At 41.3% G+C, this 72089-nt stretch overlaps 4 protein-coding genes and 1 long non-coding RNA gene across 6 annotated transcripts in view; 3 read left to right on the top strand and 2 right to left on the bottom strand.

Annotated features, from left to right (window-relative positions):
- Nucleotides 1–4498: 4498 nt before the first annotated feature.
- Nucleotides 4499–4980, top strand: LOC133579221 (uncharacterized). The gene is made up of 3 exons (XR_009811885.2): nt 4499–4540; nt 4630–4704; nt 4810–4980. It is a non-coding gene; the product is annotated as an uncharacterized lncRNA (long non-coding RNA).
- Nucleotides 4981–8365: 3385 nt separating this feature from the next.
- LOC133579114 (uncharacterized) lies at nt 8366–17225 on the bottom strand. Its single transcript, XM_061933646.1, has 2 exons — nt 16750–17225; nt 8366–10667 (listed from the first exon to the last, which is right to left on the bottom strand). The coding sequence occupies exons 1-2, from the start codon at nt 16934–16936 to the stop codon at nt 9313–9315; spliced, it is 1542 nt and encodes a 513-aa protein (XP_061789630.1). The 5' UTR covers nt 16937–17225; the 3' UTR covers nt 8366–9312.
- Nucleotides 17226–17332: 107 nt separating this feature from the next.
- On the top strand, nt 17333–26611 carry LOC133579164 (uncharacterized). 2 transcript variants are annotated; one of them, XM_061933694.1, is made up of 3 exons: nt 17333–17745; nt 20258–20317; nt 24760–26611. In XM_061933694.1, exons 1-3 carry the CDS (start codon nt 17619–17621, stop codon nt 25902–25904), a joined length of 1332 nt encoding a protein of 443 aa, XP_061789678.1. In that variant the 5' UTR covers nt 17333–17618; the 3' UTR covers nt 25905–26611. The 2 variants fall into 2 exon arrangements, with proteins under 2 accessions (XP_061789678.1, XP_061789685.1); XM_061933701.1 differs by lacking the exon at nt 20258–20317.
- Nucleotides 26612–39624: 13013 nt separating this feature from the next.
- LOC133579092 (uncharacterized) lies at nt 39625–50456 on the top strand. Its single transcript, XM_061933628.2, has 2 exons — nt 39625–40070; nt 48017–50456. The coding sequence occupies exons 1-2, from the start codon at nt 39944–39946 to the stop codon at nt 49528–49530; spliced, it is 1641 nt and encodes a 546-aa protein (XP_061789612.1). The 5' UTR covers nt 39625–39943; the 3' UTR covers nt 49531–50456.
- A 14775-nt stretch (nt 50457–65231) lies between these two features.
- Nucleotides 65232–72089, bottom strand: part of LOC133579103 (uncharacterized) — a 20448-nt gene continuing 13590 nt past the window's right edge. Inside the window, exon 2 of the mRNA XM_061933636.1 lies at nt 65232–68244. Coding sequence (XP_061789620.1) covers nt 66731–68244 — 1514 coding nt within the window. The 3' untranslated portion in view covers nt 65232–66730. The remainder of the gene's footprint in view (nt 68245–72089) is intronic.

The following is a 72089-nucleotide window of genomic DNA, read 5'->3' on the forward strand; positions in this document are numbered from 1 at the left end:
ACATTATGTAGTAACGTTTCCCTAACGTTCCGCGAACGTGTTGTGTTTTTCGAACAATCTGACGTCAGCTGAGCTGAGTCAAGGCTGCACGCATGCGCGTAGAAGCTTCCGTGAGACAAAGACGAAGCTCGACAACGCTGCAAATTCCAGAATCCCGATAATCAGGCAATACGGTGCGCCATCCATTGATCACATGTAAGTAGATAGAAAGAGTGAAATATGAAGCACGTTTTTGTGTAACAATTTCTACCCTACATGATTAATTTCAGACCATTTTACGGTTTTAGCGTTGTGTCAAATGCGCGCCATGCTCAACTGCCGGCACCATATAAACTAGCATGCATTTCTCGTGCATATTGGCTGTTATATAGTTTCCAAATACCAACGAATGACTTCTGAAGAAGGGTGGATCTATAGCCTAGTTAAACAATAATTTGCCCCGTCAGTGTCATATTTTGAGGTCCATATGGGCACGAATGTTGCCTGAACGTTCTGTTAAACATTATCACAATTTCAGAAGGGTTAAAACCATTAAAAATCAGTTGCCAGTGGCTTATTTTATTTTTCGAAGTTTTTTTCAAAATTTTACCCATTACGCAATATCCCTAAAAAAATGTTATATACACCCGTACATTTTCCTGTGACGTCACAATACAAACAAACATGGCGGATAGAACAGCAAGATATAGCGACATTAGCTCGGATTCAGACTCGGATTTCAGGGGTTTACGCGATTCAACAGATTACGCATGTATTGAAACTGATGGTTGTAGTGTGGAGGCAGGTAGCGAAAACGAAATTGAAGAAGAAACTGAAGCTATTGAGCATTGCCAACCTTGAGACCTCCGATTTCGGGAGGTGGGGGGTGGTTAAGAGGGGAGGAGTATATTGACAGCTAGAATTCACCAAGTCAAGTATTTCATACATATTATATATATATATATATATATATATATATATATATATATATATATATATATATATATATATATATATATATATATATATATATATCTACATCCTGAAAATATGCAAACAAAACTGTGTTTAGATAATTGACACTTCAAACTTGCATAAATAAATATTAAGGAATATAACATAACTTGGCTTCTGAGAGTTTCAAAATGTAATGAATAAAATGCTAAAGTTGTTGATAAACAAGCTATTATTTTAATAATTAAATATGGTCATTTTAAATGAATTATTATGATAATTTAAAATCAATTATTTCAAATATGTTTATTTTAATGTATAATTCTATGGCTGGATGTAATAAGGAGTCACAAAAAAATACAAATAAAAATACAATTAATTTTGATGTTTTTAGCAAAATATAGTAAAAATGTGGGCGATAATAGGGCAACCCATTTTCCTTGTTTTTTTTTTTTTTTTATAGAATAAACAACACAATGAAGAAGTTTCAACAGAAGGCTTATAAGCGTAGATGGGCTGCCACAACTAGGCATTTGAAGAAGCAATGCCGACAGTCAACTTTAGAATTAGAGAGTGATGATAGCGAGCAAGAGAATGACACGACAATCTTTACAACTCCAGAAACAGTGACAACCCTTCAGTACATGGATGCTGCGGAGACTGCTTCCTGCACTGCCGCGGGTGCTGACAATGCCACCTACAGTGGCCCTGATAGTGATGAGCCTGATGAAAATGATGCTGATTGGAGACTAATCGACCATCATGTCACCTTGTCATCTGATTCAGAAAATGAGAGTGATAGTGACTGCTTTGAAGATATTTTGAGGTCTGGATTATTTTATCTTCAGAATAGCTTCTGCTATTGGCCAAAGCCAAATCCTACCCACTCCAGAATCCGGAGAGCTGAGATTCCTGACAAAGAAGTCTGGGATAGGCTGCCAATTCGGGTTTTCAGGAAAACATTGACTGGTAAGGGAATATTGTCAAAGTCATATCATGTATATCTTAAACAACATAATTCATCTTGAGTCATCAGCATACTTTGAAATTTTGCAGAAGACTTTGACAAGGCCCTTCAATAGGAAAAACAAGCTGAAATGTTTTCGAGCCCAGAGGAAGAAGAAATGTCAACCAAATGGAGCCACATCACCCCTGAACGTTATAGAAACGATGAGGAAGATGTGTTTGATGCTGACGGTTAGTCACTTTTCAAAGACTGTTTACTTACAATACTCAAACACTACTTAGTGGTGCATAAATGTTATTGTCTACGTTGGTTTAGGCCAGGGGTGCTCACACTTTTTCTGCAGGCGAGCTACTTTTCAATTGATCAAGTCGTGGGGATCTACCTCATTCATATATATAATTTATATTTACTTATTTATGAAACATATGTTTTTGTTAACAAGTTAAAGGTGTTTAATGATAATACAAGCATGTTTAACACATATAGTTAATATTGTTAATACATTAAAGGTGTTTAATGAAAATACAAGTATGTTTAATACATATAGTTAATATTGTTAACAAGTTAAAGGTGTTTAATGATAATACAAGCATGTTTAACACATATAGTTAATATTGTTAATACGTTAAAGGTGTTTAAAGATAATACAAGCATGTTTAACACATATAGTTAATATTGTTAACAAGTTAAAGGTGTTTAAAGATAATACAAGCATGTTTAACACATAGATTCCTTTCTTTCATGAAGACAAGAATATAAGTTGGTGTATTACCTGATTCTGATGACTTGCATTGATTGGAATCAGACAGTGGTGCTGATAAGGTCCGCATTTTCGAATGGAGGAGAAAAAAAGTCCTCCTTTCTGTCCAATACCACATGAAAGTGGTTGCTTTTTGGCATCTTATTTATCCAGCTTCCGTACTCCTTTTTATACACTTTACAAGAAATACATTGTTGGCAAACTCCGTAGCTTGCTAGCTTGTGCACGCCAGCTTCCTGAGACTCTTATTTTGGTAGCGCAAGCAGGATGAAGCAGAGCTTTTATTGTGCAACTGTGCGGTCGGTCTTTGGAGTTTTGACGACAGGTACGGCGCCAGAGTCTGTTGAAATAAAGTGTTTCTCGCCTTCCAGTCGGTAATTTTAATGAGCTGGCAGCAGCCAGCGTCATCTCAGAAGACCCTCGGGTGCCGTGAATGTCAATCAAGTGACAAAAGTGACGTCATAGTGAAGATTTATGATCGCTCATTTTCAGGACTATTTTTTTAATGCCTGGCTGGTGATCGACTGACACACCCTCCGAGATCGACCGGTAGCTCGCGATCGACGTAATGAGCACCCCTGGTTTAGGCGAAGAGGAAATTCGGCCAAAAAAGAAGTGCAGAAAAGAGAAATTACAGAACCTCATCCAGGCACCCCCACTGCCAGTGCTCCCACCATTGAACTTTCCAAACTCCAGCGAGTACCAGACCACTTCAGCCAGTACCAGCCAATACTACACCACTCCAAGGCATCCAGGCCGACCTCACAGCCCAGCGAGAAGCAGCACTTACAGGCTCAGTCCAGACAGGAATCATGCATCCAGCTCAAGCCAGTACCAAACCACTCCAGCCAGTACGAGTCAGTACCAGACCACTCCAAGAAGCAGCAGGAATGCCCTTGAAAGTGAACGTTAGTTGGCTATTTAACTGTTGATAGGTGGTGTTAAACAGGCTGTTACAACGGGCAGTAATACAAATTACCTCTTTGACTTTTGTTGTCTTTGCAGTTTTCCAGTTAAACATGAAAGATAAAAAAAATAGTTGAGAACCAGGGAGAAATTATGCGCATGCTGAGAGGGCTGGCAGCACAGTCTGTGGGGCCAGAAGCTGTGGATGTTCAAGATCTCATTGAGAAGCCTTTCGAGACTCTTGAGCAGCTTAAGGCCTTCTGTGAACAGCTCGACACTGATCTTCTGCTCAGAAAGCAGCTGGTAATTAGTTTTAATTCCCCACTGCAAAATTATCTTGCTCAGTTATCAAAAAACATGTTCTAATCAAGTACAATATTGTTGTTTATTTATTTGTATAGGTGAAAGCTCTTACTGCTCTTGGTGGGCAGAATTTGGCAGACACGGTGAGGACAATGCTGAGGAAAATTGCCACAAACAAAGTCCTGGAGCAGCTTGGTCTCCGTGGAAAGACAGGCAAAGTGGCGTTTGAGGACTTGCCCTTTTACAGAATAATAATAAGTAAGTGTTAATAATAGGTTTGCATCTTTGAACATGTTGCATGTATGCTCACAAGGTCGATCTAGCTGTTATTATTACGGTATTTATTCTAAAGGGAATTCTAAATTGTGCTGGTGATTCCAGAGGCATGCAGGGGTGTTTACAAACAGACGACCACAGCTGAAGTAGATTGTGAGCTTGGAGAGGTCCTGAAACTGGCCACTTTTCGAAAGGGAGGTTCAAAGTTTGAGGTACGGAGAATTATGATAAGATATCCCAATTTTGAATTCCATTTTATTGAAGTTCCACTGCATGTTTTTTGAATTTGCAATTTTAACTACTTGCAAGAGAAGAGGAGGAATTAAGAGGAAGTGACGGCGAAGAAGGACAAAGGGAAGTGTAAAAAGGAAATGGACAGTGAGATGAGTGACCAGGTAAATGATAAAGTAATTATGCCAATGTTTTATTTCAATTCATAAAGATCCCAGTTCTGTGTTGAATTTGCAATTATAAATACTTGCAGGAAGTGAAGAAGAAGAAAACAGGGAAAGGGAAAAGAACCAAGCAAACGCTAGTGAGACCAGTGAGCATTGAGCAGGTAAACAAGGAGTAAATTATGCCATGTTTTAATTGAATTCAATTCATCTACATTCCAGTGCTGTCTTTGTTGTATTTGTGAATATCTATAATTATTTACTTCCAGGAAGAGAACCAACAAGAAGGGGCAGGAGTACACTGACGCGCACGACCAAGACCACAGCATTCCATTTCTATTCCATCCATCCATCCATCTTCTTCCGCTTATCCGAGGTCAGGTCGCGGGGGCAGCAGCCTAAGCAGGGAAGCCCAGACTTCCCTCTCCCCAGCCACTTCGTCCAGCTCTTCCTGGGGGATCCCGAGGCGCTCCCAGGCCAGCCAGGAGACATAGTCTTCCCAACGTGTCTTGGGTCTTCCCCGTGGCCTTCTACCGGTCGGACGTGCCCTAAACACCTCCCGAGGGAGGCGATCGGGTGGCATCCTGAACAGATGCCCGAACCACCTCATCTGGCTCCTCTTGATGTGGAGGAGCAGCGGCTTTACTTTGAGCTCCCCCCGGATGACAGAGCTTCTCACCCTATCTCTAAGGGAGAGCCCTGCCACCCGGCGGAGGAAACTCATTTCGGCTGCTTGTACCCGTGATCTTGTCCTTTCGGTCATAACCCAAAGCTCATGACCATAGGTGAGGATGGGAACGTAGATCGACCGGTAAATTGAGAGCTTTGCCTTCCGGCTCAGCTCCTTCTTCACCACAATGGATCTATACAGCGTCCACCATACACGGTGTTGATAGTGCACTGCTTCCCCCTTCCTGAGGCGGCGGATGGTGGTCCAGAATCGCTTCGAAGCCGTCCGGAAGTCGTTTTCCATGGCTTCCCCGAACTCCTCCCATGTCCGAGTTTTTGCCTCCGCAACCGCTGAAGCCGCACACCGCTTGGTCTGTCGGTACCTGTCCGCTGCCTCAGGAGTCCTATGAGCCAAAAGAACCCGATAGGACTCCTTTTCAGCTTGACGGCATCCCTCACCGCCGGTGTCCACCAACGGGTCCTAGGATTACCGCCACGACAAGCACCAACTACCTTGCGGCCACAGCTCCAATCAGCTGCCTCGACAATAGAGGCGCGGAACATGGTCCACTCGGACTCAATGTCCAGCACCTCCCTCGTGACATGTTCAAAGTTCTTCCGGAGGTGGGAATTGAAACTCTCTCTGACAGGAGACTCTGCCAGACGTTCCCAACAAACCCTCACAATGCGTTTGGGCCTGCCAGGTCTGTCCGGCATCCTACCCCACCATCGCAGCCAACTCACCACCAGGTGGTGATCGGTTGAAAGCTCCGCCCCTCTCTTCACCCGAGTGTCCAAAACATGAGGCCGCAAATCCGATGACACAACTACAAAGTCGATCATGGAACTGCGGCCTAGGGTGTCCTGGTGCCAAGTGCACATATGGACACCCTTATGTTTGAACATAGTGTTCATTATGGACAATCTGTGACGGGCACAAAAGTCCAATAACAAAACACCACTCGGGTTCAGATCCGGGCGGCCATTCTTCCCAATCACGCCTCTCCAGGTTTCACTGTCACTGCCAACATGAGCATTGAAGTCCCCCAGTAGAACGAGGGAATCACCCGGGGGAGCACTCTCAAGTACTCCCTCGAGGGAATCACCCGGGGGAGCACTCTCAAGTACTCCCTCGAGCGAATCCAAAAAGGGTGGGTACTGTGAGCTGCCGTTTAGTCAGGACCCGTCCCCCCCACCCAAAGGCGGAGGGAAGCTACCCTCTCGTCCACCGGGTTGAACTCCAACGTGCAGGCTCTGAGCCGGGGGGCAACAAGAATTGCCACCCCAGCCCGTCGCCTCTCATTGCCGGCAACGCCAGAGTGGAAGAGAGTCCAGACCCTCTCGAGAGAACTGGTTCCAGAGCCCTTGCTGTGCGTCGAAGTGAGTCCGACTATATCTAGCCGAAACTTCTCGACCTCGCGCACTAGCTCAGGCTCCTTCCCCCCCAGCGAGGTGACGTTCCACGTCCCAAGAGCTAGCTTCTGTAGCCGAGGATTGGACCGCCAAGTGCCCTGCCTTTGGCTTCCGCCCAGCTCACACTGCACCCGACCTCTATGGCCCCTGCTATGGGTGGTGAGCCCATTGGAGGTGGGACCCACGTTGCCTCTTCGGGCTGTGCCCGGCCGGGCCGCATGGGGACAGGCTCGCCATCGTGCCCCGCCTCCGGGCCTGGCTCCATAGGGGGGCCCTGGTGACCCGCGTCCGGGCGAGGGAAATCTGGGCCCTCTATTTTTATTCTTCATGGAGGTCTTCGAGCTGCTCTTTGTCTGATCCCTCACCTAGGACTAGTTTGTCTTGGGAGACCCCACCAGGGGACATAAAGCCCCCGGACAACATAGCTCCTAGGATCATTCGGACACGCAAACTCCTCTACCACGGTAAGGTGGCAGCTCAGAGAGGAGTGTGTATTTATAAGAGATGAAAAAACCCCAAATGAAAATAATAAGATGTCCTCTCTTCAGAGATGAGGGGAAAAAAAATAGTAGCTACAGATATAATATTCAATAAATGCACACAACTTAAAAAGTAACTACAGGACAACATATAAGACTAGAAGATGAGAAGCACTACGTACAACATCAAATATACATTCATATTAAACATGCTGTGTTTTTAAAGTACATTTAGCACAATCACTGTTTAAGTGTTTTTAAATCCCTGCAGCTTCCATGACTGTTACACACTTGTGTCTACTGACCTGATTCTTAAACCTGAACATCTTATCACACACAGTGCAACTAAACGCTTTCTCTCCAGTGTGTGTTCTCACGTGTGATATCATTTCATACTTTGAATTGTTTAGCACAAGGGCAGCACGGTGGAAGAGGGGTTAGTGCGTCTGCCTCACAATACGAAGGTGCTGAGTAGTCTGGGGTTCAATCCCAGGCTCGGGATCTTTCTGTGTGGAGTTTGCATGTTCTCCCCGTGACTGCGTGGGTTCCTTCCGGGTACTCCGGCTTCCTCCCACCTCCAAAGACATGCACCTGGGTATAGGTTGATTGGCAACACTAAATTGGCCCTAGTGTGTGAATGTGAGTGTGAATGTTGTCTGTCTATCTGTGTTGGCCCTGCGATGAGGTGGCGACTTGTCCAGGGTGTACCCCGCCTTCCGCCCGATTGTAGCTGAGATAGGCTCCAGCGCCCCCGCGACCCCGAAGGGAATAAGCGGTAGAAAATGGATGGATGGATGTTTAGCACAAGCTGAGCAAGCAAAAGGTTTCTCTCCAGTATGTTTTCTCATGTGTCTGGTAATGTCAAGCTTTCTGGAGAAACTCTTCTTACAAACAGAGCAAGTAAAAGGTTTCTCTCCAGTATGTATGCTCATGTGTGTGGTCATGTTACGCTTTCTGGAGAAACTATTTTTACAAACAGAGCAAGTAAAAGATTTCTCTCCAGTGTGTGTACTCACGTGTCTGGTAATGTTAAATAATTTCAGGATGTTGTTTTGCAATTGAAGACAAAACTTGTTCTCTCTGTGATAGCGAAACAAAATAAACAGTTTATTTTATGAATGTATGCAAAGTAAATATTGGCTTTTGCCTGACACTCCAAACGTGTTTTCTTATATTGATATTGTTTTGGGGATGTTAAAAAAGAAACAAAAACGTACAAAATGTTTAAAACACAATAATGGATTTATTTTATTTTATCCACAAATGTAAGTTTGTAAAAACAAAACCATCCTTCCACAAACAATTCAGTCATTTTCTCTCACTTTTATATTGCATAAAGGTCTGGGTACATACATATAAAACAATCACAACACAATCATCATATTACAAAAGAGCGTAATAAAGATAATTAATAAAAATGATTATAGAGACCCAACAAATGACTCATAAAGTCACATTTTAAAACTGTATAAAAGACAACTGTTCAAATGATGTATAAAGTAAATAACAATATGCTTCCTGAAGTGGTCCAGAAGATGTTTCAGATGTGAACCAGTACATATGTATATCATATAAAGGTGCTAATCTATGGGATGATTAATAATTAGAAATAACAATATGCAACACTTCAATATTTCAAACACCTATAAAAAAAACACTATTATGAATAAGTCTAATATTGTATGATGAATATATATATATATACACTTAAAATTGTTTAATGTATGTAAAATATGTATTGTACTGTTTACTCTCACCTTTTCAGTCAAATTGTTCTGTTCAATTTTTAATAAAGTACACAATGTTGCATATTAATGCATGTACAAAATATCTAATCTATAAATGTAGAAGCATATTAAAATTGTGTTACACAAATAATGTAACACATAAAGCCACACATTTTAAAAGGAAATGGTATTGTATAAAAGGTATATACACTAAATGTTAATTGAATAAATCACATGTTTTGTACTGTTTTGGATGCACTGACCTTTTTAGTAAAATTGTTCTTGTAATATTTTATATTAATATAAAAGTACACAACGTTGCATATTAATGCATGTAATGGACTGGGGGGAAAAATGGGTGTATAAATATAGAAGCATGTTACAGCATTGTTACACAAACAACAATGTCACACATGTTATATGTGCTGATGTTGTTGGAAAGTCAAAATTAAAGTCTTGACAGTTTATTTCAAATCCTGCCGTTTCATTTGCTGCTGCTGTTCTCACCAGCACACTTGTGTTTCTTATACTGGTACTTATAAGAGAATCTTTCACCACACACACAACAACTCAACACTTTCTCTCCTGTGTGTGTTCTCATGTGTGCTACAAGGTTTGATCGTTCACAAAAGCTTCTGTTGCAGATTGAACATGTGAAAGGTTTTTCACCAGTGTGTGTTCTCGTGTGTATTTTCAAACATTTACTTTCTCTAAAACTTTTACCACAGGTTGAACAGGAAAACGGTTTTTCATCACTGTGCGTTCTCATGTGTACTTTCAAATTGTTACTTTGTACAAAACCTTTACCACAGATTGAACAAGAAAAAGGTTTTTCTCCAGTGTGTCTTCTTCTGTGTTTTACCAAAGATGAACTTTGTGCAAAACCTTTACCACAGATTGAACAAGAAAAAGGTTTTTCACCAGTGTGTGTTCTCATGTGTACTTTCAAATTGTGACTTTGTACATAACCTTTACCACAGAGTGAACAGATAAAAGGCTTTTCTCCGGTGTGTGTTCTCATCATGTGTACTTTCAAATTGCAACTTGTTACTAAACATTTACCACATTCTGAGCAAGAAAAAGGTTTTTCTCCAGTGTGTCTTCTCATGTGTCTTTTCAGAAGACTATGGTATTTAAAAGTTTTGTCACAGTGAGAACATTTCAAGTGAGTGTTGTCAGTGTGACATGTCTTATCATCTTTAGAGTCTTCATCATCAGTGTCAGGAGAGTGTGACGTTGTGTCCTCACTATCTGATAGTGGAGCTAAGAGCTTGTCTGCTTGTGATCCTCCACAGTGGTCTCCATCAGCTTCTGTTGTCATGTGTTGTGTTGAGCTGCTGCTTGGAGGCTCCGCCTCTCTCTTCTCCTCACTTTCACCTTTGACCTCATCATCTTCACTCTTCACAGGGACACCAGTCACTGGGAACTCCTCCAACCATTTAGGCTGACTGATGTAGTGTTCCTCCTCTTCCTCTTTAATGTGTAGCGGCTCTAGGTCCTCCTCTTCCTCTTTAAAGTAGGGGTTCAGTGGGTCCTCCTTTTCCTCTTTAATGTGAGGGGTCAGCGGGTTCTCTTGCTCCTTAAAATGAGGGGTCATTGGGTCCCCCTCTTTATTTTTGATGTGTAAGATCAGTGGGTCCTCCGCTTGACCTTTAATGTGAAGGGTCAGTTTAACACTATTGGTCTGTGGTGTCTCGTGGTCCTCTTTAATATGGGGGGGCTGTGGATCCTCCCCTCTTTCTTTAATGTGATGGGAATGTGGTACCTCTTCTTCCTCTTTAATGTGGTGGGGCTGTGGCTCTTCTTCCAGCTCATGAAGAAGATATTCTTCTTCGACGTCTGCGGGACAGGAGAACACAAACATTCTTTAGAAAAGTACAGCTTTGCTCAGTCACATGAGACATTCTCCTGCACCAACAAATGATCTCACAATCTCCTCAGTTTCCCCTCACAGCAGTCAGGGTACTTCCACCTGGCACATGAAGAAGGCCTTCAGGGGAATGCCTTCCCAGGCCAACATCCAATCCACCTTATTCATATGAAAACATCCTAAAAGTCATTCCTGCAATCCATACTAGTGTGCTGCTCTCCCTCTGAATAAGTCATACACACACACGAAATAATGTACCACATGCCAGCCTCCACACAGTAGTACTGGTGATGAGCTCCCCCTGCTGGTGGACAATAATTACAGTGATTTTCACATGTATCTTTAGAGACATGTCTGCTCAAAAAATAGCATGAGCACAGTCAACACGTTGGCCAAAAAAGATGACATCTGTTTTGCTTTCATTTAGATACTGTTGTCACAGTTAAACTGGGAAGAAGTAATCAGATTACTGACTACTCCTTCAAAAGATAACTTGTTTACCTTATTAATAATAGTAATAATGGATTTGATTAATTTAGTGCGTTTCTAGACACTCAAATTGCGTTAGAGTGAGAACTGAGAAAGCATCATTCATGCAGTCCACACATTCAATGTGGTAAGCTACATTTAATTATAATGATACTAATATTCGCTGCCGTTGTGTCCTTGGGCAGGACACTTCACCCTTGCCCCCCCGGTGCCGCTCACACCGGTGAATGAATGATGAATGAATGAGTTGTAAAAATGAATGATGGGTTCTCACTTCTCTGTGAAGCGCTTTCAGTGTCTAGAAAAGCGCTATATAAAATCTAATCCATTATTAATATTATTATTATTATTAATAATTAGATGAAGCAATTCCTGAAGAAAATTGTGTGTGAATGCTCCAATGCTGAAGTTGAACTGAAATGCTGACAGAATGTAGTATGAATGTAATAATAGTTTTAATGTTGGAATGGTTTGAATGTTGAAGAGTTTGAATTTCGGGAAAACTGGGAATTTTTGAAGTTCTTAAACCAACTTGGTTTTTTGTCCTGACTTAAAGAAATGTTTTTACAGTGGAACAATTTAAATGGGTTGAACAATGGGAAAGGAGTCATTACCTACTCAGTGGCCTAGTGGTTAGAGTGTCCGCCCTGAGATCGGTAGGTTGTGAGTTCAAACCCCGGCCGAGTCATACCAAAGACTATAAAAATGGGACCCATTACCTCCCTGCTTGGCACTCAGCATCAAGGGTTGCAATTGGGGGTTAAATCACCACAAAATGATTCCCGGGCGCGGCCACCGCTGCTGCCCACTGCTGCTGCCCACTGCTGCTGCCCACTGCTCCCCTCACCTCCCAGGGGGTGATCAAGGGTGATGGGTCAAATGCAGAGAATAATTTCGCCACACCTAGTGTGTGTGTGACAATCATTGGTACTTTAACTTTAACTTTATTGCACTAAAGAAGGTTGGAAATAAGGTTAGAAAAAAACGGGAATTCCTGGAAATTTCTTGAAAGTGGAAAAATGGTTGTTTGAATTTCCAGGATGAATGTGTTAAAGGTGGAATGGTTTGAAAAATGTGGGAATTGTGGAAGTTTGAAAAATGGATAATTCATTTTGAATGGGGAAAATGTCCCTAAAGACTGGGAATTTATTTTAATAAGTGTTGAAAGGGAGAACACAATTCCTGAACACACTGAATATTTTGAAGTTGGAACGGTTTGAATCGATGAAAAATGTGGGAGTTGTGGAACTGTCATTGTATTCCTTTCAATGGGAATTTCATGGAATTTTTTGAGAATTTCGGGGAAAGCGGGAATTTTTTTGAAAAGGCTAAAAAATGTGAATGTTCTGAATGAGTTAAAATGGTTGGTGTTGGAATTTTTCTAATCAGTTGAGAAGTGTTGAAGTCGTAACATTTTGAATTGAGAAATGGTATTATGGAATTCCTGGAATTTCAAGAAACGGGAATTTTTCCAGTTAAAAAAAGAACTTTGTTTTCTGTCCTGATTAAGAGGAATGATTTGACGGTGGAACGGTTGAATTGGCTTGAAAAATGCTGTCAACAGAAAAAAGGGTTGGAAAAAAGGAGAATTCTTGGAAAAAAAATTTTACTCGGAAAACTGATCATTTCAATTTCCAGAATTAGTGGAATATGTTGAAGGTGGAATGGTTTGAATCGTTTGAAAAAAATTTTAAATTGTGGAATTTTGAAAAATGACTAATTCATTTTGAATGGGGAAAAATGTCCCGGAAAACGTGAAATTTTGTGAATTTTTGGAATTTGTCAAGGAAAAGCCTGTGATTACCAAATAGGCTGAACAGTTTGAAGTTGGAACGGTTTGAATCGGATGAAAAATGTTGGAGTTGTGGAACTTTGAAAAATGTCCCATTTATTTCAATGAGAATTTCATGGAAATTTGGGAATTTTGGGAAAAGCGGAATTTTCTTTGAAAATGCTAAACAATGTGACTGTTCTGAATGAGTGAATGGTTGGTGTTGGAATTTTTCAAATCGGTCGAGAAATGTTGAAGTAGCAACATTTTTTTGTTGGGAAATAGTATTATGGAATTCCTGGAATTTCGGTAAAACCGGGAGTTTTTCCAGAGAAAAAAACAACTTAGTTTTTTTGTCCTAATTAAGAGGAATGATTTTCCGGTGGAACGGTTGAAGTGGGTTGAAAAATGTGGTCGACAGAAAAAAAGGTGGAAAAAAAGTGTTTGGAAAAAACGGGAATTCTGGGTATTCCTGGAACTTATTGGAACTTGGACAAATGATAGTGTGAATGTCCAGGATTAGTGGAATATGTTGAAGGTGGAATGATTTGAATCGGCTGAAAAAAAGTGGAAATGGTGGAAGTTTGAAAAACGGCCAAATCATTTTGAATGGGAAAAATTATTAAGCACTTATTTCTTCTAGTTTCAAGCTAGTTTAGCGGCTAGCTTAGCTCATAGCTTGCCCGTCCTTTGTGTGTAGCATGTTTAGCCTCGTTCTACTATCCTTCAGTGATAATAATACTTGTAAGAAATGTATTGTATCTGCTGCAATGGAGGATGGTTGAGATGTAAGAAGATAAAGTTAGCTGTCGTGACAACTAATCCCTCTGGTCGTCCAACTGAACATCAAAAATACAACTACAACTCAGTGGTTAAAAATCTGGACGTTTGGAATCTTTGTGAGTGGAAAAAAATTCATCCCCCCCCCCCCCGCACAATAATAGGTCTGACTGCACTGACAAAATAAAGGTTTCAAAAAAGCACCTCACACAAGCATAATCAACTTATTGATGCATTTACACAATTATTATGCTTTGACCCAAAGTACTGGTCAAAATTGTCCAAAGATGTATTAAGTTAAAGTTAAAGTACCAATGATTGTCACTATTGCACCAATAAATGTGAGAGATTCTGCACTTAATGAAACATTTTATACATTCTTATTTGACAAAAAAAAAGCACACACTTAAATAGTAGTAAAATACGAGTAAAAGGTAAAAAATGGAACTAAAAACAATCAAAACTAAAAACTAAATGTTATTGTTTTTTATATTGCCAGTGTTGTTTACATTTATTTTTACTATTATGTTACTTGTTGTGGTTTATTTGTTACTAACTAATAACCGTTTTTAAAAAACTATATTTTAAGTTGAGTTTTGGTAGTAAAATAAATACTGGTGTTTTCATATTAATGATTAATCGTGTAATTAATCGTGATTACAATATCAATCAAAAATTAAAGCTGCAAGCAGCGTTGGTCTGGCCCGCGTATTTGGCAGGTGCTAGTCCTAAGTGTCCCAATACTTTTGTCCAGTTTTAGTCCCAAGTGTCCCAATACTTTTGGCAAGTTGTAGTCCTAAGTGTCCCAATACTTTTGTCAAGTTGTAGTCCCAAGTGTCCCAATACTTTTGTCCAGTTTTCGGCCTAAGTGTCCCAATACTTTTGTCCAGTTTTCGGCCTAAGTGTCCTAATACTTTTGTCCGGTGGTAGTCATAAGTGTCCCAATACTTTTGTCTAGTGTACCTACCTTGTCTGCATTGTGTAGGCACGCTGGTGCTTCCTGCTTTTAAGCAGCCATCTTAAAAAAACAGCAGCGCAGCAGCATCAGCGCAGCTGGTCTTTGAAGGGTCATAAAATCAAAACCGGAGCAGGTATTAAAACGCTGTTCTGTTATTTTATACACAAGGGTTTAATCTCTCTCCTGTGTTAGTTTGAAGCCGAAACGACAAACGCGCTCAGAGGAGATAGATTTTGAAGAAAGGTGACCGTTTTTTACAAAAATTTTGTTTTGAAGGGGGAATAGCAAACTTCCTGTTGATTTTTGCTGGGGGTTGTCAATTTATGAAATGTAGGCCTAAGTGAGACCTACATAAAGGTTTTTGTTTCATGTCTCTCCGACCTTCCCAGTGGGAGTTACAGGCAGTTTTGTCAGTTTTTTCATCCGAGGAGCAATTTTTTGTGCGTTTTATTAAAAAATTGCGCTAGAGCACAATTTTGAGATTTGGGCTTAGGTTTTTTATTAGATCACAATTTTTGCCAGTCCTGATGTGTGCGTTCAGTTTGGTGAGTTTTGAAGCATGTTAAGGGGGTCAAATTACAGCTCAAAGAGGCAAAAGTGACTGTTTTTAGTACTTTTTTGTCTTGAAGGGGGAATTGCCAACTTCCTGTTGATTTTAGCCCGAGAATGTACTATTATGAAATGTAGGTCTAAATCACACCTACATAGAGGTTTTTGTTTCATGTCTCTCCGACCTTCCTAGTGGGAGTTACAGTCTAGTTTTTTTTTTCCTAGGGGGCGCTAGAGCGCAATTTTGAGTTTTGTGGTTCGGTTTTTAAAAAAAAAGGCAATTTTCACAGGTCCTGATGTGTGGGTCAAATATGGTGAGTTTTGAAGCATGTTAAGTGGGTCAAATTACAGTTTAATGTGGCGGCGGAAGAATAAAGAATAAAGAATAAAACCTTACAAATTCAATAGGTCCTTATGTCCCATTGCATAAGGACTCCCTGTGGGAGTCCTTATGCAATGGGCCATGCGGGCCCTAATAATGGTGATTATTATTGTTGCCATAATGGTCCAGCCCTAGCTGTACCCTTGTTAAACAAAAGAGGGTGTAAAACACAATCTATTCTACATGTTTCATTAACTCAAGTTTATCTTTAATGTATCTAAAGGATATAAATATCATTCTATGATGTGTCTTTTTATATCCATCCATCCATCCATCCATTTTCTACCTCTTGTCCCTTTTGGGGTCACAGGGGGGCGGAAGGCGGGGTACACCCTGGAAAATTCCATAAAACCTTGAAACTATTTTTTAAAGGTTATCCTGATTAAAAATGTATCCTCCAGTTTGTGGCTATTATAATAATAATAATAATAACTGGGATTTATATAGCGCTTTTCTAAGTACCCAAAGTCGCTTTACATGTAGGATCCATCAATCATTCACATTTCCAGGGGATATGCATTTTTACAGCATATTTTAAAGAGATAGCATTAAAATAATAACTTCTAGGTATATTATATTGATCAACTAATCCTTATTTAGGGGGCTTAGTGAGCGGAATAGAGGCGCTCCCATTGACTCCATTGTTAGAATTAAGATAGGTTTTGCTAACGTTTGTTTGCGACTTAGAATGCATAAAAAATAAAAACATATTATTGTCTTACATAAGGACTGTGAATGATAGGCAAAATAAATAAATAAATCAGATCCCCTTTGATAATTTTTCTACATCCTGTGAACGGGTTGATGCTGTGGTGAAAGTGAGAAAATGAATACATGTCGGGAAAATGCAAATTTCATAAAAATGGCTGGCAAACTTTTTAAAACCTGGTTAAAGATTGTTGGCGATAAACCCAGAGAGGCATGTGTGTGTTTGTAAAATGATGTTAGAATTAGCTTTATTATTTGGTTTTAGGGTGCCCCGTCATGGGGCCCACCCCCGGCCCAGATCTGACTTGTTCCACCACTGGTCATTGTGATTATATTATATATTACAAATATCATTTTCTTGTTATTCGTCAAATATAAAGTTAGTAAACATGTGAGAGTAAGAAGTAAACAAACCTGTTCTGTGTAACACAACTCGATGTTTCTTGAAAACAGCGTCCCGCAGTTGATTGTTCTCTTCAATTGTTCTAGAAAGTTCCGCCTCGTATTCTGCTATCGTTCTTTCTAACACTACAAATATTTCTTCAACGGCAGCAGTTAGTCGCTGATCCACCAACGCTCTCAACATTTGTAATGTCGACATTTTCACACAATCACAACACTTTACTCTCACACTTGATCTCTACTTAGCGATGTGTTGATAACTTCTGTGTCTTCTGTTAGCAGCTAACAAGCTAAGCTAACTAGCGAGCTAAGCTAACTAACAAGCAAAGACAGCACGAGAAGCGGCACAGTGCTTCTAGCGCATCGAGACGATTTGATCCTTAAATAAATAATCAAAGATGTATTTTATACGACGTAAATATTTCAAACTGGAGAACAAATAATAAGACTGACTTATTAGCGTCCTGCGCTTTTTTTCCTCTGTCGAATTGCTTCCACGACAGTTAGCACGCTTGACGTTACAAGGCAGTGGGATGTCTATGAGCAGTACTGCCTTGTAACGTCAAGCGTGCTAAATGTCGTGAAAGTACTTCGACGGAGGAAAAAAAAGCGCAGGACGCTAATAAGTCAGTCTTATTATTTGTTCTCCAGTTTGAAATATTGACGTCGTATAAAATACATCTTTGATTCTTTATTTAAGGATCAAATCGTCTCGATGCGCTAGAAGCACTGTGCCGCTTCTCCTGCTATCTTTGCTTGTTAGTTAGCTTAGCTCGCTAGTTAGCTTAGCTTGTTAGCTGCTGACAAAAAGACGCGGAAGTTATCAACACATCGCTAAGTAGAGATCAAATGTGAGTGTCAAGTGTTGTGATTGTGTGAAAATGTGCGAAAGAACGATAGCAAAGTACGAGGAAGAACTTTGTCCAACAAAAGAGGAGAAGGAGCGACAACATCAACTACTGGATGTTTATTATAAGAAACATCATCGAGTTGTGTTACACAGAACAGGTTTGTTTACTTCTTACTCTCACATGTTTACTAACTTTATATTTCAGTATTAACGCGATTCTTCAATATATTGTGTATAAGAGGTTTGGTTGTCTTGTGAGGATGATGCATTCCAGGGCTTCACGGTGGAAGAGGGGTTAGTGCATCTGCCTCACAATACGAAGGTCCTGAGTAGTCTTGGGTTCAATCCCGGGCTCGGGATCTTTCTGTGTGGAGTTTGCATGTTCTCCCCGTGACTGCGTGGGTTCCCTCCGGGTACTCCGGCTTCCTCCCACCTCCAAAGACATGCAACTGGGGATAAGTTGATTGGCAACACTAAATTAACCCTAGTGTGTGGATGTGAGTGTGAATGTTGTCTGTCTATCTGTGTTGGCCCTGCGATGAGGGGACGACTTGTCCAGGGTGTACCCCGCCTTCCGCCCGATTGTAGCTGAGATAGGCTCCAGCGCCCCCCGCCACCCCAACGGGAATAAGCGGTAGAAAATGGATGGATGGATGGATGATGCATTCCGTCTGGTACTTGCAACGTGGTCTTGCAACCACGTGGTTGTCGTGTTCTGTCGAATTGAATTACCCGTAAAGATGAGTTACATACCCCAGTCCATTTGTAGAATAAATTGTTAAACTTCAATTCTAGTCTCATCACTTTTACAGATAGTTAAAGGCCTACTGAAATCCGATTTTCTTATTTAAACAGGGATAGCAGGTCCATTCTATGTGTCATACTTGATCATTTCGCAATATTGCCATATTTTTGCTGAAAAGATTTAGTAGAGAACATCGACGATAAAGTTTGCAACTTTTGGTCGCTGATAAAAAAGCCTTGCCTGTACCGGAAGTAGCAGACAATGTGCGTGTGACGTCACAGGTTGTGGAGCTCCTCACATCCGCACATTGTTTACAATCATGGCCACCAGCAGCAAGAGCGATTCGGACCGAGAAAGCGACGATTTCCCTATTAATTTGAGCGAGGATGAAAGATTTGTGGATGAGGAAAGTGAGAGTGAAGGACTAGAGGGCAGTGGGAGCGATTCAGATAGGGAAGATGCTATGAGAGGCGGGTGGGACCTGATATTCAGCTGGGAATGACTAAAACAGTAAATAAACACAAGACATTAGCCACAACACAACCAGGCTTATATTTAATATGCCACAAATGAATCCCGCATAACAAACACCTCCCCCCTCCCGTCCATATAACCCGCCAATACAACTCAAACACCTGCACAACACACTCAATCCCACAGCCCAAAGTACCGTTCAACTCCCCAAAGTTCATACAGCACATACATTTCCCCAAAGTCCCCAAAGTTACGTATGTGACATGAACATAGCGGCACGCACGTACGGGCAAGCGATCAAATGTTTGGAAGCCGCAGCTGCATGCATACTCACGGTACCGCGTCTGCGCATCCAACTCAAAGTCCTCCTGGTAAGAGTCTCTGTTGTCCCAGTTCTCCACATGCCAATGGTAAAGCTTGACTGTCATCTTCCGGGAATGTAAACAATGAAACACCGGCTGTGTTATCCGGCACAACAGTCAGGGGGTGCATTCTACGGCGGGGGTGCGTTATCCGGCACAACACCTGCCGCAATACACCGCTTCCCACCTACAGCTTTCTTCTTTGCTGTCTCCATTGTTCATTGAACAAATTGCAAAAGATTCACCAACACAGATGTCCAGAATACTGTGGAATTTTGGGATGAAAACAGACGACTTAATAGCTGGCCACCATGCTGTCCCAAAATGTCCTCTACAATCCGTGACGTCACGTGCAGGCGTCATCATACCGAGACGTTTTCAGCAGGATATTTTGCGCGAAATTTAAAATTGCACTTTAGTAAGCCATATTGGCATGTGTTGCAATGTTAAGATTTCCTCATTGATATATAAACTATCAGACTGCGTGGTCGGTAGTAGTGGGTTTCAGTAGGCCTTTAATAGGACAAAATAACCTGGGAGGACTTTGCCCTTTAAAAGGGAAATCCTGAACATAATCATGGCGTCAGGGCAGTATTAAGATTATTTAATCACATTCATGTTTCTTGTTACATGATACATGTTTGTTCTATGTTCTAATGTTAAGGGGAACTGCACTTTTTAAAGTGTTCTAATCATTCACTATCTCTATGTAAGACAAGCACACATGTTTTACTTACGAGAAACTAGGTGAGTAATATTAAAATACAATATTCCGTCTAAGCCTGGGGCCCTCGGGAGGGGGTTCAGAGTGAGGCCCAGGGGGGGGGGAAACCCTCATAGACATAGCACACATAAACATGTGTGTAAGAGGGAAACATCAAAGAACACAAAGGACATTAAAGACATTAAAAGAGCAGAGCCGATGCAACCAGCTGCCACTCCAGCAGTGCCGTTTCTACATACAGCTACAAAAGTAAAACAAAAACAAAAATAATTAACCAATAATATATATTGTGCACACGATTGCAATTGATTTAATTAAAGTCTGAATGTCATTTAAAAGGCTCCATCTTTTGACACTTCTTCCAGTCCCGTCCTTGCACGCTACACCGCTACAACAAAGATGGCGGGGAGAAGACGCTGTCGAAGGTGAGCCACGTAAATAAGACCGCCCACAAAACGGCACGTCCTGAAGCGATTTAGAACATCCATAATAGTATGACCCCTTTAATACGTATGAGTGAAAACCTTTAAATTCCTCGAAACCCACATCAGCGAGGACCTCACCTGGGATCACAACACCCAACAAACAATAAAGAAAACCCAGCGGCGACTGTACTTCCTAAGAAGGCTGAGAAAATTTGGCATGCCACCCAAAATTCTCAGCAACTTCTATAGAAGTACGGTTGAGAGTGTCCTTACCAGCTCAATCACGGTCTAGTATGGAAACTGCACTGCTAAGGACAGGAAGGCACTCCAGCGAGTGATTAAAACTGCTCAGTACATATCAGGAGCAGCCTTCCCCCCCACTACAGGACATGTACACTACCAGGGCCAACAGGAGAGCACACAACATCATAAAGGACAGTACACACCCCCAGCACAGTCTCTTCAGCCTCCTACCATCAGGCAGACGATACAGGAGCCTGAAATCCAGGACTACGAGACTGACAAACAGTTTCTACCCACAGGCCATCAGGCTTGTGAATGCTAACTTGTGAATGTTAGCTACCCCCGAACTGTGAACCATCACTGTAGACACTTTTCACATTTGATCACTAAAGACACTTTAACTGCTGCTGTGACCCAATGTCACCTCCATATTTATACTATTGACTGTCAATCAGAATGTGCAATAATCCAATCCAATCCACTTTATTTATATAGCACATTTAAACAACAAAATGTTTCCAAAGTGCTGCACAACAATATTAAAAACAATTAAAAACATTATAAAATAAATATGATTAAAAACGATTTTAAAGGGTAAAACCAATTAAAACAGTAAATAGAAATCAAAATTTTAAAAACACAGAAGACCACAGAGGACCACACAACTCACGTAGTGTTAAAAGCCAGAGAATAAAAGTGGGTCTTAAGACAAGACTTAAAACACTCCACTGTGGGAGCAGTTTGAACATGGAGGGGCAGAGTGTTCCAGAGCTTAGGCTCGGCCACAGAGAAGGCCCTGTCTCCCCTGGTTTTAAGTCTCGTCTTGGGCACCACGAGCTGGAGCTGGCTCTCGGACCTCAGAGCGCGCGCAGGATTGTAAGTTTGGATAAGGTCCGAGATATAATGAGGTGCCAGTCCATGTAAAGCTTTAAAAACAAACAGCAAGGTTTTAAAATCAATTCTAAGATGAACAGAGAGCCAGTGCAGACTCTTAAGGATTGGGGTTATATGCTGGCGTCTCCTGGCCCCTGTTAAAAGTCGTGCTGCCGCGTTCTGGACTAACTGCAACCGGGAGAGAGCTTTTTGGCTAATGCCAGCATAAAGTGCATTGCAGTAGTCCAGGCGACTTGAAATAAAAGCATGCACGACTTGTTCAAAAAGGTTAAAAGATAAAAACGGTTTTACCTTTGCTAAAAGACGAAGATGATAAAAACACGATTTTAAAACGCCATTGACTTGTTTGTCAAGTTTAAAATCGCTGTCTATAGTGACGCCAAGGCTGGTGACTTTGGGACGCACATAATTTTGCAATGGTCCCAAGTCAGTGAGGGCCAAACCAAAAACTAAAATTTCCGTTTTTCCCTCATTCATTATTTTAAAATTCTGGGCTAACCAAGCCTTGACGTCGCATAGACAGTTGAGAAGGGGTGTCAGGGGGCCGTGGCCTTTTGAAATAGGCATATAAATTTGGCAGTCGTCTGCATAAAAGTGATAAGACACTCCATGCCTCTTAAAAATCTCTCCAATCGGGAGGAGATATAGAGCGAACAGGATGGGGCCTAAAAAAGATCCCTGGGGGACACCACAGTAAAGCGGAGCAGAAGAAGAGGTGGCGTCCCCCAGCCTGATAGAGAAGGACCTTTCTGACAGGTAGGATCTGAACCACTCTAATGCAGTCCCCTTGACACCCACACAGTCTCTCAGGCGATCTAAAATAATTGTGTGGTGGACTGTGTCAAAGGCAGCTGTAAGATCTAAAAGCACTAAAATGGCAGAGCTGCCAGAATCAGACATTAAAAGCAAATCATTAAAAACCTTTAAAAGTGCAGATTCAGTACTGTGCAAAGCTTTGTATCCAGACTGAAATGGATCTATAGTGCTATTTTCATCTAAAAAAGGCTACAGTTGCGCCAAAACACATTTCTCCAAAATTTTTGACACAAAAGGTAATTTAGAAATAGGCCGATAATTTGACAAACTTGTAAGATCAATGTATAATAATGTAATGTTACTTACTGTGCCTTGTATATACATTTTTATTTTTGTTTTTATTTGAGTTAAGTACCGTGTGACTTGTTGAAGGGTGGACTAGGAAAGTAAGATTTTCATTGTACGGCAAACTGTTTGTTTAACTGTGCACATGACAATAAACAATCTTGAATCTTGAATCTTGAAAAACCTGACTAGACCCGCTCACACGCACGCACGTACGCACGCACGCACGCACGCACGCACGCACACACACACACACACACACACACACACACACACACACACACACACACACACACACACACACACACACACACACACACACACACACACACACACACACACACACACACACACACACACACAGCCTTATTGACAATAACAAAATAAAAACAAAGCACTGAGGATTTGAGGAAAAATGCCACATTTGAGTCGTCCACACCGGAGAATAACTACAGATTGTTGAACAAAAAAATATGGAACTGAAAAACTTCTGCAACAAAGATCACAAAAAACAAGATTTGGAAAAATGACATAGATCCAGATACAAATGTTTTCTCCAACATCAGTAATAATTGTTTTTATTATGCAGATGAACAATATAATAAAATATAATACTATAGTAAAAACAGAATACAATGATTTTCAAATCTTTTTCAATTTATATTCAATTGAATAGACTGCGAAGACAAGATATTTAATGTTCCAACTGAGAAACTTGGTTTTTTTTGCAAATAATCATTAACTTAGAATTTTGAATTTTGATAACACTACAAGTGGTCTACTTATAACCGACATTAGTGATCATCTGCCAGTTTTCGCAATATATGATGGAAACTACAAGAAGAAGAACATGGAAGACAAAAATACATTTTTAAGACCATGCACAGAGAAGATGATGATTGCTTTCAAAAATGAGCCAGAAAAGCAAAATTGGGACAATGTGTACAATGAAAATGATGTTGAGGCATATGAACATTTCTTAAACACGTTCATAAAACTTTATGACAAGCATTGTCCATGAAAACAACTCAGTAGAAAGCAGAGAAATAACAATCAACCATGGATGACACAAATATTTAAAATGCTTCTAGTAAGAATACATGATATAGAAAATGTTTAACACAAAGAACTACAGAAGCAGAAATAAGTACAAAAGGTATAAAAACAAGCTAACTAGCATAATACGTACATGTATAAAATAATATTACAGTCAATTATTAGACAGAAACAAAAACAATATGAGAGCAACATGGAACATCCTCAAAAGCATTATTAAAAATGGCACTAAGAGGGATTACTCGCAATACTTCTCACACACACTGATAGAAAAAAAAATACAATGAATAATAAAAAAACAGGAGTTGAACATGATCAGTAAAAAGTCTAATTAAAAAGGTGTGTCCTTAGCCCTTTTTTTAAAAATATCATCGGTCTCTGCAGCCCTGAGGCTCTCTGGCAGGCTGTTCCACAGGTGGGGGCCATAAGAGAATATAGGACCCACTCTCTGTCAAATAGCCAAAAACCCATCAATCAAAATGATTTATGACCTCTAAGCCACGCCCCCGGCTTTCGATGTGATCAGTAGGTCAGTGACAGTATGATTTGACCGATCAATCCATTAAAGATGATCATGTATTTTACAGTCTGATACTAACAGTCGGATTTGTCAGTTGTTTTGAAAATCTATGAAATATGTGTCTATGTCCATCCATCCATCCATTTACTACCGCTTGTCCCTTTTGGGGTTGCGGGGGGTGTTGGAGCCTATCTCAGCTGCATTCGGGCGGAAGGTGGGGTACACCCTGGACAAGTCGCCATCTCTTCCCAGGGCCACCACAAATAGACAGACGACATTAACACTCACATTCACACACTAGGGCTAATTTGGTGTTGCCAATCAACCTATTGTGTCTATGTCATCTCTATATATTTAATATATTTCATTTGACAGGAGCGTGTATGTGAACTATACAACTTCATTGTTGGAACTCTGACAAAATGGAGAGGGTGCTATGTGTGGCATGTTAATGTGTGTGTGTGTGTTTGTGTGGGCCCACCCAGGAAGGATAGAAGAATGTCTTGTGCTACCATGAGGGTTTGTGTGGGCTCAGCCTTTTCCCTGCGTGCCACTTCAGAGTTGAAACTAACACATTAGGAAAAGTCCTGTTTATTTATAACAAAAGTCATTGTAATGTGTCCTGCAGACATCTGTGAAGAACATCTTCTCTCTGAGCAACAGGAGTGGAGCTTCAGGATGGTGAAGGAGGAGCCACAGCCCTCTTATTATAAAGAGGAAGACAAGGACCCACTCAACACCCACTTTAAAGGCAAAGAGGAGGTGCCAGAAACCTCACACTTTAAAAAGAAAGTGAAAGATGCACTGACCCCCAACATTAAACAGAACAAGGATGAACCACTGACCCTCCACTTTAAAGATGAAGAGGAGGAACACAACATCAGTCAGGAAGGAGAGCATATTGAAGGACTGGTGGAGTTCCCAATGATTGTTGTGCCTGTGAAGAGTGAAGATGATGAGGTCAAAAGTGAAAGTGAGGAGAAGAGAGAGGCGGAGCCTCCAAGCAGTAACTCAACACAACACATGACAACAGAAGCTGATGGAGACCACTGTGGAGGATCACAAGCCGACAAGCTCTTAGCTCCACTATCAGATAGTGAGGACACAACGTCACACTCTCCTGACACTGATGATGAAGACTCTAAAGATGATAAGACATGTCACACTGACAACACTCACTTGAAATGTTCTCACTGTGACAAAACATTTAAATATCATAGTCGTCTGAAAGTGCACATAAGAAGACACACTGGAGAAAAACCCTTTACCTGCTCAGAATGTCATAAAGAATTTGCACTAAGTCAAAATTTAAAATTACATATGAGAATACACACCGGAGAAAAACCTTTTATCTGTTCAATCTGTGGTAAAGGTTTTAGAAAAAAACAGTATTTGAAAGAACACATGAGAACACACGCCGGAGAAAAATATTTTATCTGTTCAGTCTGTACTAAAGGTTTTGTACAAAGTAACACTTTGGAAGTACACATGAGAACACATACTGGCGAAAAACCTTTTTCCTGTTCAACCTGTGGTAAAGGTTTTACACAAAGTCAACATTTGAAAAGACACACGAGAACACACACTGGTGAAAAATCACATTCCTGTTCAATTTGCAACAGAAGCTTTTGTGAACAATCAAACCTTGTAAGACACATGAGAACACACCCAGGAGAGAAAGTGTTGAGTTGCAGTGTGTGTGGTGAAAGATTCTCTTATAAGTACCAGTGTAAGAAACACCAGTGTGCTGGTGAGAACAGCAGCAGCAAATGAAACTGCAGGATTTGAAATAAACTGTCAAGACTTTAATTTTGACTTTCTAACAACATCAGCACATATAACATGTGACATTGTTGTTTGTGTAACAATCTTTGTAACATGCTTCTACATGTATAGATTATATATTTTGTATTAGTGCTTTTGTCAGTCAAGTACATGCATTAATATGCAACATTGTGTACTTTTATTAAAAATTGAACAACACGTCACAACCTGCCCGATCAGACTTCCAGCAAAGCATTGGTGTCCTCTGTAAAGGACAAGTATGTATTTGTCATGGAAAAACACTCACATGTGATTTGTTGATTACAATTAACAATCTGTCTTCCAAAATGGCAGCTCACCTGTTTTATAGGCACAAGAGAACCAAGTTATTGTGTTTTTCAAAGTTAAAAGTCTGTTTTTCAAGCACAAGTCTTTAATCAGTTGTTCGACGGGGTTTTGGTAACATGAAGTCTTTTTAAGACACATTTCCTTATGTCCTCTGTAATGTTCCATGTTCTCAATAAAACATCAACAGTTTGTCTTCTCGTGCTAGTACATGCTATATGTCACTTTGGGGAGTTTATAGGGGTAATATATTTTTGGTGTAAACTTTGGGAGGTGAACCGCACTTCAGACTGTGTGGTTGAGTGTGTTGTGTTGGTGGGGTGATATATAATATGAGGGATTCATTTGTGTGGTATTAAAAATAACCTTGATTGTGTTGTGACTAATGGTCATATGTCTTTTGTTTATTTATTGTTTAAAGGCCTACTGAAATGTGAGTTTCTTATTTCAACGGGGATAGCAGGTCCATTCTATGTGTCATACTTGATCATTTCGCGATATTGTCATATTTTTGCTGAAAGGATTTAGTAGAGAACATCGACGATTAAGTTCGCAACTTTTGGTCGCTGATAAAAAAGCCTTGCCTGTACCGGAAGTAGCAGACGAATAGCGTGACGTCACAGGTTGTGGAGCTCCTCACATCTGCACATTGTTTACAATCATGGCCACCAGCAGCGAGAGCGATTCGGACCGAGAAAGCGATGATTTCCCCATTAATTTGAGCGAGGATGAAAGATTGGTGGATGAGGAAAGTGAGAGTGAAGGACTAGAGGGCAGTGGGAGCGATTCAGATAGGGAAGATGCTGTGAGAGGCGGGTGGGACCTGATATTCAGCTGGGAATGACTAAAACAGTAAATAAACACAAGACATATATATACTCTATTAGCCACAACACAACCAGGCTTATATTTAATATGCCACAAACTAATCCCGCATAACAAACACCTCCCCCCTCCCGTCCATATAACCCGCCAATACAACTCAAACACCTGCACAACACACTCAATCCCACAGCCCAAAGTACCGTTCACCTCCCCAAAGTTCATACAGCACATACATTTCCCCACAGTTACGTACGTGACATGCACATAGCGGCACACACGTATGGGCAAGCGATCAAATGTTTGGAAGCCGCAGCTGCATGCGTACTCACGGTACCGTGTCTGTGTATCCAACTCAAGGTCCTCCTGGTAAGAGTCTCTGTTGTCCCAGTTCTCCACAGGCCAATGGTAAAGCTTGACTGTCATCTTCCGGGAATGTAAACAATGAAACACCGGCTGTGTTATCCGGCACACCAGTCAAGGGGTGCATTCTACGGCGGGGGTGCGCTATCCAGCACAACACCTGCCGCAATGCACTGCTTCCCACCTACAGCTTTCTTCTTTGCTGTCTCCATTGTTCATTGAACAAATTGCAAAAGATTCACCAACACAGATGTCCAGAATACTGTGGAATTTTGCGATGAATACAGACGACTTAATAGCTGGCCACCATGCTGTCCCAAAATGTCCTCCACAATCCGTGACGTCACGCGCTCACGTCATCATACCGAGACGTTTTCAGCAGGATATTTCGAGCGAAATTTAAAATTGCACTTTAGTAAGCTAACCCGGCCGTATTGGCATGTGTTGCAATGTTAAGATTTCATCATTGATATATAAACTATCAGACTGTGTGGTCGGTAGTAGTGGGTTTCAGTAGGCCTTTAACACGTTCCCTTCTGAATATCAGGTCCTACTACAAACTACGTGACACCAGACTATATTCCATACTGCCACTTTGCAGCCATGGTAGACAAAGAATATTTTTAAAAAAAGTTAGGCGATTGAAGACAACACTTTCTGTGATTGGGGCATAGAATCAACAGTACATCTATTTTATGAATGTATGTACAGTAAATATCTGGTGGATGATGTACATTATTGGCTTTCCCTAAGATTCCAAACATGTGCATATTTTCTGAAATCGATAGTTTTGAGATTCTAAGAAACAAAAACATGTTTAAATACAATAATTGGCTTGGGTGATTTATTTTATTGACAACCGTAGATTCTTAAAAACTTCCTTTACAGCCTTCCAGAAATAATTCTGCCATTTGCTCTTGTCAAAACGTGGATCTTTGGGGTTTGTTTTCCGGAATGCAAAGAAAAGTTGGCGCGGGCAAGGCGTGAATGTAAGTACATGATTTATTAAAACACTAACAAACTACAAAAAAAGGAAGCAAACAAAAGGCGCGCACAATGACGGAGAACAAACTTGACTAATGAAACCAAAAGACTAGCACAAAGGCAATTAACTATGAACACGAAACAAAAACACTTACTGTGGCATTGCATGAAGCATGAACTATGGTAAACAGGAATATCATGGGTAGCAGTAGCATGGATGGATAGATAATGTCACCAGGACGATCAACAGAAACAGACAGCAGTGACATGATCAGTGAAAACAGGTGCGTGACTCAAAACGTGAAACAGGTGCGTGACATGACAGGTGAAAACTAATGGGTTGCTATGGTGACAAAACAAACAAGAGTGCACAAAGAGTCCAAAAACAAAACCAAACATGACTAAAACAAAAACATAATCAACAGACATGACAGCTCTTGTGTATATGTTGCATAAAGGTCTGGAGAAATATGAATGTTGTTTTGTGATTGTTTTATATATATTACAAAAGACAATAATAAAGATAATTAATAATATGGATTGAGACTCAAGGAATGATTCGTAAAGTAACACATTTTTAAAAGTATATGGCACAGGGGTTAGTGCATGTGCCTCACAATACGAAGGTCCTGAGTAGTCTTGAGTTCAATCCCGGGCTCGAGATCTTTCTGTATGGAGTGTGCATGTTCTTCCTGTGACTGTGTGGGTTCCCTCCAGGTACTCCGGCTTCCTCCCACCTAATAGGTTGATTGGCAACACTAAATTGGCCCTAGTGTGTGGATGTGAGTGTGAATGTTCTCGGTCTATCTGTGTTGGCCCCTGTGATGAGGTGGGGACTTGTCCAGGGTGTACCCCGCCTTCCGCCCGAATGCAGCTGAGATAGGCTCCAGCACCCCCGCGACCCCAAAAGGGACAAGCGGTAGAAAATGGATGGATATATATATATATATATATATATATATATATATATATATATATATATATATACATATATACAGTATATATGAATATGACCTCCAGCGGGCCTTTTGAATATCTCCTTAATTCTGAGATCTCAAGGTTGGCAAGTATGGCGACTGGCCGCCAATCTTCACCTTCAGACCGCAACAAAACTGGAGCAGTTTTTTTGCGGTCCTCCTTTGAGGAGTCTGTAGATATGTTTCCTCTTTTTTGGTGGATCAAAGTATTCAAGCTCTGGTTCTGTTGTTAATGCTGTTTTTTTAGCTGAGTCCATTCCTTTTCATGATGTTCTGTCCACTTGAAATCACATCTTTCCAGCAATAGTTGTCTCCGGTACATAGTTTTTGAAGAAAGATTTGGGATGTATTTCCCAATGAAGTTTATCATTCCTAAAACCCTCAAGACTCCTTTTTTACATTCTGGTCTGGGCATTTCTAGTATTGCTCTTTAGTTGTCTGGATCCACTCCAGCAGCTGTGAGCTTGTCTCCAAAGAACGTGATTGCCGAGACACCAAACTGACACTTTGCTTTATTGAGCTTTAATCCATACGTATATATACTTTGCAATACTTTCAACAGTCTTTCATTATGTTGATCAAGTGTAGAGCCCCAGACCACAATGTCATCCACATAAACTCTGACGCCTTGGATTCCCTCTATGATATGCTCCGTGGCTCTATGAAAACCTCTGGTGCAGAGTAGATTTCAAAAGGCATCCTCAAAACGCAATAACGGCCTGTGTATTAAATGTGCAGTATTGTGTACTGCACATTTAATGTGAAGTACAGTATGCCGGACAGACCTGGCAGTCCCAAACGCATTCTGAGGGTCTGCTGGGAACGTCTAGCAGAGTCTCCTGTCAGAGAGAGTTTCAATTCCCACCTCCGGAAGAACTTTGAACATGTCAAGAGAGAGGTGCTGGACATCGAGTCTGAGTGGTGGTTGTGGTGGAGCCATTGTCCCTAGGTCAGTGGTTCTTAACCTTGTTGGAGGAACGGAACCCCGCCAGTTTCATATGCGCATTCACCGAACTTTTCTTTAGTAAAAAATAAAAAAAATGTTTTTTCAAAATTCAAGACAAGGTTATATGTTTTTTACTGGTGCACAAAATGAACAGTGCATGAACCACAACAAATTACACACCTGCAAATCAGATGGAAAATTAGAGGGAACATTGTTTGGGGGTATCCATAATACGCTGATAGGGAGAAGTTTTTATTTACACCATGAGTTGGGTGTGTCTTGACCTCGGCGGCGGAGGCTCCGCCGAACCCCTGAGGCCGACTGAACTGAGAGAGCGAAGGTGTCGAAAGCTTCTGCATCCCCCACTTTGATGGTGGGTGAGTTCAGGATAGCTCCTAGTTCACTCTGTACTAGTTGTCTAGGCTGGCCATATTTGTCTTTTAGAGCCCCTAGCGCAGCCGTGTACGGTTTTGGGTCATACATGAATGACTTGGCTAACTGCAGAGCGTTAGGGAGTTTGAGCTGATTTAGTAGAACTTGATATTTATATTGCTCGCTGAGGTGAGGATGACTATTCATCAAGTTCTCTAGCGCCATCTTGAGTAGGGCGAAATCACTATACCGGCCACTCTCAAACCTTGGAAGTACTGGTTTGGGAATGCCATAGGATGTAGCGATCAGCGTCTCGATGCCCGGGTAGGACCAGGGTGGTGCTGCCGGGGCTGGAGTAGCAGATGGTAATGTGTATTGAACATACTGCCCAGCAGGAGGAGGTGCACCAGCTGGAACTGGTGGTTGTGGTACAGAAGTTTGCATGGTTTGTGGCACTGCGGCTGCATGTGTCATTGTTGATGCAGAACTAAATGTGGCAAAGACTGGCATTTGTTGACTTGTGAAAGACACAGATGCAGGCAAGGTGACAGAGACAGGAGCTGTAGTGGGGGCTACTAAAGTCGGGACACAAGTTTGTGCACCTTGGACAGGAATGGGAATCGTTGTCAATGGCTGTGTAATCGGGATAGCGGCAGCGGATTTCATTGGAGTTATTGATGGGAGCTGAAGCATGTCAGCAGCGGGTGACGTTGTTGACATTGCATCATCTTCAGACTCCGACAGGAAAGACTTGACAATACGGGCAATGTGTAAGTCTTTTTCCAGTTTCTTTAAACGTCTGCGCCGTTCCATTTCCCTTGCCATATTCTCTTTGGCAAGGTGAGCATCCTCTTGTAATCTTTGTCCTTCTTTAGCTTGTGCATCCAATCTCTTCGCCTCCAAGTCAGCTTTCCTTTCCTCCTTTATTTCTTGCTGCAGGTCAGCAAGCTCCAAACCTTTAATTCGCTCCTGTAGGGCAGCTGTTTGAACATCCGGAATATTTTGGAGCAGTTGAAGCCCATGCGATCGCCGAGAGGATCGACGTGATGAAGCAGATGACTGGTACCCGGACGCACTCCTATAGTTGACCTTGCTTCACCGTGTTGTCCTACTGGTAGTGAGGAGATTTGGGCAGCAGGCAGTTGAGAGGGAAGGAGGGTGACTTCGTAAGGGGCCAAATGCTGTGGTAGTCGAATGTCTCTCTTTGGCCTGACAGAGGGCTGGTGATCAGCAGGTGATGACTATAGTGTCTGATGGTGGAACTCTATCCGGCTCGAAGGACCAATGTGGTACAGAAGTTGGGGGATAGTAGTTATTTTAGAGTTGGGACACGATGGACAGATTCTGGCCAGAGAATCATTTAATCATCTTTATTGCTGAAAGGTAGATGTGAATGGGTGTGGTTTTGTGTGTGTGTGGTCTAAACAAATAGAGAAAAGAGGAAACATTACAATATATTTATATACTCATTAATATGCAGCAATATACATGTATATGCATACATAATATAACGTAATATAATATAATATAAAGGTGTGCATAACAACAACATATATACTGCATTTAACTATGCATGAACTTCAAACCAGTTTCTAAGCTTCAGAGCCATACATGGCGATTATGTGGTCTCTGTCGCCATCTAAAGGCCAAACTCCGCCATCGCAGTTACAATGACATTAAATAAACTACACGTGAATGTAAACGCCGTCAATGAGACTAATTATCTATCTTTCAATTGATCCAAAAACAACTGAACTTAGCATACGATGCACCAAACATTTGCAGAAGTAGCAAGGCACAACATTCAGTTCAAATGCTGTAACAGTATGTGACAAACTTACATCTAGTCGTCAAAGCACACAAAGGCTGGTTGCCACCATTGATTGAAACCGGCTATTCTGACGTGCTTTAAAGGGGAAATGACGTCAGAGATTGACCTATCAACTTAAAGACACAGGAACATTACAAAACTTGTTAAAGGCACACAATAGGCTTTCGTACACCATGTTCTACCTTTTAACTATTTAAATGTATAATCTTTAATAATTGCATGTTTACCTTTGGGTTGTCATACATCCACGGTGGTATTGCAGGGATTGGTACTGTAGGGCTAACTTTAATATTGTCAATTTGAGCTTTTTCACATATGTCTCCTATTGTCCACTCCAAACTATTCATTTTTTTCTTCTCTTTTTCTTAGCAGTTTAGTAACACTTGGTGAGTTGGATGTCCTTGCTTGGACCCAGGCCCGGCCCTAACCAATCTGGCGCCCTAGGCAAGATTTTAGGTGGCGCCCCCCCCACATCGGCAGTGAAGTGTATATACTCACAAGAAACCGAATAGCTTTGTCTTTGACCTTTTTTTTTTTTACTTACAACTATACCTAATATATAAAGGGGTGGAAAAGTGACTATTACCTGCAGGGCAAATATAGCTAACCAGAAGGCAATAACAATGTAAACAAAAAACAGCTGCTTAAAAGATCTAATACAAATGTCCCTGAAAAATGTAAGGTGGGAGTACTGTAATTACCTAGCGTTACATTATTATTTTCCATAACAATTTAGCCCCCTCCACAATATTAACCCGACGTTAAAACAGAACTAGCTATTTATTGATTAGCAATTGCCGAATCATGTAACATTAGCTTAATGCTAAAAAGCCAGGTTACTATCACATTCTGTAACAGACAAATAATTTCATGTTCGGCTCACCTACCTGCTACCTCTGTCTTTTCTCGTTTCTCCTCCTCTTCTTTTCTCTTTTTCCTTCCCTGGGCACCTGACAGTTTTGGCCGTTTTGACATCTTGTGTTGATTTTTTGATGTGGTGACGTCCAAAAAGAGTCATGATACGGGAAGGGAGGGGGAGCACCGTGCGGGGGGAAGGGGGGGGGGGGGGGGGGGGGGGTAATGTTGTAACAAATAATATTTCTATTAAATAGGCTTTACTTTGCATTTTAATTAACGTGGGATTATTTTTTGTATTTAGAAATAATAGTACCAACTTTTTTTTCTTTTCTTTTTTTCTCCAACATTTGTGGCACTGGCGTGGCGCCCCCTGATGGACGGCGCCCTTAGCATTTGCCTATACGGCCTATGCCACGGGCCGGCCCTGCTTGGACCCTTTTAAGTTTGCCCAATAAACTGCTGACAGTTGATCTCTCCTCATGTCTAAAGGTTTTTCATTCATTTCTACTTGCAATGCTGCCACTGGGGTTGATTTAGTAGTTCCACAACATAACCTTAGTGCCTGTGATTGGATCCTGTCTATTTTCCCAAGTAATGTTTTTGAAGCAGATTGATAAATGATGCATCCATAATCAATAACAGATGGAATTAAAGTGATATATATTGCTTTCAATGTCTGCCTATCAGCCCCATGCAATCTTTAACTCTCAAAGCCCTCATTATATTTAACACCTTTTTACTTTTCTCCACTATTTTGCTGATGTGGGTTGGCCAGTTCATATATTTATCAAACCATATTCCCAAATATTTGAATACTTGTACCTCTTCTATATTTTCTCCATAGAGTTTAACTTGGAACTTTCCTTTTTGTAAAATTCATGACTTTAGTCTTTCCAACAGAGAATCTTAAACCCCAAGCTGTTCCCCATTCTTGAACATTATTTACCACTTTTTGAATCTTCTTTTCTCTATGACGTGTATTTCTACTTATCTTCCACATCACTCCAACATCACAAACAGTGCCACCTCCACTAACCCTTCCACTTCACTAAACACTTCATTTATCATTATTGAAAATAATACTGGACTTATTATACTCCCTTGCAGGGTCCCATTTTCCACTTCATATTCTCTATTATATTCATTCTTTATTTTTACAAACATGTTTCCACTTGTTAGGAAGTCTTTTATTCATCTATACATTTTCCCTCTAATCCCAATTTTATTTAATTTTATCAGCAACCCCTGTTTCTACAACATATCATAAGCTTTCTCTATGTCAAAAAATACTGCAATTATACTTTCTTTATTTATTTGTCCTTTTCAAATTTCCTCTTCCAGCTTCTAGCGTAGAAGCTTAAAAACCCTACAATGAGTCTTTCCAGGAGGACTTCCTCGACAAACTGCACAAGCACAGATTTGCTCTCCGGCTTTTTTCCGTTTCTAAATGCCATCAATCTCTTCATCATTGTGACAGTTCCTCCTGACGATTGATTAAAGCTGCTTGCTGCAGCCGAACTGATGCGCACCTGGCGCGCTCTTGGAGGTGCGCCCAGCGCAGCGCACACATGAATGTGCATGCACTGAGAGCCATGAAAGCCAAATATTTTAAAATGTATTTCCGTGAGAGCCATATAATATTTTTTAACACTGAATACAACTAAATATGTGCATTTTTAAATAAGTTTAAATAACATTTTTAGAGTATAATGAGTCTCTTGTTATTTTTAATAACATTGTTATTCTGAAGCTAACCAATAATAAATAAAATACTTCTAACCATTAATGTGACTTCTTGAACAGGTGCGGTAGAAAACGGATGGATGGATTAAAATGCATGAGAATGTTTTATATTTTGAACGTTATTTTTAACACTGTGATTACCAGCGGAATTATTCATTACTTATGGTGTTAAGCAATGTCAGCTAAGATTGATCTGACAGCCAGATGCAGTTATCAAAAGAGCCACATCTGGCTCGAGAGCCATAGGTTCCCTACCCCTGTACCAGATCCTGCTGCTTCAGTCTGCCGGTGACAAACTGATAAACTGACTTGAATGTCTGCCTGGGAATTGAGAATGTGAATATCTATCTGTGTGTAGCTGCTTTTGAGCTTCTAATTCTGGGCATGGTTCGCCAAACAGTCAGTTTGTGAATAATGCTTAGAAGCTGGTCTGTGCCAAGAAAGCAACCTATTCAAATCAAATCTACTGGAAACAGGGGTCAAATATGCAACCAGAATTGCGCATTTTGCTTAATTTCATGTGTCTTCCCGTGTTGTGAAAAGACCCTGAATTGCTCAGTTGTAGAAAATCAGACTTTAATTCTGAGTTTCCAGGATTTAAGTACTTCATCTGCTGGCCAAAAATAGGCTCTGAAAGTCTCTCCTGCAGAGGCATCCTGCTTGTCCATGATGTTCTGTGATCAGAATCAGAATCAGAAGTACTTTACTAATCCCCGAGGGCAAATTAAGATTTTCAGCACAATCCCATTCAAGAGCAGACACACATTACAGGGAGACAGAACAGGATCGCTGATTGGTCTGCCAACTTCCAGCGCCTCTTACAAAAAAGGTGAGAAACAGGTAAACGCTGGGGAGAGGCGGTGAATAAAATGAAAAAAATATTCAGTCTAAGCCTTGGCCCCTGGAGAGGTGGTCCTGACTGAGGCCTATGGAAGAAAGAAAAAACCTCATAGCCATAGCACACATAAACATGTGTGTAAGAGGGAAACATCAAAGAACACAAAGGACATTAAAAGAGCAGAGCTGATGCAACCAGCTATCACTCCAGCAGTGCCTTTCTACATACTGCTACAAAAGTAAAAGTAAACAACAAAAACAACAAAAAATAATTCACCAATAATATATATTGCGCGCACACGATTGCACTCTGCATAGACAAGCAACCAAACAAAAACATAATTTCAACACCCATATACACTGTGGTGGCCTCTGCGGTGTTCCAGGCCATCATCTGCTGGGGTGGGAGGAGCATGGCCAGAGATAGGAGCAGACCCAACAAAGCAACCAAGAGAGCCGCCCACCAACTCTCGGCCAGTGTCCAGTCCGCATGGATGAGCAAGGATGCATCCAAGGAGACCGAGGTGTCCGATACCTGCTCATTCAGCCAAGACTCTGTGAAGGTTGTCCGTCCCAGTGTTAAGCGCCAACTCTGAATCTCCTCCAGTCTCTCCAAATAGACTCTGGTGTGGCAGAGACCCAGCAGCTGGTCTCCATGGCCAAAAGGCTCCTGGGAGGCAGATCCAGAAGTTCACAAAAAAGCACCACAGAAGTCACGAAAGTGCCACCCCTTGTCACACAGTCCCTAAGGGTCCCCAACCAAAAGGCAAAAAAGCCCACATGAAAACAAGAGGGAAACACCAGGAACACAAAAGGATGACACACGAGCACAGAGCTCCTGCCACCAGCAGCCACTATAGTGGCGCCATCTTAATGAAATACTTGTATGTTTTAGTAATGTATGTATAATAAATTAACGCATTGTGAGGGTTTGCTGGGAACGTCTGGCAGAGTCTCCTGTCAGAGAGAGTTTCAATTCCCACCTCTGGAAAGAACTTTGAACATGTCACAAGGGAGGTGCTGGACATTGAGTCCGAGTGGACCATGTTCCGCACCTTTATTGTCGAGGCGGCTGATTGGAGCTGTGGCCGCAAGGTAGTTGGTGCCTGTCGTGGCGGTAATCCTAGAACCCGTTGGTGGACACTGGCGGTGAGGGATGCCGTCAAGCTGAAGAAGGAGTCCTATCGGGTTCTTTTGGCTCATAGGACTCCTGAGGCAGTGGACAGGTACCAACAGGCCAAGCGGTGTGCGGCTTCAGCGGTCGCGGAGGCAAAAACTCGGACATGGGAGGAGTTCGGGGAAGCCATGGAAAACGACTTCCGGACGGCTTCGTAGCAATTCTGGACCACCATCCGCCGCCTCAGGAAGGGGCAGCAGTGCACTATCAACACTGTGTATGGTAAGGATGGTGTTCTGTTGACCTCGACTGCGGATGTTGTGGATTGGTGGAGGGAATACTTCGAATACCTCCTCAATCCCACCAACACGTCTTCCTATGAGGAAGCGTGCCTGCGGAATCTGTGGTGGGATCTCCTATTTTTCGGGCTGAGGTTGCTGAGGTAGTTAAAAAGCTCCTCGGTGGCAAGGCCCCGGGCGTAGATGAGATCCGCCCGGAGTTCCTTAAAGCTCTGGATGCTGTGGGGCTGTCTTGGTTGACAAGACTCTGCAGCATTGCGTGGACATCGGGGGCGGTACCTCTGGATTGGCAGACCGGGGTGGTGGTTCCTCTCTTTAAGAAGGGGAACCGGAGGGTGTGTTCTAACTATCGTGGGATCACACTCCTCAGCCTTCCCGGTAAGGTCTATTCAGGTGTACTAGAGAGGAGGCTACGCCGAATAGTCGAACCTCGGATTCAGGAGGAACAGTGTGGTTTTTGTCCTGGTCGTGGAACTGTGGACCAGCTCTATACTCTCGGCAGGGTCCTTGAGGGTGCATAGGAGTTTGCCCAACCAGTCTACATGTGCTTTGTGGACTTGGAGAAGGCATTTGACCGTGTCCCTCGGGAAGTCCTGTGGGGAGTGCTCAGAGAGTACGGGGTATCGGACTGTCTGATTGTGGCAGTCCGCTCCCTGTATGATCAGTGCCAGAGCTTGGTCCGCATTGCCGGCAGTAAGTCGGACACGTTTACAGTGAGGGTTGGACTCCGCCAAGGCTGCCCTTTGTCACCGATTCTGTTCATAACTTTTATGGACAGAATTTCTAGGCGCAGTCAAGGCGTTGAGGGGATCCGGTTTGGTGGCTGCAGGATTAGGTCTCTGCTTTTTGCAGATGATGTGGTCCTGATGGCTTCATCTGGTCAGGATCTTCAACTCTCATTGGATCGGTTCGCAGCTGAGTGTGAAGCGACTGGGATGAGAATCAGCACCTCCAAGTCAGAGTCCATGGTTCTCGCCCGGAAAATGGTGGAGTGCCATCTCCAAGTTGCGGAGGAGACCCTGCCCCAAGTGGAGGAGTTCAAGTACCTCGGAGTCTTGTTCACGAGTCAGGGAAGAGTGGATCGTGAGATTGACAAGCGGATCGGTGCGGCGTCTTCAGTAATGCGGACGCTGTATCGAACAGTTGTGGTGAAGAAGGAGCTGAGCCGGAAGGCAAAGCTCTCAATTTACTGGTCGATCTACGTTCCCATCCTCACCTATGGTCATGAGCTTTGGGTTATGACCGAAAGGACAAGATCACGGGTACAAGCGGCCGAAATGAGTTTCCTCCGCCGTGTGGCGGGGCTCTCCCTTAGAGATAGGGTGAGAAGCTCTGTCATCCGGTAGGAACGCAAAGTAAAGCCGCTGCTCCTCCCCATCGAGAGGAGCCAGATGGGGTGGTTCGGGCATCTGGTCAGGATGCCACCCGAACGCCTCCCTAGGGAGGTGTTTAGGGCACGTCCAACCGGTAGGAGGCCATGGGGAAGACCCAGGACACGTTGGGAAGACTATGTCTCCCGGCTGGCCTGGGAACGACTCGGGATCCCCCGGGAAGAACTGGACGAAGTGGCTGGGGAGAGGGAAATCTGGGCTTCCCTGGAAGGTGATCAAGGGTGATGGGTCAAATGCAGAGAATAATTTCGCCACACCTAGTGTGTGTGTGACAATCATTGGTACTTTAACTTTTAACTTTAGGCTGCTGCCCCCGCGACCCGACCTCGGATAAGCGGAAGAAGATGGATGGATGAATGGATGGATGGATGTATAAAAAATAATATCTTACCTCAGAGTAAAAGGGAACAAGAATATGAAAATGAACAAGGTGTATCGCCACAATTTCAACCACTTTTACGCTTCTGTCATTGTAATGAATGACGCACGGGGGCGCCACTAACTCCCATCGCATAATTTATTTTTTAAATGTTGATATTTTTTAAACGAAGCACTTACTGTAACCTAACAAAAAAAATCATTGTACATTTTCAGAATTCTGAAATAAATAAAGTATTATAAAATAGTAAAAAAATCAATGTATTTTCCTTTTAAGGCTGCTGAACACATCTTTCAGGTTTGTGTACAGATCTGTGCAGTTTCATAAAGCATACCGTATTTTTAATAACTTTGGTTTTGTAAGTAATCGTTTATTATGACATTGTTATTGAAATACAGATGACACAAAAGAACCAAGGTAAGTAACTGTGGCAAAACTAGTTGACGGAAGTGACGTCGAGTACGCGCATGCGTGGACCGATCGGGTGATACAGCAAGATGGTGTCTGACGGAGAAGGCCTAAACGCAGGCATTATATTTCTGTATTCTTACATATCTGTTGTTTAATAGAGTACACACGGTTAATAATTGTTTGTAGCCGGATACATTAGTCTGAGTGCACTATGACACTTCTCCTGTTTGCAAGCTTTATTTAAGATAGCTTGCAGCTAGTTTAGCTGGCTAGTTAGCTTAGCTTGTTAGCTGCTAACAAAGAGTCGCGGAAGTTATTTAAACATCGCTAAGTAGGAAACTAATGTGAGTGTAAAGTGTTGTGATTGTGTGAAATGTGTGAAAGAACGATGGCAGAGTATGAGGAGGAACTTTGTCCAACAAAAGAGGCGAACGAGCGACAACATCAACTGCTGGATGTTTATTATAAGAAACATCATCAAGTTGTGTTACACAGACCAGGTTTGTTTACTTTTTATTCTCACATGTTTACTAACTTTATGTGTAACTATTACCACTATTCTGAAATATATTGTGTATAAGAAGTTTGTTTGTCTTGTGAGGATGATGTACATATATACGTCTGGTACTTGCAACCGCGTGGTTCTCGTTGTTCTGTCGAATTTAACAACCCGTAAAAATTAGTTACCTATCCCAGTCCATTTGTAGAATAAACTTAAATCGATGCATTAGCATATTCAGTAAAAAAAAACAACGTATAATAAATAAATATAAGCAGCAGCAACAAAAAAATACTTTAAAATGCTTCTACACATTCAGTAAAAGGCACAGATAACATCCATCCATTTTTCTACCGCTTTCCCTTTCGGGGTCGCGGGGGGGTGCTGGAGCCTATCTCAGCTGCATTCGGGCGGAATGCGGTGTACACCCTGGACAAGTCGCCACCTCATCACAGGGCCAACACAGATAGACAGACAACATTCACACCCTAGGGCCCATTTAGTGTTGCCAATCAACCTATCCCCAGGTGCATGTCTTTGGAGGTGGGAGAAAGCCGGAGTACCCGAAGGGAACCCACGCAGTCACGGGGAGAACATGCAAACTCCACACAGAAAGATCCCGAGCCCAGGACCGAACCCAGGACTTTCGCATTGTGAGGCACAGATACCAGTGTTTCCATATATAGGATTGGTACCTAACAGAACTACACCTACGATTGGTTATCTGTACAATAAAACCATTCTCGGGCCCCTGCAGTCTACTTATTAACTTAAACATCAGTTTTCTCAGGGTGGCGTGGAAGGTGTTTATCCCTAAATCACTAAAAAGCTTGCTGGCACTACTACCCCTGGGCTTTCTGAGCAGGATCCTGAGACAGTCATTATATTCAACCTGGAGTTTGTGCAAGTTCTCTTTCTTGAACCTCACCCAGAGGGGTGCTGTGTACATAGGGGTGCAGTAAGCTCTAAACAAGTACACCTTCGCTTCATCAGAGCAGTAATGACATTTTCTCACCAGCATATTGGCTTGGACATACAGCAGTCTAAACATGTCCGCATCATCCTCCATCTTGTCATTGATGATGATAAGATGTTGATCCTCCTTGGTCCTACATATCATTACCATACTCTTTGTGGCATTATACTTGATGTCAAACTTGACTCCATAGCCTGAGCATATGTTAAGAAGCTGGTGGAACCCTGCACTACTGGGAGATATAATGGCCAAATCATCAGCGTACGTAAAGTGGTTGATTAAAGTGTTTCCCATGATGCACCCTGTTCTGCATTATCCCACTGCCTTGACAGGTCATCCATAGACAGGCTAAATAGGCCTGGTGATAGAGGCCCACCCTGCCGTACCCCATTGCCAACTCTAAAGGGAGCAGATAAACTACTCCCCCATTGTACGTGCTTCTTCTGCCTGTCGTACCAATATGCCAGAATATACCCAGAACACCCCTATGCTTCAGATTGATGAAGAGTTTGAGATGGTTGACTCTGTCAAATGCCTTAGATGCATCAATAAACTCCACCAACATTGTAGACCCCTGCGCTCTGTATTTTTCTAATGCTTCTTTTAAAGCATAAATACACAAGCCAGTGCTGTACTTGCTCTTAAAGCCAAATTGGTTGTCTGCGGTGCAAATAAGATCCCCAACTTTGTATATTATCACACTTTCCAGTACTTTAGATAGCATGCTGGCTCTGGCGATAGGTCGATAATAGTCCATAATTGTCCATAGTCCCTACTTCACCAGCCTTGTCTTTAATGACAGGTACTAAAATAACTGTCAGCATAGCAGCTGGCAGGATGCCATGCATTACCAACCTACCAATATATACCTACTGCATGTACATAAAAACTTAATGGAGGTGTTCGGATATGTTTTAAGTTCTTTGTAGGCAGAATAATGCGACACTAGTAGCCTCTATTGTAAGCAGACTTTTGATCGCATTTATTTACTATTTAAAATGCATAAAAAAGAAAAAATGTGTGTTCTTGATAGGCAAAATTTAAAAAAAGCGTGGTTCCCTTTTAAGTGAAGTGAAGTATATATATTTAGAGCTTTTCTCTAGTGACTCAGAGCGCTTTACATAGTGAAACCCATTATCTAAGTTACATTTAAACCAGTGTGAGTGGCACTGGGAGCAGGTGGGTAAAGTACCTTGCTCAAGGACACAACGGCAGTGACTAGGATCAAACCTGGAACCGTCGAGTTGCTGGCACGGCCGCTCTACTAACCGAGCCACGCCGGCCTTAGAATGCATTCAATTTAAGGCTGAAACGACGCGTTGACGTAGTCGACGTCATCGGTTACGCAAATACGTCGACGCCGTTTTTGTGCGTCAACGCGTCGCATATTTACGTCACACTACTGTCATGGCGGAGCGCAAAGCAGACGATGCGAGCGAGGGGAAAAAGCACGCCAAAAGTCGTCAAAAGTGTGGGAGTATTTCAATAAACGGCCTAATAATGTTGTTGTATGCACACTGTGGCGAGCGGAAATGGCCTATCATAGCAGCACAACGGCTATGAACAAACATTTGAAAAGAAAACACCCAAAAGCGTTCTTGCCATCACCATCAACTAGTCAATCGTCCGCGTGAGTATACGTTGTCATCATTACACAAAAACATGAATGTGTCATTTGTATCTGCGTTGTAAATTCATAAACTAAAGCACCGTTTCGCTCTGAGAGGCGCGTTTGGCCTGCCTGTTCAGTGTTTACAAAGACGCGCTCCTCTTTAACGCTGTGGAGAGGCGGCGGCGGCGAGCGAGCGGCGAGGCGGGGCGCGCCGGGAGCGACGCCGCAATCGTGCCCAGGTGCGCGATCCGCGCACCTGGGCACGATCATCCAATCTCCTCTCGCTGAAGAAAAGGGGAGCAGTAGAGAGAGAGGGAAGAGAGACTGGAAGGAGCCAAAGTGAAGCTGACGTGGAGCGAGAGAGGAGGAGAGCCAGAGACAGAGGACGGTGAGCGAGGAAGAGGAGCTGAAAAGCGAGGAAAGAAAGAGAAAAGAGTTGGAAGAGAAAAGACTTTGTGTAAAATTAAAAGATTGTAAACCTGGCAAAGCCGTCTGGCGTTCAGTCTGTCGGTCCTGAAAGAACCCCAGGGCACAAGACGTGTCACAAACGCTAACGTTAATTAGTTGTGCAAATACCTTTTACAACATTAACAGTTACATATATTATGTACAAACGAACAATTAACTTTCACTTTAATCATACTATCATTGTTGTGTTATTAAGCAAAGTAAGCAATACTTTTACTTTTGTTGAAATGTTTACACTGTACACTTTTTTGTATTGGATGTTTATCTTTATTTTTGCACATTTCAGCAAATAAGCAATACTTTTACTTTTGTTGAAATGTTTACACTGTTGTTACAGAATATTTCTGTTTTGCACTTTTTTGTATTGGATGTTTATCTTTATTTTTGCACATTTTAAAGCAAAATAAGCAATACTTTTACTTTTGAAATGCTTATACTATTGCAGAATATTAAGATTTGCACTGGATGTTTACTTTTATATTTGCACATTAAAAAGCAAATAAGCTACTTTTAATTTTGTTAAATGTTAAAAGTTTTAAATGTTTACATTGTTACAGAATATTTTGTCATGTTGTTGTCAATGTTGACTGAGTGGCCATACTTTTTTTTTTTTTGTAAATAAAAGCCATGCCTTTTGAAAAAACTGGCCTACATTTATTTTTTCCTCTTCATTTTAAATTTAAAAAAAAATCGGTAAAAGGAAAAATAATCTAAAGATTAATCGAAAAAATAATCTATAGATTAACCAATTAATCGAAAAAATAATCTATAGATTAATCGATAGAAAAATAATCGTTAGCTGCAGCCCTAATTCAATTCTATCAAAATTTCATAAAAATCGTAAATACATTCGAGAAATGTCTCAATATTTCCATTAACAATATTTTTATTTAGGAACTTTCTAATGTAACGTGTTTCTATCTGCACTTCTGTTAAAATGAAATAATCACTTATTCTTCTTTTTTGTGAAAATGTAATAAGAGCTTTAGCAGGGTTTCTGTGTATCATTAAAAAGCATTAAAAGTCATTGAATGGACTTTGCCTAAATGAAGGCCTTAAATTGTATTAAAAAGTATTAAATACGATGTCCAGAGGCATTAAAATATTCATGCAATCGTAGGCCAGGACCGATATAAATGAAAATAAACCTAATAACTTAATTCTTTCTGTCATCAATACATTGCTATGTCCGTCTGTTTCCTTTTTGGTCTGTGGATTTTAAACTGGACTAAGAGGTCTCACTCTGTGCATCGCTCTCAGCACCTGAGCATGTTAATTCCACAGTACACTTACATGAACAAAGTGAGCCTCTTGTCAGTCATTCACAATCTTTGTTTCGGCTACTTGCAATTCTCCTCCACACATTTTTCTGTGTGCATTAGTGTTAGCGACACTCACTTTAATGTTGGAGATGGAACTATCCATCCATCCATCCATCTTCTTCCGCTTATCCGAGGTCGGGTCGCGGGAGCAGCAGCCTAAGCAGGGAAGCCCAGACTTCCCTCTCCTCAGCCACTTCGTCCAGCTCTTCCCGGGGGATCCCGAGGCGTTCCCAGGCCAGCCGGGAGACATAGTCTTCCCAACGTGTCCTGGGTCTTCCCCGTGGCCTCCTACCGGTTGGACGTGCCCTAAACACCTCCCGAGGGAGGCGATCGGGTGGCATCCTGACCAGATGCCCGAACCACCTCATCTGGCTCCTCTCGATGTGGAGGAGCAGCGACTTTACTTTGAGCTCCCCCCGGATGACAGAGCTTCTCACCCTATCTCTAAGGGAGAGCCCTGCCACCCGGCGGAGGACACTCATTTCGGCCGCTTGTACCCGTGATCTTGTCCTTTCGGTCATAACCCAAAGCTCATGACCATAGGTGAGGATGGGAACGTAGATCGACCGGTAAATTGAGAGCTTTGCCTTCCGGCTCAGCTCCTTCTTCACCACAACGGATCGATACAGCGTCCGCATTACTGAAGATGCCGCACCGGTCCGCCTGTCGATCTCACGATCCACTCTTCCCTCACTCGTGAACAAGACTCCGAGGTACTTGAACTCCTCCACTTGGGGCAGGGTCTCCTCCCCAACCCGGAGATGGCACTCCACCCTTTTCCGGGCGAGAACCATGGACTCGGACTTGGAGGTGCTGATTCTCATCCCAGTCGCTTCACACTCGGCTGCGAACCGATCCAGCAAGAGCTGAAGATCCTGGCCAGATGAAGCCATCAAGACCACATCATCTGCAAAAAGCAGAGACCTAATCCTGCAGCCACCAAACCGGATCCCCTCAACGCCTTGACTGCGCCTAGAAATTCTGTCCATAAAAGTTATGAACAGAATCGGTGACAAAGGGCAGCCTTGGCGGAGTCCAACCCTCACTGGAAACGTGTCCGACTTACTGCCGGCAATGCGGACCAAGCTCTGACACTGATCATACAGGGAGCGGATCGCCAAAATCAGACTTAGTGTTAGCGACACTCACTTTAATGTTGGAGATGGAACTAGTCATTTTTTAATACCACGCTGTAATACAGGCCCCCATATAACAGCCCGGGATATGCCTGCTATATGATTCTTTAATTTTGGGCCTTTTAGAATTAGCATGTTTTCGTCCATTTGTGTCAAGGAGGTGAAATTAGGTCTGAAAACCTTTGACAAGTTGACATCATGTCCATTAGGACTTTTCAAAGTGTAGAATACCATCCGCCTTAAACAGAATATTTTACTTTGAAAGTAAACTAGATCATTTATTCATTGACTTCCTGTCCCACAAGAGCAGATTTTAGCTCAATTGAACCGCCTTGTTGTGGCGACCACTAAATATGGAAGCCAGGTGGTGGAAACTGACATTGACTTGAAAACAAAAAACGGAACGAGTCTGTCGCCGTGGCGCCGCCGTTCCACATCCAGTGGAAATCCCCGGTTACAATTGCAAACGTTGCTTGGCAAGATCAATGACGAAACCTTACTTCGGGTTCAAGGCAGGAAGCAAAAGGAAATACACTTTCAAACCAAAGCACTCGCAGTGAGCGAAATCGACCGCAAGATGGCGTCATAGCAGAGACAACAATACAGAATACAGATTTACACTGTAAACAACCTAATCTTTTCTCTAAATTTATACATCAGCATACCTGCCAACTACTCCGGTTTTCCCGTAATTCGTACAGTTTTCATCAACCTATTCCGGGTTACGGTTGCAGTGATAAAAAATACGGTTTTTCATTAATTAAAAAAAAAAGGGTGAAAACTACGCGAATTGCACCTTGTGCAGACAAGATTTTTCGATCGGACACGGAGGAATTAGCGATGTAAAAGACCACGTTGGGACAAAAAAACACAAGTCTAATGCCGTTGCTAGCGATACAAGTGGAAAACTTTCAACGTTTTTCGTCGCCCAAACAGATTCTTTGGATGTGATAAATGCCGAAGTTTTATTTACGGAGGCAATAATTGAGCATGGACTTCCAATTGCACTGGCTGATCACATGGAACAGTTAAATGTTTGTAATGCAACCTTTAAAAATCATTACGCGGTGATCGCGGTCCCAAAAATAAACTTTTCTTGCATGATAATGTCCAGAAAAATTTGCTTTACATTACTATAGAGTCCTTTTAACGAATGAGTTTGATGGTTTATCACAAACCTTAAATGAAAGAAGTCCTTTGTTCTCCTGCAGCATGCATGCGCTTTGGCCTTGCTTCGTGTTTGGTGCGCAATCCTGTCGGCTGTATTTCACAGCACGACATACTGTTAAAAGTGTTTATACTATTTATGCTTTCAAGTCCAAGTTGAAGAAATCTTGTTAAATGTTGACAGCATAACTACCAAAATACAGAAGTATGTCCTTAATATTTTTGCAGTGCTATTTCTGTTGAAAAGTTCAAATGATTACATTAGAGATGTGATGTGCCACTTTTCAAGTGTCTGATGGCTTAAATTAATTTTCATTAATTTTTCATATTTTGAATTCTTTTGAAAGGCTTACAAAAAAACTACATTTGAATTGTAATTCCATGCTATTGACAGGACTATTAATTTTAATGAAGTTAGCTTACCATGTTTACAGTATGATAATTGTGATAGAAATGTGAATTTTAGGCACAGAATATTTTTTACAATTGAACAAGGCAGTAGATTATACAAGCTTGGACAGAAAGTTAATGACACCAATTTTTTTTTTAATGGAATTGTTTAGTACTGTTTTACCATTTGTTTACTGTAAAAAGTGTTTATACTGTTTATACTTTCAATTAACAAATTGAAGTCTTGTGAAAGGTTGACAGGATAACTGGCATTAACTGTCAAAATAATTTCAAACTATTGAAGTTAGCTTACAGAATAAACATGCCAATCAACCCATATGATTTTTGCTGTAATATTTTTGTTTTGAAAAGTCACTGTGACTGATAGAAAAGTGATGGTTTTAGCAACATTTTAACCTGTCTGAATGCTAATAATCATTTTGCGTCTGGGGGCAAAGCCCTGAACCCTCCACCAGGACTTTGTCCTGGACTTACCGGGGCCTGCGGCCCTTGGACCCTGGCTACTAGGTTTTTCTGATTTCAAAAGTTGGCAGGTATGCATCAGTAACTGACATTAAAATTACAGGGGGCACTGGAGCCTATCCCAGCTGCACTCAGGCAGCAGGGAATTTATCGCAATTTAGATTTTAGGCCATATTGCCCACCCCTTGTAAAAAGTGGTCTTATTTTCCTGTAAATAATGTTGTAAAGAGCAGTGTGTTTGTTTTCAGGCCAATTCATATAATAACTTGTTATTTTTAAGTACATGTGTTTTCAGGCCAATTCATTTAATAACTTGTTTGTTTTAAGTTGATGTGAACTTACTGACTGAATCTTGACATTTCTCAAGCATGTTTGTCATTTTGTGTCCTGCAGATGTCTGTGAAGAACAACTTCTGCCTGAAAAACAGGAGTGTAGCTTCAGGATGGTGAAGGAGGATCAATCAAAGAGGAAGACCAGGTACCATGGACCCCCTGGGGTCTCCTTTACCTCTTTGACAAAGACCCTTCCCTGTAAAAAGGAAGAGGAAGACTCACTGGCGCCCCACATTAAAGAGGAAGAGGAGGAACATAGCATCAGTCAGAAGGGAGATCATATTGAAGGACTGGTGGAGTTCCCAGTGACTGGTGTCCCCGTGAAGAGTGAAGATGATGAGGTCAAATGTGAAAGTGAGGAGAAGAGAGAGGCGGAGCCTCCAAGCAGCAGCTCAACACAACACATGACAACAGAAGCTGATGGAGACCACTGTGGAGGATCACAAGCAGACAAGCTCTTAGCTCCACTATCAGATAGTGAGGACACAACGTCACACTCTCCTGACACTGATGATGAAGACTCTAAAGATGATAAGACATGTCACACTGACAACACTCACTTGAAATGTTCTCACTGTGACCAAACATTTAAAAACCATAGTCATCTGAAAAGACACATGAGAACACACACTGGAGAAAAACCTTTTTCTTGTACAATCTGTGGCTTATCTTTTACAAGGAAGGATAATTTGAAAGATCACACAAGAACACACAAAGGAGAAAAACCTTTTTCGTGTTCTTTGTGTGATTCAAGGTATGCACGAAGTCGAGATTTGAAAAAACACCTGAAAAGACACACTGGGGGAAACCTTTTTAAGTGTTCTGTGTGTAATTCAAGTTTTGTCCAAGGTGAACATTTGAAAAGACACATGAGAACACACACAGGAGAAAAGCCTTTTTCCTGTTCACTTTGTAGTAAAGGTTTTGCACAAAGTCACAATTTGAAAGTACACATGAGAACACACACTGGTGAAAAACCTTTTTCCTGTTCAACCTGTGGTAAAGGTTTTACACACAGTCAGAGTTTGAAAGAACACATGACAATACACAGTGGAGAGAAACCTTTTTCCTGTTCAATTTGTGGTGAAGATTTTGTACGGCGACAGTCTGTAAAAGTACACATGAGAACGCACACTGGTGAAAAACCTTTTTCTTGTTCAATCTGTGGTAAAAGTTTTACAGAAAGTCGTTGTATGGAAAGACATACAAGATCGCACACTGGTGAAAAAGCTTTTTCCTGTTCAATCTGTGGTAAAGGTTTTACAGAAAGTCAATATTTGAAAGTACACAAGAAAACACACACTGGTGAAAAACCTTTTTCCTGTTCTATCTGTGGTAAAGGTTTTACAGAAAGTCAGAATGTGAAAAGACACATGAGAACACACACTGGTGAAAAATCACATTCCTGTTCAATCTGCAACAAAAGCTTTTGTGAACGATCATACCTTGTAGCACACATGAGAAGACACACAGGAGAGAATGTGTTGAGTTGCAGTGTGTGTGGTGAAAGATTCTCTTCTAAGTACCAGTGTAAGAAACACAAGTGTGCTGGTGAGAACAGCAGCAGCAAATGAAACTGCAAGATTTGAAAAAACTGTCAAGACTTTAATTTTGACTTTCTAGCAACATCAGCACATATGACATGTGTGACATTGTTGTTTGTGTAACAATCTTTTTAATATGCTTCTACGTTTATAGATTAGATATTTTGTATTAGTGCTTTTTTCAGTCAAGTACATGCATTAATATGCAACCTTGTGTACTTTTATTAAACATTGAACAGAACAATTTGACTGAAAAGGTGAGAGTAAAAGAATGGCCGTGCGCGACCCGAGGGTCCCTGGTTCAATCCCCACCTAGTACCAACCTCGTCATGTCCGTTGTGTCCTGAGCAAGACACTTCACCCTTGCTCCTGATGGGTGCTGGTTAGCGCCTTGCATGGCAGCTCCCTCCATCAGTGTGTGAATGTGTGTGTGAATGGGTAAATGTGGAAGTAGTGTCAAAGCGCTTTGAGTACCTTGAAGGTAGAAAAGCGCTATACAAGTACAACCCATTTATCATTTATCATTTATAAACAGTACAAGACATATTTTACATACAATAAAAAAATGTGTGTGTATATATATTCACCATACAATTTTAGACATTCATAATAGTGTTTTTTTATAGGTGCTTGAAATATTGAAGTGTGACATATTTTTATTTCTAATTGTTAATGATCCCGTAGACTAGCACCTTTATATGATATACATATGTACTGGTTCACATCTGAAACATCTTCTGGACCACTTCAGGAAGCATATTATTATTTACTTTATACATCATTTGAACAGTTGTCTTTTATACAATTTTAAAATGTGTGACTTTATGAATCATTTGTTGGGTCTCTATGCCATTTTATCAATTATCTTTATTACTGTCTTTTGTAATATGATGATTGTGTTGTGATTGTTTTATATATATGTCCCCAGACCTTTATGCAATATAAAAGTGAGAGAAAATGACTGAATTGTTTGTGGAAGGATGGTTTTGTTTTTACAAACTTACATTTGTGGATAAAACAAAAATTCCCACTATTGTGTTTTAAACATTTTTTATGTTTTCTATTTTAATTTTCTAACATCTCCAAAACAATATCAATGGCAATCAAAGTTTGGAGTGTCAGGCAAAAGCCAATATTGTAAAACATCCCACAAAGATTTACTTTCCATACATTCATAAAATATACTGTTTATTTTGTTTCGCTATCACAGAACCAACAAGTGTTGTCTTCAATTGCAAAACAACATCCTGAAAATTATTTTAAGTGGTAAATATATTTTAACTCACACAGTACTATATAGAAAGTAGCATTTAAAATACAAATATACTGCAAGAAAATAAATGAAAATATAATTTCAAATAGGTAAAAGGCTTTGTATATTCCCAGTTACGAGTAGCCGCAACCTGTAATATGTTTTCTTTTTGATAGGGACTTACACATGTTGGTGTTATAGCAGGCACACGAATAAGAACCTTTTTTGGAGTGAGATCTTGGTTGAATGTGATTTGTACAAATACCTCTGGTGTTATAATGGTGAATATATTTTGAAGTATCTAGACAGGTACATGGGTATTTTTGTGGTATGGTGTATCTTGTACACCAGACCAACTGCAAAAAGATGTACTCTGTCACCTACCAAGAGCCTCGGTCCACATTTGTTTAAATTTAAGAGCTTTAGCAGGGTTTCTGTGGGTCATTAAAGAGCATTAAAAGTCATTGAATGGACTTTGCCTAAATTATTGCCTTAAATTGTATTGAAAATAATTAAATACGATGTCCAGAGGCATTAAAATATTTATGCAATCGTAGGCCGGGACCGATATAAATGAAAATAAACCTAATATATGGCGTCACATTAGTGCCAAAAATCCGAGCGCATAAAAACTGTTATCGCGCGCTGATTCTCCACTTCGTGCGTGCGCGCGACACCCTTTTGCGCGCGCGGTGCCTTTCTGCGCGCTCTCTGTGTACTCCTGGCATCTCTCCTCGCGCTGTCATGTTTCTTTTTGGCACTTTGGGGGCGGGTATGCTTAGACGGCCCCTTCTTTCTGATTGGTTAGGCGAAAAATGCTGAAAAATGCTCAGAGCCAATCAGAAGTATAGCAGGGCGGGTCATCGTCAATATGTATCAAGATTTACGGAGTAAGAAGTGGATAAAAAAATGTCGCGCGCTGATGAAGGTTATTTCATACCACATAAACACAATACAGGGTAATACAAAATGTGACCCAAATAAATAAGAAGACAACAAACACCATAATCACATCTTTCAGCCAGAACTGGTCCACCAGCAATAACATCCAACCATAACATTATATATTTTCACTTCTTCTTGAACATTTGTTTTCTAATTTATGGAATTTATTTTGATTCAGCCATAAAATTAATGAAATAATCTTTGAATTTTTTTTTAAAATGTTAAAAATAGCTTTTAATAATGTATTCTGAAACAGTTAATAATAATCAGAGAACTGACTAACACTGACCCTACACAACTATGTTGCACAATTAAGTCATTAAAAAAAAAAAGCGAAATAGGTAATTTCAACAGGTACAGTATCCTATGTCATTTGTAACAAGGCAAACCGTTTGTAAATTGGTCGAAAATCGAGCAAGTTATGGTAATTTAATTAGTACATGTACCATTGACATCAATGTAATGATTGAGGCTAGCTGTCCGAGGTAAGATGGCTACAACGTTGCTACGCTGGAGAATGATTGGTCATATGAAAAATGCTCACAGCCAATCAGAAAGGAGGGGCCGTCTAAGCATACCCGCCCCCAAAGTGCCAAAAAGAAACATGACAGCGCGAGGAGAGATGCCAGGAGTACACAGAGAGCACGCAGAAAGGCGTCGCGCGCGCAGAAAGGCACCGCGTGCGCGCAAAAAGACACTGCGCGCGCGCAAAAGGGTGTCGCGCGCGTACACGAAGTGGAGAATCAGCGCGCGATAACAGTTTTTATGCGCTCGGATTTTTGGCACTAATGTGACGCCATACAAATAACTTAAATCTTGCCGTCATCAATAAATCGCTATGTCCATGTGTTTCCTTCTTGGTCTCTGGATTTTAAACTGGACTAAGAGGTTTCACTCTGTGCATCGCTCTCATTATCTGAGCATGTTTATTCCACAGTACACTTTCCGGATTTTCGGGACCATAGGGCGCACCAGATTATAAGGCGCAGTGCCGATGAGCAGGTCTAGTCAGGATTGTTTTCATACAAAAGGCCCATCGGATTATAAGGCGCATTAATGGAATCATATGATACTTTTTTTAAAAAATCTAAAATACACTATTTTGCCAAAAGTATTTGGCCACCTGCCTTTCCTCACATATGAACTTGACGTGCCATCCCATGGAATTGTCCAAAATGTTTTTGTATCCTGGAGCAAATAAAGTTGCTTTCACTGGTACTAAGAGGCCAAGCCCAACTCCTGAAAAACCGACCCCACAACATAATTCCACTTCCACCAAATTTCACACTCGGCACAATGCAGTCCGAAATGTACCATTCTCCTTGCAACCTCTAAACCCAGACTGGTCCACAGATGGAAAAGTGTGATTCATCACTCCAGAGAAGGCGTCTCCACTGCTCTAGAGTCCAGTGGCAACGTGCTTTACACCACTGCATCCCACGCTTTGCATTGGACTTGGTGATGTATGGCTTAGATGCATCTGATCGGCCATGGAAACCCATTCCATGAAGCTCTCTGCGTGCTGTACGTGGGCTAATTGGAAGGTCACATGAAGTTTGGAGCTCTGTAGCAACTGACTGTGCAGAAAGTATTTGCACTATGCGCTTCAGCATCCGCTGACCCCTCTCTGTCAGTTTACGTGGCCTACCACTTGGTGGCTGAGTTGCTGTTGTTCCCAACTCTTCACTTTTCTTATATTATAGTTGACTTTGCAATATTTAGGAGCAAGAAAATTTCACGACTGGATTTGTTGCACAGGTGGCATCCTATGACAGCTCCACGCTGGAAATCACTGAGAGCGGCCCATTCTTTCACAAATGTTTGTAGAAACAGTCTCCATGCCTGAGTGCTTGATTTTATACACCGGGCCAAGTCATTCGGACACCTGATTCTCATCATTTGGATGGGTGGCCAAATACTTTTGGCAATATAGTGTACTTCCTTGTGGTCTAGTGATGGTGGTTATTTGGTGAAAATGTTGCATGGATTATGTTTTACAGATCATCTTCAAGCTGCTTTCTGACAGTCGCCTCAGGATGCGCCATTTTGTGGGCGGTCTTATTTACGTGGCTCACCTTCGAAAGCGACAGGTATGTGGGCTTGTATAAAGCCTCAGGAAGTTGAACGCCCCTGCCTTACATAGTTCCGGGTCACCCCTGGGCAAGGTGTAGCAACCGAACGCCCCCCACCCCATCAGGGTTTCGATACCCCCCATGGAAAACAGAAGAAGAAGATGCGTTACCCGGCCCGGAGGAAGCCCGGGGCCCTCCTCCAGAGCTAGGCCCGGAGGCAGGGCTCGTCAGCGAGCGCCTGGTGGCCCGGCTAGCCACGGAGCCTGGCCGTGCACAGCCCGAAGAAGTTACGTGGACACACCATCTTCTCCACCACGTAGGCCCACCACCTGCAGTCGGAACCATTGGGGTCGGGTGCTCTGCCAGCTTAGGTGGTTCGGGCATCTTTGCGGATGCCTCACGAGTGTCTCCCTAGGGAGGTCCTCGTTGCATGTCCCACTGGGAGGAGACCCCGGGTCAGGCCAAGGACCAGATGGGGCGATTACATCTCTTATCTGGCCTGGGAACGTTTCAGGATTCCCCCAGGAGGAAGTTGCTAATGTTGCTCTGGAGAGGGAAGTCTGGGGGTCTCTGCTGGAGCTGTTGTCCCTGCAACCCGATTCCGGATAAGCGGTTGTAGATGGATAGATGGATGGATGGATGGACCTTCGACAGTGTCTTCTCCCCGTCATCTTTGTTGTAGCGGTGTAGCGTGCAAGGACGGGAGTGGAAGGAGTGTCAAAAGATGGAGCTAACTGTTTTAATGACATTCAGACTTTACTACAACCAACAATGAGCAGCATCTCCTCATCCGTGGCTCACTAGTGCAACAACAAAGCCGGAAATGTGTCCTGTGAAAAACTGTCCGACCGGAATTCTAATAACCAAAGTTCTTTGGGTGAATAATGTAAACTCCCTACACGGGTAGTTTTTAGCACTTTAATGGCGACTTTACTAACAGATATAAGTAAGAACTTTACACTACTTTATATTAGAAATGGCAACAGCAGAGGGTGAATGTCCCATAACAAGAAGATAGAGAAAAAGAAGAAGCTCATCGACTATGGAATCAGCACGGACTACAGTGCAAATTTTCAGGACTTATGCAGATCTCAAATACACATCAGCAGTTACCAGAAGGTAAGAAAAGTTGGTTTTGCATAATATTGTTAAACAAAAGTCCAGATAAAATGTCTGCTAATGGGTGCCATTTTGCGGTACTTATACACACACCATAGTAATACTTGTATCTCTGACTACGGGAGCCGTAATGGGCCGACAATCCATCAAGCGGTGCGGCTTCAAAGTCTAACTACAACGTTTTGACAGATTTTTGAGTAATGTTTTTTATTTTCAATGGAACATTTAAAGTTTTGGTGTTGTTTACTGGCGTTATATTGCAGTCTACGCGTATCTCTTCCGTGTGACTACCATCTACTGGACACACTTATCAATACACCATGTACCAAATAAAATAGCTTCGAGGTAGGTAAGCAAAACCAGAATTATTCCGAACGTTAGGCGTACTGTCGATTTTTGAGAAAATGTAATTATTTTAAGTGTGCTTTATAGTCCGAATAATACGGTAAATAAAAATAAACCTTATAACTTAATTCTTGCCGTCATCAGTAAATTGTCCGTGTGTTTCCTCTTTGGTCTGTGGATTTTAAACTGGACTAAGAGGTCTCACTCTGTGCATTGCTCTCAGCACCTGAGCATGTTTATTCGACAGTAGACTTACATGAACAAAGTGAGCCTCTTTTTTGTCACTCATTCACAATCTTTGTTTCGGCTACTTGCAATTCTCCTCCACACGTTTTCCTGTGTGCAGTAGTGTTGGCAACACTCACTTTAATGTTGGAGATATGATGCCCCATATAGCTGCCCGGGATATGCCTGTTATATGATTCTTTCATTTTGGGCCTTTTAGAATCAGCATGTGTTTGTCCATTTGTGTCAAGGAGGTGAAATTAGGTCTGAAAACCTTTTTGACAAGTTGACTTCATGTCCATTAGGGCTTTTCAAAGTGTAGAATACCATCTGCCTTAAACAGAATTTTCTACTGTGAAAGTAAACTGGATCATTTATTTTGTGTTTATGCATGACTTCCTGTCCCACACAAGCAGATTTTAGCTCAATTGAACCGCCTTGTTGTGTCGACCACTAAATATAGAAGACAGGCGGTGGAAACTGACACATTGACTTGAAAACAAAAAAACAGAACGAGTTTGTCACCGTGGCGCCGCCGTTCCACATCCAGTGGAAATCCCCGGTTACATACACAAACGTTGCTTGGCGAGATTAACAAAGAAACCATACTTCGTGTTCAGGGCCGGCCCGTGGCATAGGCCGTATAGGCAAATGCTAAGGGCGCCGTCCATAAGGGGGCGCCACGCCAGTGCCACAAATGTTGGAGAAAAAAAAAAAAAAAGTTGGTACTATTATTTCTAAATACAAAAAATAATCCCACGTTAATTAAAATGCAAAGTAAAGCCTATATAATAGAAATATTATTTGTTACAATATTACGCCCCCTCCGCACGGTGCGCCCCCTCCCTTCCCGTATCATGACTCTTTTTGGACGTCACCACATCAAAAAATCAACACAAGATGTCAAAACGGCCAAAACTGTCAGGTGCCCAGGGAAGAAAAAAGAGAAAAGAAGAGGAGGAGAAACGAGAAAAAGACAGAGGTAGCAGGTAGGTAACGTTAGCCTACATGAAATTATTTGTCTGTTACAGAATGTGATAGTAACCTGGCTTTTTAGCATTAAGCTAATGTTACATGATTCGGCAATTGCTAATCAATAAGTAGCTAGTTCTGTTTTAACGTCGGGTTAATATTGTGGAGGGGGCTAAATTGTTATGGAAAATAATAATGTAACGTTAGGTAATTACAGTACTTCCACCTTACATTCCTCAGGGACATTTGTATTAGATCTTTTAAGCAGGTGTTATTGCCTTCTGGTTAGCTAATGTTTGCCCTGCAGGTAATAGTCACTTTTCCACCCCTTTATATATTAGGTATAGTTGTAAGCCTAGTTGTTAAAGTGCACATCATTAATGTTAATTAAGCAATATGTATGTAAAAAATATTGTATTTCATATATTCATTTTTTATTTTTTGCATTCATTTATTTATTCATTTTTTTTTTTATCTTGTTAACTATTCTGATTGTTAATTTGCTTTCTTTAAGTAAAAAAAAAGGTCAAAGACAAAGCTATTCGGTTTCTTGTGAGTATATACACTTCACTGCCGATGTGGGGGGGCGCCACCTAAAATCTTGCCTAGGGCGCCAGATTGGTTAGGGCCGGGCCTGTTCGTGTTAAAGGCACGAAGCAAAAGAAAATCCACTTTCAACCCACAGCACTCGCAGTGAGCAAACTCGACCACAAGATGTCGTCATAGCAGAGACAACAATACGGAATACAGATTTACATTGTAGACAACCTAATCTTTTCTCCAAATTTATTAAAATTAAGATTAAGATGAGTTTATTTCAAAGGGGACAATTTAATGTCATAAAACACATAACTACACATGATTAAAAAAGCCAGAATTAGCCAGAAGGCTAGTTTTCATCAAGTTAGTAAAATTACAATTTCAAAGAATAGGAAAATTAAAAAAAATACGATATAATAGAAAATAAAATACAACATCACAACATAACATTTATCATCAAAACAGGCTCCACTTTTAGTGCTGGCAGCTGTCGGCGTTGATATGCCACATTTTCAAATTTTTTGTGGAGGCCTCGTAAGTTGTGACCATCAGTAACTGACATTAAAATCCCACGCAGCGCTGGAGCCTATCCCAGCTGCACTCAGGTGGAAGGGAATTTATAGCAATATAGATTTTAGGCCATATTGCCCATCCCTCATAAAAAGTGGTCTTCTTTTCATGTGAATAATGTTGTAAAGAGCAGTGTGTTTGTTTTCAGGACAATTCCTATAATAACTTGTTATTTAAAGTACATGTAAACTTACTGAATACCTCATGTGACTGAGCAAATCTGGACATTTCTCAGGCATGTGTTTGTCATTTTCTGTCCTGCAGATGTCAGTGAAGAACAACTTCTGCCTGAAAAACTGGAGTGTAGCTTCAGGATGGTGAAGGGGGATCCATCAAAGAGGAAGATGAGGCGCCACAGACCCTCTGGTGTCTCCTTTTCCTCTTTGACACAGACCCTTCCCTGTAAAAAGAAAGAGGAAGACTCACTGACCCCTCACATTAAAGAGGAAGAGGAGGAACACAGCATCAGTCAGGAGGGAGAGCAAATTGAAGGACTGGTGGAGTTTCCAGTGATTGGTGTCCCTGTGAAGAGTGAAGATGATGAGGTCAAAGGTGAAAGTGAGGAGAAGAGAGAGGCGGAGCCTCCAAGCTGCAGCTCAACACAACACAAACTCATAAACTTTATTTTATTTTTGCAAATAATAACTAACTTAGAATTTCATGGCTGCAACACGTGCCAAAGTAGTTGGAAAAGGGCATGTTCACCACTGTGTTACATGGCCTTTCCTTTTAATAACTCTCAGTAAACGTTTGGGAACTGAGGAGACACATTTTTTAAGCTTCTCAGGTGGAATTTATTCCCATTCTTGCTTGATGTACAGCTTAAGTTGTTCAACAGTCTGGGGGTCTCCGTTGTGGTATTTTAGGCTTCATAATGCGCCACACATTTTCAATGGGAGACAGGTTTGGACTACAAACAGGCCACTCTTTTACTATGAAGCTACGTTGATGTAACACGTGGCTTGGCATTGTCTTGCTGAAATAAGCAGGGGCGTCCATGGTAACGTTGCTTGGATGGCAACATATGTTGCTCCAAAACCTGTATGTACCTTTCAGCATTAATGGCGCCTTCACAGATGTGTACCGTATTTTCCGCACTATAAGGCGCACCTAAAAACCACAATTTTTCTCAAAAGCTGACAGTGCGCCTAATAACCCGGTGCGCTTTATTACGATTCATTTTCATAAAGTTTCGGTCTCGCAACTTCGGTAAACAGCCGCCATCTTTTTTCCCGGTAGAACAGGAAGCGCTTCTTCTTCTACGCAAGCAACCGCCAAGGAAAGCACCCGCCCCCATAGAACAGGAAGCGCTTCACCCGCCCCCATAGAAAAGGAAGCGCTTCACCCGCCCCCGGAAGAAGAAGAAAAAACGCGCGGATATCACCGTACGTTTCATTTCCTGTTTACATCTGTAAAGACCACAAAATGGCTCCTAATAAGCGATCCGGTTCATAAAAAGACGCAATCTCTCCATCCGCACACGGATTACTACCGTATTTCACAGCAACTGATATTCCTGTGAACCGCACTGTGGAACGGGAGCACGTACGGTGAATATTCGCACCACAGGGAATGAAGTCATCCTTCACTGTGGTTCTAGCTTGCCATGCTAACTTCCACTCATGGTGATATTCAAAAGGAAGACCTTGCCAAAAGAGACCTTTCCAGCCGGCGTCATCATAAAAGCTAACTCGAAGGGATGGATGGATGAAGAAAAGATGAGCGAGTGGTTAAGGGAAGTTTACACGAAGAGGCCGGGTGGCTTTTTTCACACAGCTCCGAAGGCGAACACACCTTCACTAAGACGGGCAGACAGCCTCGGACGACATACGCCAACATTTGCCAGTGGATCGTAAATGCTTGGGCAGATATTTCGGTCACAACTGTGGTCCGAGCTTTCCGGAAGGCAGGATTCACAGAACAACAGCGACACTGACTCCCGATGACTTCTACGAGACGGAACCGGCCATTTTGGATACCACGCTTGCGCAACTTTTCAATTCGGACACCGAAGACGAAGAATTCGAAGGATTTACGAATGAAGAATAACTTCAGAAGGTGAGCGCTATGTTTATTTTGTGTGTTGTGACATTAACGTTCGAGCAACATTATGTTACTATTGCTCTACACCATTTTGAATTTTACTATGTTTGTGATTGCACATTTGCGTACATTTTGGGACAGAGTTGTTAGAACGCTGGTTTTCAATATATTATTAAAGTTTGACTGAACTATCTGACTGTTTTTTTGACATTCACTTTAGCGCAGCGTTTTTTTGACATTCACTTTAGCGCAGCGTAGGCGCGGCTTTTAGTCCGGGGCGGCTTATTGGTGGACAAAATTATGAAATATGTAATTCATAGAAGGTGCGGCTAATAATCCGGTGCGCCTTATAGTGCGGAAAATACGGTAAGTTACCCATGTCTTGGGCACTAATACACCCCCATACCATCACAGATGCTGGCTTTTTAACTTTGCGCCTGGAACAATCCGGATGGTTCTTTTCCTCTTTGGTCCGGAGGACACCACGTCCACAGTTTCCAAAAACAATTTGAAATGTGGACTCGTCAGACCACAGAACACTTTTCCACTTTGTATCAGTCCATCTTAGATGAGCTCAGGCCCAGCGAAGCCGACAAAGTTTCTGGGTGTTGTTGATAAACGGTTTTCGCCTTGCATAGGAGAGTTTTAACTTGCACATACAGATGTAGCGACCAACTGTAGTTACTGACAGCGGGTTTCCGAAGTGTTCCTGAGCCCATGTGGTGATATCCTGTACACACTGATGTCGCTTGTTGATGCAGTACAGCCTGAGGGATCGAAGGTCACAGGCTTAGCTGCTTACGTGCAGTGATTTCTCCAGATTCTCTGAACCCTTTGATGATATTACGGACCGTATATGGTGAAATCCCTAAATTCCCTGCAATAGCTGGTTGAGAAAGGTTTTTCTTAAACTGTTCAACAATTTGCTCACGCATTTGTTGACAAAGTGGTGACCCTCGCCCCATCCTTGTTTGTGAATGACTGAGCATTTCATGGAATCTACTTTTATACCCAATCATGGCACCCACCTGTTCCCAATTTGCCTGTTCACCTGTGGGATGTTCCAAATAAGTGTTTGATGAGCATTCCTAAACTTTATCAGTATTTATTGTCACCTTTCCCAACTTCTTTGTCACGTGTTGTTGGCGTCAAATTCTAAAGTTAATGATTATTTGCAAAAAAAAAAAAAGGTTTATGAGTTTGAACATCAAATATGTTGTGTCTGTAGCATATTCAACTGAATATGGGTTGAAAATGATTTGCAAATCATTGTATTTCGTTTATATTTACATCTAACACCATTTCCCAACTCATATGGAAACGGGGTTCGTACAAATCCTTCAGTAATTACTGTAAGCTACATAGCCTGAATCAGCTGATCACTCAATTCACACGGGTGTGCCCTGCTTTTCAAACTGTCATTGGTTTGATTTTGACATCAGACCGGACCAAGATCTCCAGAAGCGGTGTAATCGGGTGCGGAATAAGTGATCACTTCATCATTTTTCTGCACACGTAAAATTCAGAAAGCTGTATCAGATTGTCACAACACAATAAGATTCAGATGGATGAAAAAGTACACCAGCGAAGCTCTAACAGCAGCCCTGGAGAGACTGGACTGGTCAAATGTACTAAATTGCTCATCGGTTGAAAAAGCATAGGCATGCTTCAAATCCAACTTCCTGCATGTATCTGACCAGCTAGCACCCATGAAAGCTTCCAGGGTAAAATCCAGAACAGACCCCTGGATCAATGCGGACATAATAGAAGCCATGAAACTTAGAAATGATAAACACGCTAAGTTCACTAAAAACAGGACTGAACCGCTCCTTATAGAATACAAAAAGCTAAGAAACGAAGTAAATAATATGATCAGGAAGGCCAAATCCAGTTAATTAAACGAAAAAAAATAGCGGAAAATAAAAATAACCCGCAAAAACTCTGGAAGACGTCTGAAACAATTGGGCCACAGCAGTCTCAAAACAATAACCACCAACCTAATTAAATCCAATCCTCCTACAAACAAAACCCATTAAAGAAAGTACAAGTAAATATGGGAGACCATCCGAATAAGATTAAAATAAAATATATATAAATAAATGATAAACTTGTGCTTAAATGTGCTTATTTAAAGGCCTACTGACATGCAATTTTCTTATTTAAATGGGGATAGCAGGTCCATTCTATGTGTCATACTTGATCATTTCGCGATATTGCCATATTTTTGCTGAAAGGATTTAGTAGAGAACATCGACGATAAAGTTTGCAACTTTTGGTCGCTGATAAAAAAGCCTTGCCTGTACCGGAAGTCGCAGACGAGTAGCGTGACGTCACTGGTTGTGGAGCTCCTCACATCTGCACATTGTTTACAATCATGGCCACCAGCAGCGAGAGCGATTCGGACCGAGAAAGCGACGATTTCCCCATTGATTTGAGCGAGGATGAAAGATTCGTGGATGAGGAAAGTGAGGCGGGTGGGACCTGATATTCAGCTGGGAATGACTAAAACAGTAAATAAACACAAGACATATATATATACTCTATTAGCTACAACACAACCAGGCTTATATTTAACATGCCACAAATTAATCCCGCATAACAAACACCTCCCCCCTCCCGTCCATATAACCCGCCAGTACAACTCAAACACCTGCACAACACACTCAATCCCACAGCCCAAAGTACCGTTCACCTCCCCAAAATTCATACAGCACATATATTTCCCCAAAGTCCTCAAAGTTACGTACGTGACATGCACATAGCGGCACGCACGTACGGGCAAGCGATCAAATGTTTGGAAGCCGCAGCTGCATGCGTACTCACGGTACCGCGTCTGCGCATCCATCTCAAAGTCCTCCTGGTAAGAATCTCTGTTGTCCCAGTTCTCCACAGGCCAATGGTAAAGCTTGACTGTCATCTTCCGGGAATGTAAACAATGAAACACCGGCTGTGTTATCCGGCACAACAGTCAAGGGGTGCATTCTACGGCGGGGGTGCGTTATACGGCACAACACCTGCCGCAATACACCGCTTCCACCTACAGCTTTCTTCTTTGCTGTCTCCATTGTTCATTGAACAAATTGCAAAAGATTCACCAACACAGATGTCCAGAATACTGTGGAATTTTGCGATGAAAACAGACGACTTAATAGCTGACTACCATGCTGTCCCAAAATGTCCTCTACAATCCGTGACGTCACGCGCAGGCATCATCATACCGAGACGTTTTCAGCAGGATATTTCGCGCAAAATTTAAAATTGCACTTTAGTAAGCTAACCCGTGTGTTGCAATGTTAAGATTTCATCATTGATATATAAACTATCAGACTGCGTGGTCGGTAGTAGTGGCTTTCAGTAGGCCTTTAAAACCACTTAATATGTTCCAATAAATATAATAATGTAAGTGTTTTTTCTATTTTGTACAATCTTCCAAGATTGAATTAATAAATTAAAATCATTAACACAATGTGAAAATTGAGATTTCACTTAAGAAAGAGACTTTTGTGTATGAGAGCAAATGTTTCACACTTTAAAAATTGGATATAAATTCACACGATCAATCCACGCAAGCGCGAAGACTACGTCACTTCCTGGACTTGCAATTTGTTTTATGACCGAGCTCCTGCGATATCACGTTCTGTGATATTTGAATGTTTTATTAATGTTTTGTATAAAAATAGATGATCTAGGAGTAAAAGGGAACAACAATAAAAACACGTGGAAGGGTAGATTAAAAAAATCAGGCAGTAGTATCGCTACAATTTCTACCACTTTCACTCTTGTCATTGCAATGAATGTCGCACGGGGGCGCCACTGAACCCCATCATTAAAGGTTTGTTTCATATACTTTGAATGATTTTTTTTTAAACTAGACAGTCTTTTATATCACATTGTTATTCAAATAAATATTACAGAAAAGAAAAGCATAGTAAAATAAATATTACAGAAAAGAAAAGCATAGTAACAGTGACAGCAGGCAATATCTTATACAGGTAAAAGCCAGTAAATTAGAATATTTTGAAAAACTTGATTTATTTCAGTAATTGCATTCAAAAGGTGTAAGTTGTACATTATATTTATTCATTGCACACAGACTGATGCATTCAAATGTTTATTTCATTTAATTTTGATGATTTGAAGTGGCAACAAATGAAAATCCAAAATTCCGTGTGTCACAAAATTAGAATATTACTTAAGGCTAATACAAAAAAGGGATTTTTAGAAATGTTGGCCAACTGAAAAGTATGAAAATGAAAAATATGAGCATGTACAATACTCAATACTTGGTTGGAGCTCCTTTTGCCTCAATTACTGCGTTAATGCGGCGTGGCATGGAGTCGATGAGTTTCTGGCACTGCTCAGGTGTTATGAGAGCCCAGGTTGCTCTGATAGTGGCCTTCAACTCTTCTGCGTTTTTGGGTCTGGCATTCTGCATCTTCCTTTTCACAATACCCCACAGATTTTCTATGGGGCTAAGGTCAGGGGAGTTGGCGGGCCAATTTAGAACAGAAATACCATGGTCCGTAAACCAGGCACGGGTAGATTTTGCGCTGTGTGCAGGCGCCAAGTCCTGTTGGAACTTGAAATCTCCATCTCCATAGAGCAGGTCAGCAGCAGGAAGCATGAAGTGCTCTAAAACTTGCTGGTAGACGGCTGCGTTGACCCTGGATCTCAGGAAACAGAGTGGACCGACACCAGCTGGACTGCTGCTGAGTGGTCCAAAGTCATGTTTTCTGACGAAAGCAAATTTTGCATTTCCTTTGGAAATCGAGGTCCCAGAGTCTGGAGGAAGACAGGAGAGGCACAGGATCCACGTTGCCTGAAGTCTAGTGTAAAGTTTCTACCATCAGTGATGGTTTGGGGTGCCATGTCATCTGCTGGTGTCGGTCCACTCTGTTTCCTGAGATCCAGGGTCAACGCAGCCGTCTACCAGCAAGTTTTAGAGCACTTCATGCTTCCTGCTGCTGACCTGCTCTATGGAGATGGAGATTTCAAGTTCCAACAGGACTTGGCGCCTGCACACAGCGCAAAATCTACCCGTGCCTGGTTTACGGACCATGGTATTTCTGTTCTAAATTGGCCCGCCAACTACCCTGACCTTAGCCCCATAGAAAATCTGTGGGGTATTGTGAAAAGGAAGATGCAGAATGCCAGACCCAAAAACGGAGAAGAGTTGAAGGCCACTATCAGAGCAACCTGGGCTCTCATAACACCTGAGCAGTGCCAGAAACTCATCGACTCCATGCCACGCCGCATTAACGCAGTAATTGAGGCAAAAGGAGCTCCAACCAAGTATTGAGTATTGTACATGCTCATATTTTTCATTTTCATACTTTTCAGTTGGCCAACATTTCTAAAAATCCCTTTTTTGTATCGTTTGTCCCAAAGGCAAACGAGTTCATTTAAGAAAAAAAAGACGGAATTGACCACTTAAAATATTTTTTAGGATGTTGTTTTGCAATTGAAGACAACACTTGTTCATTCTGTGATAGGGAAACAAAATAAACGGTTTATTTTATGAATGTATGCAAAGTAAATCTCTGTGGGATGATGTACAATATTGGCTTTTGCCTGACACTCCAAACTTTGATTGATATTGTATATTGTTTTGGGGATGTTAAAAAAGAAAAAAAAAACGTAAAAAAATGTTTAAAACACAATAATGGGGATTTTTTTATTTTAATCAACAAATGTAAATTTGTAAAAATAAAACCATCCTTCCACAAATAGTTCAGCCATTTTCTCTCATGTCTGGGGACATACATATAAAACAATTACAACACAATAATCATATTACAAAAGAGAGTAATAAAGATGATTAACACAATTGATTTTAGAAACCCAATAAATGATTCATAGAGTCACATATTTTGGAATTGTATAAAAGACAACTGTTCAAATGATGTATAAAGTAAATAATAATATGCTTTCTGAAGCGGTCCAGAAGATTCTTCAGGTGTGAACCAGTACATATGTATATCATATAAAGGTGCTAATCTATGGGATTATTAACAATTAGAAATAAATATATGTCACACTTCAATATTTCAAACACCTATACACAACACTATTATGATTACGTCTAAAATTGTATTAAGAATCTAAAAAACCCAAAACTAGTGAAGTTGGCACGTTGTGTAAATGGTAAATAAAAAGTGAATACAATGATTTGCAAATCCTTTTCAATTTATATTCAATTGAATAGACTGCAAAGACAAGATAGTTAATGTTCGAACTGGGAAACTTATTAACTTTTTTGCAAATAATCACGAACTTATAATTTAATGTCAGCAACACATTGCAAAACAGGGGCATTTTTACCACTGTGTTACATGGCCTTTCCTTTTAACAACACTCAGTAAATGTTTGGGAACTGAGGAGACCAATTTTTTAAGCTTTTCAGGTGGAATTATTTCCCATTCTTGCTTGATGTACAGCTTAAGTTGTTCAACAGTCTGGGGTCTTTGTTGTGGTATTTTAGGTTTCATAATGTGCCACACATTTTTAATGGGAGACAGGTCTCGATTACAGGCAGGCTAGTCTGGCACCTGCACTCTTTTACTACGAAGCCACGCTGTTTTAACACGTGCAGAATGTGGCTCGGCATTGTCTTGCTGAAATAAGCAGGGGCGTACATGAAAATGACGTTGCTTGGATGGCACCATATGTTGCTCCAAAACCTGTATGTACCTTTCAGCATTAATGGTGCCTTCACAGATGTGTAAGTTACCCATGCCTTGGGCACTAATACACCCCCATACTATCACAGATGCTGGCTTTTGAACCTTGCGCCTATAACAATCCGGATGGTTCTTTTCCTCTTTGGTCCGGAGGACACAACGTCCACAGTTTCCAAAAACAATTTGAATGTGGACTCGTCAGACCACAGAACACTTTTCCACTTTGCATCAGTCCATCTGAGAAGAGCTTGGGCCCTGCAAAGCCAGCAGCGTTTCTGGGTGTTGTTGATAAATGGCTTTGCACGTACTCGGGTTAAAAAAACACTAATACAAAATAACTAATCTATAAATGTGTAAGCATATTAAAAGATTGTTACACAAACAACAATGTCACAAATGTTTTATGTGCTGATGTTGTTAGAAAGTTAAAATTAAAGTTTTGACAGTTTATTTCAAATCCTGACGTTTCATTTGCTGCTGCTGTTCTCACCAGCACACTTGTGTTTCTTACACTGGTACTTATAAGAGAATCTTTCACCACACACACTGCAACTCAACACTTTCTCTCCTGGGTGTGTTCTCATGTGTGTTCTAAGGGTTGATCGTTCACAAAAGCCTCTGTTGCAGATTGAACAGGAATGTGATTTTTCGCCAGTGTGTGTTCTCGTGTGTTTTTTTAAATTTTGACTTTCTGTAAAACCTTTACCACAGACTAAACAGGTAAAAGGTTTTTCACCAGTGTGTGTTCTCATGTGTACTTTCAAATTGTTACTTTGCGCAAAACCTTTACTACAGATTGAACAGATAAAATGTTTTTCACCGGTGTGTAAAATTGTGTGTTTTTTCAAACTCTGACTGTGTGTAAAACTTTTACCACATATTGAACAGGTGAAAGGTTTTTTTCCAGTGTGTGTTGGCATGTGTTCGTTTAACACATTTTTTTTTGTAAAACCTTTACCACAGACTGGACAGGAAAAAGGTTTTTCACCAGTGTGTGTTCTCATGTGCACTTTCAAATATTCATTCCTTGCAAAAGATGAGCCACAGGTTGAACAGGAAAAAGGTTTTTCACCCGTGTGTGTTCTCATGTGTACTTTCAAATTTTGACTTTGCGCAAAACCTTTACTACAGAGTGAACAGGTAAAGGGTTTTTCTCCTGTGTGTGTTCTCATGTGTCTTTTCAAATGTTCACCTTGGACAAAACTTGAATTACACACAGAACACTTAAAAAGGTTTTCCCCTGTGTGTCTTTTCAGGTGTTCTTTCAAACCTTGACTTCGTGCATACCTTGTATCACACACAGAACACGAAAACGTTTTTTCTCCTTTATGTGTTCTTGTGTGCTCTTTCATATTTTCCCTCCTTGTAAAAGATAAGCCACAGATTGAACAAGCAAAATGTTTTTCACCAGTGTGTGTTCTCATGTGTGTTTTCAGAAGACTATGGTTTTTAAATGTTTTGTCACAGTGAGAACATTTCAAGTGAGTGTTGTCAGTGTGACATGTCTTATCATCTTTAGAGTCTTCATCATCAGTGTCAGGAGAGTGTGACGTTGTGTCGTCACTATCTGATAGTGGAGCTAAGAGCTTGTCTGCTTGTGATCCTCCACAGTGGTCTCCATCAGTTTCTGTTGTCATGTGTTGTGTTGCGCTGCTGCTTGGAGGCTCCGCCTCTCTCTTCTCCTCACTTTCACCTTTGACCTCATCATCTTCACTCTTTACAGGGACACCAGTCACTGGGAACTCCACCAGTCCTTCATGATGATCTCCCTCCCGACTGATGCGGTGTTCCTCCTCTTCATCTTTAATGTGGGGGGTCAGTGAGTCTTTCTCTTCCTTTTTACAGGGAAGGGTCTGTGTCAAAGAGGAAAAGGATACGCCAGAGGGTCCGTGGCACCTGGTCTTCCTCTTTGATGGATCCTCCTTCACCATCCTGAAGCTACACTCCTGTTTTTCAGGCAGAAGTTGTTCTTCACAGACGTCTGCAGGACACAAAATTATAAACATGCTTAAGAAATGTCCAGATTTGCTCAGTCACATGAGGCATTCAGTAAGTTTACATGTACTTAAAATAACAAGTTATTATATAAATTGGCCTGAAAACAAACACACTGCTCTTTACAACATTATTCACAGGAAAAGAAGACCACTTTTACGAGGGATGGGCAATAAGGCCTAAAATCTATATTGCGATAAATTCCCTTCCACTTAAGTGCAGCTGGAATAGGCTCCAGCGCCCCCTGTGACTTTAATGTCAGTTACTGCTGTATAAACTTGGAGAAAAGATCAGGTTGTCTACAATGTAAATCTGTATTCTGTATTGTTGTCTCTGCTATGACGCCATCTTGTGGTGGAATTTGCTCACTGCGAGTGCTGTGGGTTGAAAGTGTATTTCCTTTTGCTTCGTGGTTTCATTTATCTCATCAAGCAACAGAGGTGTGGACTCGAGTCACATGACTTGGACTCGAGTCAGACTCGAGTCATGAATTTGATGACTTTAGACTCGACTTGACAAAATGTAAAAAGACTTGCAACTCGACTTAGACTTTAACATCAATGACTTGTGACTTCACTTGGACTTGAGCCTTTTGAATTGACATGACTTGACATGACTTGCTACTTTCCCCAAAACCCAAAGATGAAAAAGTTATTCGGGAGCGCTCCGTATTTTTCATTGTGTACTTGTCTATCAGCGTTGCGTGTGTCAGCTGGTGTGCTCTCAGTACAACAGCCAATCAAATTAGATCTACTTTGTTTTCATCACACAGCATTCATCCAATCAAATTGCAGGACAACCAACGAAGAAGACATGTCCAAACCACACACCAGTGAACAAAAAATGATACCTAAAATAATTTTGTTTGGGTATAAAAATTACGAGGTGGTCAACACAAAACGGTTTGCAGTATGCAACACATGCGGTTCCAAAATGACTGATGGAGAGGCAACAACTTCCAACTTCGTCCGGCATTTGAAGTTGCACAAAGAACGGTAAGTTTTGAATGTAAGATAACGTTTATTGGCTAAGTAACGTGACTTTTATTTGCTGTGCAGTTAAATCAGTGAGGCTGTAAACTCACTGCTAACGTTATAACGTTATTGCAAACACGGGAATCTGTTGCAGTTCACTAACTTATTCATACTTTTTGTTCAGTGATTTTTTTTAAGCAGGGTTACGTTAGTCAATATATCACACGTAACGTTAGACGGCGGTCAGCAGCACCGCGTATTTTAGCCACCTAAAAAAAGACAAAAATAGTAAAATAAAGGTCAGTTAAAATGTATACTATATTATGGATATGTTTACCGTTTTAGCTAGCTTTCTGACATACTGTTGGTTGTTTACCTCAGTGGTCCCCAACCACCGGGCCGCGGCCCGGTACTGGTCCGTGGATCGATTGGTATCGGGCCGCACAAGAAATATTTTATTTTTTTTAATTTTTTTTATTAAATCAACATAAAAAACACAAGATACACTTACAAGTAGTGCACCAACCCAAAACAACTCTCTCCCCCTTTTGTTCTGGGCATTGAACATGAAGACTCTTCCTTCACTGTTCCGAGTGGCCATGAGAGTCTTGGCAGTGCCTGCCTCCAGTGCTCCAGTGGAGCGAGTTTTCAGCCATAGTGGCATCATACTATGCCCCCATCGTGCACAAATGACTGACAGACTCTTGGCTAATTTGGTCTTTTGCAAATGCAATGCATCATAGGGCCCTGACATATAAAAAGTACAACTTTTTTGTTATGTTCACGTATATGTCATGTTTTTTCAATGTTAACACTTTTGTACAAATAAGTACATTTGAACTTTATTTTTCAATGTGTTTGTTCTGTAAAGGAATGAGTTAATGTTTAAAATGACTGGTTAATAGTGCTATTATAAAGTGCAATGTCAACACAATTTTCTTTCCTGCAATTTAAAATGCACTTGTTTTAATAAATAAATACAGTGTTTGAAAAGCATACACAATCTGTGTTAATATATTAGTCTGTGGTTAAAAGGACTTGAAAGGACTCGAAACTCAAAATGCAGGACTTAGGACTTGACTTGAGACTTTCCAGTCTTGACTTTGGACTTGACTCGGGGCTTGCCTGTCTTGACTCGGGACTTGACTCGGACTTGAGGGCAAAGACTTGAGACTTACTTGTGACTTGCAAAACAATGACTTGGTCCCACCTCTGTCAAGCAATGTTTGTAAGTGTAACCGGGGATGTCCACTGGATGTGGGACGGCGGCCCCACGGCGAGAGACCAGTTTCATTTTTTTGTTTTCAACTCAATATTTCAGTTTTCACCGCCTGGTTTCTATATTTAGTGGTCGACACAACAAGGCGGTTCAATTACTGTAACATTATAAATGTTTGTTTTTCATTCTCAGAGAGAAGCATGAAGGACACCCGCATTGAACGTGCAGTTGTTGTGTGCAAGAAGGTAGTAAGCAGCTTCTCGTTCAGCTGGAAGAGGAGGAAAGACCTGGCCACCGCACAGCAAGAGCTGACTCTCCTTGCACACCAGCTAATCAGTGAGTCTCCTACCAGGTGGGGATCCCGAGAGAAGATGATTGAGTGGGTGCTGGAGCAGGAACAAGCGATTTCTCAAGTCTTAGCCGCAGACAAGAAAACCCGGCATCTCGTTCTCACCTGGGAGACCTGCAAGTCCTCGAGTCAGTGCACAAGGCTCTCAAACACAGCCTGGAATTCACTGATGCTCCATCAGGTGAGAGTTACATCACAGTGTCCTATGTCAAGCCTGAGCTCCATCTCTTCAAGTCCAGCATTTTGGAATATCAGGAGGATGACACTCCACTGACCCAGTATATCAAAGCCTCCATCCTGGATTATCTGAGCGGGAAGTTTTCCGATCCTTCCACTAACGCCCTGCTGGACATGACAGGCTTAGTGGATCCCAGGTTCAAGACAACATACTGGACAGAATGAAAGGTGGAGGACATCAAGAGTAGAGCCTTAGCTGAGATGGAGGCTATACTGTCCGAGTCTGACCAGGGCACAGCTGAGTTGGCTGCTTCCCAACCTCAAGATGCATCAACAACATCACAGCTAACCAGAGGTGGGTAGAGTAGCCAGAAATTGTACTCAAGTAAGAGTACTGTTACTTTAGAGATTTATTACTCAAGTAAAAGTAAGGAGTAGTCACCCAAATATTTACTTGAGTAAAAGTAAAAAGTATGTTGTGAAAAAACTACTCAAGTACTGAGTAACTGATGATTAACATACACAGTCACACTCATATCATATATATATATATATATATATATATATATATATATGTATATATATATATATATATATATATGTATGTGTGGGAAAAAAAAAAAAAAATCACAAGACTACTTCATCTCTACAGGCCTGTTTCATGAGGGGGTTCCCTGTAGAGGCCTGTAGAGATGAAGTAGTCTTGTGATTTTTTTTCCCACACATACATATATTGCGCTCTACTACGGTATCGAGCACTATTTTTTGGATAACCTTATTAAGACATATATATATATATATATATATATATATATACACATATATATATATATATATATATATATATATACACACATATATATATATATATATATATATATATATATATATATATATATATATATATATATATACACACATACATTGATATATACAGTATATAATTTATATTTATTTATTTTGCTGTTTTTGTTTACATGTTAAAGGTGTTTTAATGAATATACATGCATGTTTAACATATAGATTCCTTTCTTTCATGAAGACTAGAATATAAGTTGGTGTATTACCTGATTCTGATGACTTGCATTGATTGTAATCAGACAGTAGTGATG

The sequence above is a fragment of the Nerophis lumbriciformis genome, linkage group LG03 (genome assembly GCF_033978685.3).
Source record: "Nerophis lumbriciformis linkage group LG03, RoL_Nlum_v2.1, whole genome shotgun sequence".
NCBI classification, from domain to species: domain Eukaryota; kingdom Metazoa; phylum Chordata; class Actinopteri; order Syngnathiformes; family Syngnathidae; genus Nerophis; species Nerophis lumbriciformis.

What these genes read in the sequence shown, in the direction of transcription:
- LOC133579114 (XM_061933646.1), bottom strand. Translation starts at nt 16,936, where the DNA reads ATGTCGACATTACAAATGTTGAGAGCGTTGGTGGATCAGCGACTAACT. An exon ending in AGTTGTGTTACACAGAACAG is followed by an intron (nt 10,668 to 16,749) that starts GTTTGTTTACTT and finishes CCTGTCCCGCAG; the next exon opens with ACGTCGAAGAAGAATATCTT.
- LOC133579164 (XM_061933694.1), top strand. Translation starts at nt 17,619, where the DNA reads ATGTGCGAAAGAACGATAGCAAAGTACGAGGAAGAACTTTGTCCAACA. An exon ending in AGTTGTGTTACACAGAACAG is followed by an intron (nt 17,746 to 20,257) that starts GTTTGTTTACTT and finishes CACTTCTTCCAG; the next exon opens with TCCCGTCCTTGCACGCTACA. An exon ending in GGGAGAAGACGCTGTCGAAG is followed by an intron (nt 20,318 to 24,759) that starts GTGAGCCACGTA and finishes TGTGTCCTGCAG; the next exon opens with ACATCTGTGAAGAACATCTT.
- LOC133579092 (XM_061933628.2), top strand. Translation starts at nt 39,944, where the DNA reads ATGTGTGAAAGAACGATGGCAGAGTATGAGGAGGAACTTTGTCCAACA. An exon ending in AGTTGTGTTACACAGACCAG is followed by an intron (nt 40,071 to 48,016) that starts GTTTGTTTACTT and finishes TGTGTCCTGCAG; the next exon opens with ATGTCTGTGAAGAACAACTT.